Consider the following 72,089-nt stretch of genomic DNA (forward strand, 5'->3'; position numbering starts at 1 on the left):
ATCCTGTGCATGCTCTGGAAAAGTAAGTAGCAGCTCACTCGAGGTGTGTCCTGGGCCCACTCTTCCCTGTGTTGGACGCTTGCTGCCATGATACTGTCCAAGCTCAGGACAAGGTCAAGAAGAGAAATAAAAAACAGAGAAGCAAAAGAAAGAAAGAGAAAAAGCGGTCGGAGCAAATGAGTTCTGGCACAAGAGCCGTTCTGCCATATGGTGCTGCCATCTTAGGACGAAGCAAACTTGTTGCAAACTTACTAACCATACCTCCTATATTTACATCCAAATCATTTATGTAAAATGATAAAAAGTAGTGAACCTAGCACCAAATTCTGTGGAGCACCGCTGGTCAGAGGCCTCTAGTCTGATAAACAACCCTCCACCACCATCCTCTGTCTCCTACTCCAAAGCCAATTTTGTAATGAATTGGCAAACTCACCCTGAATCCCGTGTGATCTAACTTTACTAACCAGTCAGCCATGCAGAACTTTGTCAAAGGCTGCACCAATATCCAAGTCAACAACTTCTGCTCTGCCCTCAATCTTATTGATTACTTCCTCAAAAAGCTCAAGCAAGTTTGTGAGGTACGATGTTCTTTGCAAAAAATCCATGCTGTCTCTACTCAATCCTTGCCTCTCTAAAAGCATATAAAGCCTATCTTTCAGAATCATCGTCAACAACGTACCAACCACGAAAGTCAGACCCATGAGTCTATAGTTCCCAAGCTTCTCCTCACATCCTTTCTTAAACAATAGCACAACATTAGCCAAACTCCAGTCCTTTCGTTCTTCACCCATGTTCATAGATATACAAATATTTCTACTAGGGGTCCCGCAATTTCCTACCCAACTTCCCACAACATCCTGGCACACATATAATCAGGCACTGGAGGGTTATCTATCTTTATGTCTTCTAAGACCTCCAGTTCTTCCTCTTCTGTAATGTGAACTGTTTTTAAAATATCAATATTTATTTCCCAGAGTTCTCAAGCCCCCATTTCATTTTCAACAGTAAAAATTGATGTGAAATATTCAGTTACCATCTCTCCCACCTCCTGAGGTTCAACACAAAGACAACATTGTTGATCTTTAAAGGGTCCTACTCTCGCGCTCTCTCTCTCTCTCTCATTGCTCTCCTGCTCTTGAAGTGTTTATAGAATTTTTTTGGGTTATCTTAAATCTTACTTGCTAAGGCTATCTAAATTTTCCATTTTTGCCTTTCTGATTTCCTTTTTAAGCATGTTCCTACCCTCTTTATACCCTTCCAGCAACAGGCCCATATGCTTCTGAATTCTCATTATCACACTTTTAAAGATTCCCACTTGTCAGTCATACTTTTACCTGTAAACGGTCTGCTCTAATCAACTTTTGAAAGTTATTGCATCATTCCCTTAAATTTTGCCTTATTCCAATTAAGAGCTTTAACTTTTTTGGAAGATTTATCCTTTTCCATAGCTATTTTAAAACTAACAGCATTACAATCACTAGTTCCAGTCACTTGCTCTGCCTTATTTTGCAAAAGATATTCAAGTTTTGCTCGTTCTCCACAGGGACATTTATATATTGATAAAGAAATTTTTCTTGAACACATTTAACAAATTCTTCACCAACCAAAACTTTAACACTATGACAGTCCCTCAGAAATATCTATTCTAATTGCAGTAGTAATGTATTCCTTAATTAAATATGCCATTCCCTCTCCTCTCTTACTAGCCCTCCTATAACACCTAAAGCCTGGAATGTTGAGCTGCCTCTCTTATCAATTCCTCAGCCAAGCTCCTGTAGTAGCTTTGACATCCCAAACCCACATTCCCATACATGCGCTGAGCTTATCAGCCTTACCTGAGAGTTAAATCATTCGCTGACCGCTCATGTCTGTCTTTTCGAATTAACTTGCTCTTTTCTGATTCAGAACCATCCTCATATTTCTGTCTATGCACTTTACTTAGAAGCTCACACCTCACCACTCGAAAAATGTTGGCAGGATCCGAAAGTAGAACTAGCAAATCTCCCCAGTCGGATATTGGTCCCTTTCCAGTTCAGGTGAAACCCATCCTTTTTGAACAGATCTTTTATGTCCCAGAAGAGATCCCAACGATCCAAGAAACTGAATCCCTGCACATTGCACCACCTTTTCAGCCATTAATTTATTAATCCTCTCCTTCCCTCAAGAGAAACCCCCAAAAATGCAGAAATGCTGTGCCGTCCACATTTCGGAAATAAGCCCTTCATCAGGAATGTGACTTGTTTTCAATAGATTCCAGTATCTGCAGTAATCTGCTCCTACATTTTCTCCTGTATCAGCTTTTATTTCTCCCTGCCTCACAATTATCCATCCCCTTTATCTGCGTCTCTTCTCTCTCTTTCTGGGCTCCATCTCCACCTATTGCAGGAGTGAGAGCCACTAACTGCACTTTTTCCCGAGCTACTTTCAGGACTGATGAAGGGTCACTGAATCTGAAACGTTACCTTTGTTTTAACTCCACAGAAGCTGCCAAACCTGCCGAGTTTCTCCAGCGATTTCTCTTTTCATCCACATTCACTTCCAGATGACGTTCCCAACGCGGGACCGCACTTCTATTGGCTATAAGCACGAGATTGACAGGTTTTCTGATCAATCAGAGCTGGAAGAGAGTAAAGGCCCGCCCCGAGGGCTCACGCGGGGTCTCGAGGCGCGGCCGTTTAACCGACTCTGCGCGAGCTCGACGACTGGGGCCTCGCGCTGGAGAGAAATAAGAGTTTATTTTTATGTTTTTCCGGTGAAGGTGAGAAAACAGGTGTGATACTACTCAGTAAACTGTTAATGTGCGGATACACTGAGGAGGAAAGTTTTTCTATCCAATTACCTGTCCAAATGATGTTGGCTCTCGGGGTTAACAGGACACCAGATCAGGATGAGATACATCCAAGGATTCTGATTGAAGTGAGAGGGGCACTGGCCACAACATTACAGTCTCCTCTGGACTGAGAGGAGGTGTCAGGAGACTGGAGGGTTATCAACATTATGACCTTGTTCTGTGAAGACTTGTAAGTTAATCCTGGAATTGACAGCCTTGTCAGTTTAACACTGGTGTTGGGAGAGCTTCTGGAAACAACTATTGTGATAAAACTGATAATCACATGTGTGGGATATTGGTAAAGTAGTGTTACTTCTGCAAGCTTAATTGCTTATGCAAGGTGAATGAACTGACCTACACCAGTGTATAATGGTTTCAGCAAAGAGCTGAGTAAGCTAAAATGTGCATACGAGAATGGAACATGCCTGCAAACACTGGAAGAGGTTACAGACAAATAGATAAGTTGAAAAAGAACATCAAGATATTCTGAGCTCAGCAAACTTCCCTCATGTCAGCACTGAGGCAAGCCAAGTCACTGATAGGGGGGAGGGTCACCCGGCTTGGAGTAGGGGAGTAAACAAGGGCAGAGCACAGCTGGGCAGGGGCAGAACACAATAAGGAATATTGATAGGTTTGAAGGCCATTGAGGTAAATGGGGAAGTACTGAGAATTAAACTGTATAAATTGTGGAGTAATTTTTGGATGGGGGTGGTAACTGCTAGTCACCCCTTCTTGCAAGAATGTTTCAATAAAATTTGCTGCTTCAGAATTTGACTCAGACTGAAATTTATTATATTGTGAGCTCTGTTTCTCACATCAAAAAAGGTGGGTTGGTTAAAAAATGTCAAGGGGAAATTGTGTAAAACTATCTTGCTGAAGTTTTCTGATGACTTAACAGAAAGGGTCAATGAGGGCAATGTTATTGATGTGATTAACATGGATTTCCAGAAGATAGCATACAACAAATTGTGCGGAAGATTATAAATCATGGTACAAGAGGCACGGGCAACATGGATACAACATTAACTGAGTGATAGGAAAGAGAGAGTCAATGGTCAGTGGATATTTTTCTGGCTGGAGGAAGATTTGGAGTGGAGTTCCCAACGGGTCAACATTGGGACCGGCATGTTCCAGTAAGGAGAAAGGATAAGGATAGCAAGGTAAGGGAACCTTGGATAAAGAAGGAGGTTGTGAATTAACTCAAAAAGAAAAAAAGCAAATGGAAGGTTTAGGAAGCTAAAATTGGACAAGGACTGTAAAGAATATAAAGAAAGCAGGAAAGAATTCAAGCAGGAAATTAGTAGAGCAAGAAGGGACCACGAAATTGACAAATAGGTTTAAAGAGAATTCCAAGGTATTCTAGGCATACATTAAAAATAAAAACAAGAGGATAATGAGGGAGAAGGTAGGACCATTTGAGAATAAAGGAGGAACTTGTACTTGGAGGCTTGCAAAATCCTAAATGAGTACTTTGTGTCAGTATTGACCCAGAAGAAGGATTGAGAGGATAATGAGATTAGTGTGGAGCATGCTAATATGCAAGGGCATTTTGAGATCAAGAAAGTAGTGGTATTGGGTTTTTTGAAGAGCATTAAGGTTGATAAGTCGCAAGGGCTTGATGCTACCTACGCCAGGTTTTTGAGTGAGGCAAGAGACGAGATTACTGGGACTTTGACCAAGACATTTGTATCTTCACTAGCCACTGGAGAGGTACCGGAGGACTGGCAAGCTGCTAATGTTGTTCCTCTGTTCAAGACTGCAATTAGGGATAATCCAAGAAATTATAAACTGGTGAGTCTTTCGTCAGTCATTGGGAAGCTATTGACAGAATTCTCCAGGATCTAAGCACATTTGGAAAAGCACTACCTAATTAGGGGCAGTGAGCATGGCTTTGTGTAGGGCAGGTTGAGTCGTACTAACTTGGTTGAATTTTTTGAGGAGGTGATCGATGAGGATAGAGCGGGTGGATATTGTCTCCATGGATTTTAGTAAGATTTTTGACTAGGTCCCTCATGGTAGGCTCATCCAGAAGAGTATAATGTATGGGATCCACAGTAACTTGGCCGCATGGATTCAGAATTGGTTTGCCCATAGAAGGCAGAGAGTAGTTGTGGAAGGGTGTTTTTCTGGCTGGAGAATGGTGACTAGTGGTGTTCCGCAGGGAATCATACTGGGACCTCTGCTTTTTAACAGATATAAATGACTTGGATGGAGTTGTAGATGGGTGGGTTAGTAAGTTTGTAGATGATGCTGTGGTGAAAGGGTTAAAATTGTGTCCCAATACATGTGTGAATCTAACCGAAAATGGAAGGTGTCGCTTAGTCCCGTGTGAATCTTATTATACACCTTCCCGTGTGAATCTTCTTATCTGTATGTAACCAGAATGGAATGTGTTTTTTAGCCTTGCTCTGCTGTTCACATGAATGTTTATATCTGGAAAAGAGTATATCAGCTGGAAAAGTCTCCAGTTCGGTAGAGTCTGCTCCGGGGTTGCGTTTAACCGCCGAGCGTGGGTTGTTGGCAACCGCTCTACGAGAACTGACGGCTCCCAGTTCCGGTAACACGTAGAGTGAGTATAAACCAGACCCGTTGTAAGTACGAGACCTGGTTGTGGCGACGCTGCGGGGAATAAAACACTTATATTCTAGCAGACTCGCCTCTTGGCTGTTTGTTCTGTGTCAGACTACTTTCCTGCGAGCCTGGTCCTTGACCTTGAGAATTTTTTAAAACATTTTGGCGTAGCCGGCAGGATCAATCGCAATTGAGGAAAGATTTTGATACAGAACAATGTTTTGGAAAAAGGCTAAGAAACCAGAGGAACAAACTGTGGAGGTCCCGACCGTCCCGGGATGGCATGGACCATGGCATGGCGTGGCAGTTTGTTTGAGAAATGGTGGGGGGCGACCGGAGAACTGGGAGGCCGAGGGCGTAGGAACCCCAGGGTCGCTGCTGTCCACCCTTGAGAGGATCCCAGTCCTGCCGAAGAACCCCTTGCCTGGGGTACAGCGGAGGATGTGGGCCTGTGCGGCGGCTTGTAGACAACAGTCAGACAAGCGCCAAAAAGCTGAAGCAGAATTAGCCCTCCTGAAACATGAGCAGGGACTCAGTTTGGGAGATGCCTCTATGTTGAGGCAGGAAATTATGAAGTTAAAAGCTGAATTGACAGCATTAACTGAACTAGCAGGACGAACTATTATGTATCTGTCTGCTAAGAAACGGAAAGAGAAAAGGAAGGTCCCTCGAACCCCGGACCCAGTACAAGTACGGGCGTTTGTAGCCCAGTTAAATAACGGGGATCGGTGGGATATCGATCATTGGGATGGGAACATTTGGGGAGATTCAGATGATCAGTACGAAGAGGACCCACCCGTACTCCAAGCTAAACCAGTGGTTAGGAGAAAGCAGGTTCAGAGACGTCTCCCAGTGCAACGGGAGGTAATGTTAGATGAGGAAGGAAACCTTATACGGAATGAACAAGGGGAGGCAATTATGCATGAATTACCGCGGGCTCAGCCTCCTGCAGAATTCTCTGAATTAACGGAAGACTTCACTACCGATGAGGTGCTGTTTATCACCCAGAAAACCCGACGTAATCCTGGGGAGCCGTTAGAGCTATGGCTAATTCGGCTCCTCGAGGAAGGGGGGCAACAAGTGCAGGTAGACTATCAGGATGCTCCCAAGTTTGGTGGATTAGCAAAGGATGCTGCCATAGACCTGGGGTACCGCAGACAAGCCAAGGATATGGTAATAGATCGCGGTATGGGGACCTTATTTGGGATGTATGCCAGGGCAGTGGCCGAACAGTATCCCTTCCCGTCCGATTGGCCCCCCTTGGAAGGAACTTGGACAACAATTAAGGAAGGGGTTCAGAGGCTAACCCGTTTGTGTGTGCGGGATGCCCTGTTGCTGGGAGTGCTGGACGAGGTAGATAACACAAATGTTAGTAGACAGACTAGAGACCACCTAGTGAAGACTGCCCCCCCCCCCATTATAAACCACTGTTATTAACCATAATGTTGAGTGGACGGGGAGAAACCCTAGGAGATGCCCGTAGTATGATGAGGGAGATGGGTGGTTTGGGGGATTGGGGACCCACAACCCGTGCTTCTCAGGGGGGCACGGAGGGGCGTCGCCCTGAGGCTCGGGCAGGGGGAAAAGTAAACCCTAATCAAGGAAGTAACCAAGGCCCCTCACGGCGTGCTTTGTGGCAAGCTTTGATACGGGCGCAGGTCCCAGCATCGGAGATTGATGGCCTACCTACACCGGAATTAAAAGACTTATGCAGACGAAAGGGACTGAAGGTGTCCCGGGTAGAGACGGAGTCCCGACCCACTATGGAAGACCTAGTGGAATTACTAACACAAAAATGTCAGACACGGGGTCCGGTTGTTAATGAGCCTCGAAGGGGTAGAACTTCCACTTCCCAGCGGTGGGAATCCTCGGAGGACGAGGAGGAGGAGGAGGTACGGCCTCCCCTCCGAGAGTGTTATAAAGTGGATAGGCGTGGCCGGAAACCTAGTAAGAAAGGCAAGAACAAAGAAGGGCGAGGCAAACGTCTTTACCCAGTGCTGTCTGGGGAAGATGAATGGGAGGAACAATAGGAATCGGGCCAAGCCCCAAGGGTTTGCCCACGAACGAGCCAATGGTCAGCAGACGACATTCGCAAATCCGTCCAAACCGTTATGGCTCTAGTGGACACAGGGGCGGAGGCCACCTTAATCTATGGGACGCCCCTTAAGTTTAAAGGAACCCCAGTCACGCTGGTTGGGCTGGGAGGTAATCTGATTGAAGGAAAAACAGTACAATTGCCCCTAAAGATAGGTACAATGCCCATTAAAACTTATTCAATTATCATTACACCAGTTAGAGAATGGATCCTGGGAATGGACATTCTGGCCGGTTTAACACTTCACCTCCAACAAGGGAAGTTTGAATTTGGAATCACGAAAATGGCTTTGCGCTGTAGGACGGTGTTAGTGGGAAAATGGACCCCTTCCCCATCCCGATCGCCGATCGCGTAATAAGTCTTAGACAGTATAGGATTCCCGGCGGACATAAAGAAATATCCGCCACAATTAAGGATTATTTGGAAGCGGGAGTGCTTAGGACATGCACCACGACGTGGAATAACCCCTTATGGCCCGTACATAAAGCCGATGGGTCATGGCGGATGACGGCAGATTATCGGCAACTAAACCGTCACACTCCGGCCTTGACGGCAGCGGTCCCGGATGCCGTCACTATTATAGGACGAATCCAACATCATCCAGGGGTGTGGTACGGAGTAATTGATTTGGCTAATGCCTTCTTCACAATTCCTATTCCCGAAGATAGGCAGGAACAATTCGCATTCACTTGGGAGGGTAGACAATTCACGTTCACGCGATTGCCCCAAGGATATCTGCATAGCCCTACTATCTGCCACCGGATAGTTGCAGAACACTTGGCTGCCTTTAAAGTGCCTGACGAAGTGATGATCTCGCACTATATTGACGATATGATGATACAGGGGACAAGTCAGAAGCAGGTTCAGGAATTGCTGGACCAACTGGTTCAACATATGCGAGGATATGGGTGGGAGATCAACCCAGCCAAAATCCAGGGTCCCTCACAAACGGTAAAATTCTTAGGAATCGTGTGGAACAAGGGGGAAAGGGAAATCACTGCGAAAGCTAAAAATAAGATTCAGGTCTTTGCCGTCCCTCACACCCAGAAGGACGTGCAGCAATTTATTGGGTTATTCGGATTCTGGAGACAGCATATTCCCCATTTAGGACAAATTTTAAAACCTTTGTATCGAGTTACGAGGAAAAAGGCAGCGTTCGGATGGACGGAGGTCCATCAAACTGCATTTGAAATGGCCAAGCAAGCGATACAGCAAGCTGTATCCTTGGGAAAGGTACAGTCAGGACCTGTAGAACTGCAAGTCTCAGCACAGGGGGATTATGCCAATTGGAGCTTATGGCAAAAACAGGGAAGAACCCGTAAGCCATTGGGATTTTGGTCCCGAAAATTACCCCCGGCAGGGGAACGGTATACCCCCTTTGAGAAACAGTTATTAGCATGCTACTGGGGCTTGGTGGAAACCGAAGCCCTGACCATTGGACATGAAGTGATCATGAGAACAGCTATCCCTATTCTTCCGTGGGTACTTAGTGACCCCACTACCCACCGAATAGGAACTGCCCAAGAGAGCAGCATCATTAAATGGAAATGGTATGTGTCGGAGAGAGTGCGGACTGGACAGAAAGGAGTGTCAGTCCTACATGAGCAAGTGGCGGAGGCCCCTGAGGAAGGGGAAAAACGGTTTGAGGTGATTGAATACAAGGAATCACCCGTTAAGATGGGAAAACGGTATGATGAACTGACCCCGGATGAACAAGCCACGGCTTGGTTCGTAGATGGGTCAGCCCAATGGAAAGCGGGACAGTGTAGATGGAAAGCTGCCGCCTTTAACCCAAAACAAGGCACTACCCTAGAAGAATTAGGGGAGGGAAAAAGTAGTCAGTGGGCAGAATTAAAAGCAGTGCATATGGTAGTCATGTCGGCTGGACTGGACTTACGAGCGTTAACTACACAGACTTTGGTCCAACAAAAACCTACGGTGATTAAGACCGGATTAGGATTGATCTGTCCCCCTGGGACCTATGGGCATATCCTCCCGCGATCGGGATTGTCACTAAAGGGGATTGATGTAATGGCAGGAGTAATTGACGCGGACTACCAAGGAGAATTGGGAGTAGTCCTGGTCAACATTACATCTGAACCTTATATGATACAGAAGGGAGACAGAATAGCACAATTAGTTATTAAACCATGTAACCTTACAACGGTGGAAGAGACGGGAGCTCCCGTTAAGGTTACTGAGCGTGGGACGGGGGGATTTGGGTCTACTGACACTCAGGGTGCCAAGGTATGGGTACGCCAGACAACTGGTCCCCCCAAACCGGCAGAGATCATAGCCCAAGGAAAAGACAGTCTGGTCACCATTATGTATCCTGGGGAATCAGTCTGGAGGAGTGTGCCAGCTCAGTCGTTGGTACCCTTATCGAAACAAAATGTAGGTTGGAAAATTAGTAGTGAGGAACGACAGCAAGATGATTTTAAGTGCGCGGCAAATCAATGGTGTACAATTTTAGATCTCACGAGTGATTGTCAAATGTATACTTGTGTACGATGTTATAAGGGGAGAAATGTAACTTTGATAACCCCTAACTGTACATTGATGTTGAATGCAACGGTGAATATGTGTCATTGGAATATAACCGCTCGTGAATGTGAAAGCTCAAACGGGACACGATGGAACATCACGACTGGAGATGAGGACATCTGGATCAGCAATGGAACAGTTATTCAAAACCGGACTCGAATGTTATGGCTGATCTTGGTGCGCCCTAACGTCTCTGACGCGCACCGCACACAGTTGGCTCCCATTATGTCAACTTGTCAGCAGATGGCCCAGGCAGTACTGCACACTGATGTTCACTGGCAGGTGCGGCTGCCGGCTATCCCAGAATGCCAACATAAGAGGAGGCGGCGTGCATGGTATGACACTCTACTGGGAGGTGCAGGAACTGTCATGGGTATCTCAAATGCTATTGACTCTGAGGTAACCCGTACTAAATTATCTAACACGGGACAGGCCACCTCACAAGGACTACATACTATTGGAAGGTGGATGCCATCCGTAATGATGACTCAAGGAGAGACAGCTGAAATAATGATACGATCTCTGCAATGGGAACTGGATGTCTGGGGTGCCACTCAGGAACTGTTTGAGAACATTACGGCTCAGTTAAATTGGACTGCCTGTCATATTCAAATGTTGCATGCTCAAATACAGAAAGAACGCTTTTTGCGTGTGGTAACATCCCCCAATGTACAAGCGTGGAGGGGAATATGGAATGTATCTGAGAAATTGTGGATGATAACCCATCCATGGTGTAACGCAACTATGTGTAACGGACACTTTGTTACCATGAATGTAACCCACACTGTTACGGTCTGTCGATATTATGTATTACCAGTGATTACATCTTCTGGATATTATTTTCTGAAGACAAGGGGACAGTGGTTTAGCCCAGATACCAATATTACCTATGATCTGTCCGCTTGTGAACAGACTGATCAGGGGAAAACTTGCCTACTGATGGACAGGTATCGGGACCCTTGCTTGACTAAGGGAACGGCCCTGTGCGAATGGACTGTTGAAACTCCAAGGGACATGATGTGGCAGATTGGGCCACACACGCTCTGTGTGGCTACCAATAATCCACATCCTATCGGGATGCCTCTCAAATGTCTATCAGTGGCACTGGCAGAATCAGACCTATCTGTTGACCACTTATAGCAGTGCTCGCCACTTTACCAAGGTGCAGTGGAAAGTGCTGATGAATCCTTGGAACATTTCCCTGGATCGGTTTAAGCGAGCATTGAACCGATCCGAGGAGCTTAAGCAGATATTACGAAAGCATCAAACCAATGTCACCAAGGTTACGGTGTCTACCTTTATACATGGACAGGAGGTAGTACATGCTGCCCGTGTAGTGGACGTGGAGTCAGCTCATCATTGGTGGGACATATTGAGTGGTATGTCCTCCACTGCGGCGACATTCCTGTTCCCACCCTTGTCGATCCTGGTAGCGGTCCTGGTGATTTTAACATGCTGTAATGTCCTGACTTGCTTGTATATTTGGCGTGTACGTAGGCGCTTGTTAGAAAGAATACATATGGGCATAATGTAACACATGTATTGGGCCAAGCAGTGGAATGTGGTGAAAGGGTTAAAATTGTGTCCCAATACATGTGTGAATCTAACCGAAAATGGAAGGTGTCGCTTAGTCCCGTGTGAATCTTATTATACACCTTCCCGTGTGAATCTTCTTATCTGTATGTAACCAGAATGGAATGTGTTTTTTAGCCTTGCTCTGCTGTTCACATGAATGTTTATATCTGGAAAAGAGTATATCAGCTGGAAAAGTCTCCAGTTCGGTAGAGTCTGCTCCGGGGTTGCGTTTAACCGCCGAGCGTGGGTTGTTGGCAACCGCTCTACGAGAACTGACGGCTCCCAGTTCCGGTAACACGTAGAGTGAGTATAAACCAGACCCGTTGTAAGTACGAGACCTGGTTGTGGCGACGCTGCGGGGAATAAAACACTTATATTCTAGCAGACTCGCCTCTTGGCTGTTTGTTCTGTGTCAGACTACTTTCCTGCGAGCCTGGTCCTTGACCTTGAGAATTTTTTAAAACAGATGCAAAGATCAGTAGAGTTGTGGATATTGTAGAAGGTTGTGAGAGGATGCAGCGGCATATAGATCAGTTGCAGATATGGGCGGAGAAATGGCAGATGGCATTTAATCTGTCTAAGTGTGAGGTGCTACTCTTTAGGAGATCAAATGTTAAGGAAAAGTATATAGTTAAGGGCAGAACCCTGAACATATCGATGTACAGCGGGATATTAGGGTTCAAGTTTGTAGCTCCCTGAAAGTGGCCACGCATGTAGATAGGGTGTTAAGAAGGTGTGTGTCGTACTTCCAGTATTGGTCAGGACATTGAGTCCAAGAGTCAGGATGTCATGTTGCAGCTTTATATTATGTTGGTTAAGCATACTTAGACTATTGCATTCGGTTCAAAGTTAAAAATCACACAACACCAGGTTATTGTCCAACAGGTTTATTTAGAAGCACTCGCCTTCGCAGCGCTTTCGATGGTCATGGAATATAAGATCGTAAGACACAGAATTTATAGCAAAAGTTTACAGTGCGATGTAACTGAAATGATATATTGAAAAAGACCCGTGTCTTATAATCTTATACTCCACAACCACCTGATGAAGGAGCAGCACTCCAAAAGCTAGTGCTTCCAAATAAACCTGTTCGACTATAACCTGGTGTTGTCTGATTTTTAACTTTCTCTTCCATCATTGTATAATTTGCTCTAGAAATAGACTTGCCTTACCTATGAGATAGTATGCTTACTCGCATGACTCATTAACTGCCTTATCTGGAGACTGTATTCAAATGCTGATTAGCGACAGAGTATTGACCCATGTCCTGAGAACAATGCACCATTAATACCCATTCTTGGCAAGGTCTCAACTCTGCTGCATGCAAGTGTAAGTCGGCCATCTAGTGGCTAATTGTGGTACTGAGTCTAGTTAAGCAAATTGTCGTTGGGCCATTTATAAATCCCCACTGGACTGGAGCTTTTCGATGCAGTCGCGATCCATTTGTTTTATGGACTGGCTGCTACCCATGACATATTATGAGATGTAATAAGCTTGGTCAATTCCCAAGGTCTGCATCTGAGATTTTCTTCAACACCGTCCATGCGCCTTCTTGATCACTCGATCGACCTGCATTGCCATTTACCGTGTAGTTCGCTCTCCAATTGGATCTTCCAAAATGCATCATCTCACATTTGCCCGGATTGAACTACATCTGCCATTTCTCTGCCCAACTCTCCAATCTATTTATATTCTGCTGCATTCTCTGACAGTCCCCTTCATCATCTGCTAACCCACCAATCTCCGTGTCATCTGCAAATCAGACCACCTGTACATCACTCCAGATCATTGATGTATATGATAAACAACAGTGGTCTCAACACGGATCCCTGTGGAACACCACTGGTCACAGTTCTCCATTTTGAGGAACTCCCTTCATTGCTACTCTCTGTGTCCTGTTGCCCAGCCAGATCTCCATCCATCCAGCTAATACACCCTGGAGCCCCCAGCAACTTCACTTTCTCCATCAGCCTACCATGGGGAACCTTATCAAATGGGAAAAAGTGAGGACTGCAGATGCTGGAGATCAGAGTTGAAAATGTGTTGCTGGAAAAGCGCAGCCAGTCAGGCAGCTTCCAAAGAGTGGGAGAATCGACGTTTCGGGCATGAGCCCGAAGAATATCCGAAGAATGAGCCCGAAGATTCCTGAAGAAAGGCTCATGCCCGAAACGTCGATTCTCCTGCTCCTTGGATGCTGCCTGACCTGCTGCGCTTTTCCAGCAACATATTTTCAGCTCGAACCTTATCAAATGCCTTACTGAAGTCCATGAGTATGACATCTATAGCCCTTCCCTCATCAATCAGCTTTGTCACTTTATTTTGAGATAAGATTAGATTTCTCAAAGAATTGTCTTCAGTTTAAAAAAAAAGCCAAGCTTTAAAATCCCTGTTTTGAATTAGATTACCTATAGTGTGGAAAAAGGCCCTTCGGCCCAACAAGTCCACACCGACCCACCGAAACGTAACCCACCCAGACCCATTCTCTTACATTTACCCCTTACCTAACACTACAGGCAATTTAGCGTGGCCAATTCACCTAACCTGCACATTTTTGGATTGTGGGAGGAAACCGGAGCACCCGGAGGAAACCCACGCAGTCACGGGGAGAATGTGCAAACTCCACACAGTCAGTCGCCTGAGGCGGGAATTGAACCCGGGTCTCTGGCGCTGTGAGGCTGCAGTGCTAACCACTGTGCCACCGTGCCGCCCACTGTTACTCTTTCTTTCGTCAAAGCTTCCAATGGAAGTATTTCAAAATACGAACTATATTGCACTACTGTTACTTTAACTTGAAGTAGTTAAAACTCTCTTTGCTCAAAGTTTTTTGAAAAGAAACAAGCATTTGGAAAGGCCTTGGACATAAAGATGCAGGTTAGGTGGAGATCTAAATGAAGACAGAATATACTCAAAATGAATTTCACTTCTGGTGAGAATCCAGAAGTCATTCAGGAAGGGCACTGCAAAACATCATTTTTTTTCCCAATCACTGCATAGTCAATTGCTCAAAACAGAAGAGACCTTTGAGATGATATTGTAAAATCAGGCAGTCAGTGGAATGAAAAAGGGCTCATGCCCGAAACGTCAATTCTCCTGCTCCTTGAATGCTGCGCTTTTCCAGCAACACATTTTCAGCATTTTTACATCATCCTCAGCTGCAAAATGCAGTCCAATTACTGAGCATGGGGAGAAGGCAGAAAGGTTTCATATTTAGTATGATTTTTATTGCTTTTGTAGGATGTTTCAGACAAGCTGACCAACCAATTTCGTTTTAAAACCTGTTGCGTCTTATGAAAAGTTGTCGGAGTTGTAAGATGTTTACCTGTTTTAAGGACATTCCCAGAACAGCTCCAATTATCATGCTCTGCTCCCAAGGCAAAACGTTTATTTCCCTCTACAGGAACTAAATAGTGCATCTACAGACCGAGTTATAACATAGATTAGGCAAACAATCCAAAATTGCACCTCATAAATCCATAATTTGAAGGTCTCTTATGGTAAAATCTGTGTGTCTTGTCAAGGAGGCCTGGGATCAAATCCCACCTGCTCCAGAGCTGTGCAATAACTTTGAACATAGAACATATCTACAAACAATGCACCTGAAATGGAGCTCCATTTGTGTTGAGAGGTTATGGATACATTATTTTCCAGCAATCTTGTTTTTAACTTACAGTTTAGCAACAGGGCCAACACTAGCAAGGCTTGTCATTCACTTCCATTGAGACAGTGCTGGTGAGTTGCCGACTTGAACAACTGGTCTATCCGGTGAAGGTGCATCTATACTGATGTTAGGCAGGGACTTCCATGACTTTGATTCAGTGACAATGCAGGAATACCAATCTAGTTCCAAATTAAGGTAGGACACGAATGTGAAGGCACCTGTCAACTTTGTCTTTTTCAATGATGGAGATTCCAGAATTGGAAACAACAACTTGACAAGTGGCTCCAGGATACAGTAAGGACAGGAGCTGCACATGGTGCTTAACATTGTACGGTCATCAGTAAATATTCTCGCCTCTGACATTATGAAGGAGCAAATAGATGCAAAGATTACAATAAAGCAAAAGATTTTCTCCCGATTTTGAAAAATCATTAGTTAAGTCCCAGTCAGAGAACTCTGCTCAACACTTGGTAACATAATATAGGACGAATGGCAACACACAAAAAGGGGATTCACTGAAATGGCATTGAGGATAAAGGATGATAGCAAGAATAGTTGGAACCAAGAGAAGCTAGGAATATTCTTCTTACAGCAGAGTAGGTGAAGGGAAGATTTGATAGAAACTATTTATAGAAAAGGAAACAGGCTCCACTGACAGCAGGATGAATGGCCAGTGGATGTATTTGATGGAGGAATGATAGTTGATCAAAGGTGGTTTGGTTCCACATGGGACTTCCCTCCAAGTGTCCCTCTTCTCCATCTCCATTTACCTTTTCCCCATGCAGAATTCAGCCCTGTTCCCTATTCTCCCCCCATTCACCAATCCTTCCATTTCCCCTGCTCCCTATAGTTCCTTGACCTCCACATCTCCCCCCAGTCTCCCTCAAGCCCTCCAACTTCCCTTTTGCTCCACCCTCAGTGAATGGAAGTTGGTTTATCTTGCTCTGTGACTGCATGGATAGAGCGTGCAAAAGCAGATAAGTTAGGAATACCTTATGCTTACCTATGCAGGGGCTATCACCAATCCGGCCAACCAAGGTGTTGGTTAGGCCTCCAGTGGAGGTGGCACAGGCCACATTCCCAAAACTGTCTAATGCAATAGCACATGGTCACTATGTTAGCTAAAAACGAAGCTTAAGAAATTGGAAATCAAAATTAAAGTATCAGTGCACAGCCCTTCAGTATTAAACTACTTTAACCAGTTAAACACAGCAACTAGGTTAAAATGACCTCTACTTGTCCACTTGAACTGAAGCAAGTGTTAATGCTCCAATAATGACATAATATTGTTCGCAGATAGTCAAACTTCAGGACATGAAGTTAGTGCATGGTGTACTGAAGTTATGCTCACGTTTCTGCACAGCCTTAGTCACAAAGATAAAATCTTTTATGAGTGACGGCAGAAATTGAATTCCCCCTCCCACTCTGACAAGGTCATGCAGGTCCTGGGCCTCCTCCACCGCCACTCCCTCACCCCCCAACGCCTGGAGGAAGAATGCCTCATCTTCCGTCTCGGAACACTTCAATCCCAGGGCATCAATGTGGGCTTCACCATTTCCTCATTTCCCCTCCCCCCCCAACTTACCCCAGTTCCAACCTTCCAGCTCAGCACCTTCCTCATAATCTGTCCCACCTGCCAATCTTCCTTTCCGCCTATCCACTCCACCCTCCTCTCTGACCTATTGCACACTTAGCTACCTTCTCCCTATCCCCACACCTTTCCCATTTATCTCTCCACCTCGGAGGCTCCCAGCCTCATTCCTGATGAAGGGCTCCTACCCGAAACATCGATTTTCCTGCTCTTCGGATGCTGCCTGACCTGCTGTGCTTTTCCAGCACCACTCTAATCATGACTCTGATCTCCAGCATCTGCAGTCCTCACTTTCACCTAAAACTTTAACATAGCAGAAGGAAACTGCTGGTTACTGCAAGTATAAGTGATTAACTCTGATATCACATGCCCGGTGACCGTGTTCTGAGGATCTGTGTCCAATGTGATAAACACTATTGCGAATGTCACTATTTTAGGCAAATGGAGGGTGAATGAATAACATCCAAGTGTAAAAGTAGCTCTGGCCATAACCCAGGCTCGTGCTTCTTTCTACATTTTGGCTCAGATTCTGCAGATATGGGAATTCAGAAAATCATGCTCAACTCCAGCTCCACATCTAACACTATCGTGAAACAGGGAAGGTAACAGGCAACTTGATTCACACAAGTACCATATTGTAAGAAATGCTAATTATATTAAATGAGCCCACACTAAAACCCCATAACCATAATGATACTGAGGTCAATAAAAATCATTGTACAGGATTCTGTACAAGGTATAGTTTAATGAACAAGATAAGATAGAATTAAATACACTTCCATTTGCGAATCCACTGGGGTGGAAGCTGCTTGGAGGTTTCACTGCCATCAATCCCCTAAACGTTCTGTAATCAAAGCCTCCATTGGGACTTCGGGAAACCCCAATGTTTCAGCAAATCGCGATGCCCCTCGGTCACTCAGCATCACATGATTGATCTGGAACAGCAGCAGCTTCCATTCAGCATTTAATTAAACAAATCACAACATTTCACCAACAAAAACAGAATTTGCTGGAAGACTTTAGCAAGTCTGGTAGTGGCTGTGGAGAGAAATCAAGATTTAACATTTTGGGTCCAATGACTCTTCCACAGAGCTGCTAGTCACTAGGAAAGCGTTGTTTTTTATGCAAAAGATAGAGTGGGTTGGGGGTGGGGGAGGGAAGGAGTAAAGTGGAGATGGAGCCCAGAGAGAGAGATAAACGGAGAAGTGGAGCAGCCTGGGAAATCAAATAGCTATTAGGGGGATAAATTAATGGCTAATAATGGGTTGTATGTAATAGCAGGCCATGCAAGTGCAAGGCTTGGGGTTGGGGCAAGGAATGGGAGAAGTTGTTTCAAGTTCTAAAATTGTTGAACTCAGAGTCTAGAAGGCTCTAGAGCTCTCAAATAGAAAATGAGGCACTGTTCTGGAACAATGCAGCAAGCCTGACACAGTGATGTAGGCCAGAGAGCAAGATGGGATGCTGAAGTTTCAAGCAACTGGAAGCTCAGGGACATTTTTTTGCACACAGAACATGGATGTCCTGCAAAGCAGTCACCCAGTCAATGCTGTTTCCCCAGTGTAGTAGAGACCACATTTTGAGCAGGGATTGCAGTAAACTAAATCGAGTGAAGTACAGATTAAGCATGACTTCATCTAGAAGGTGTGTTTAGCCGCTGAGATATTGATGGTGGAGGAAGTAAATGGGCAGATATTCCACCTTCTGGGGTTGCAGAATGAAGGAGGAGTGCACCAGAGTCTCCCAGAGAGAATGGTCCTTGCAGAAGGCTGACACGGGAGGAGAGGAGAGGAGATGGGAGGACATATTTGTTGATGACATTTGGAGGTGGCAGAAATGGGGCTTATGGACTGTAGAGAGACCTAACTCAGTTCTGCTTTTCTTCCCTTGTCCACATACCCCACAAAGAGACAACATAACTGGGCTCTATGTGGGTATCCATGGCCACCTCTCTGACCTGAAGAAGGTGAGTGCCATTAAGAGAAGCTGTTCAGGTGAGGATAAGCTCAGCCAGGTGGAGGAGGGTGGTGGTGGGTAGGGCCAGGAAGAAGCAGAAAGCCCTGAGACCACCCTGATGGGGATGGATGGGGAAAGGATTGCTTGTCCATAGTAAAGGGGAGGTGGCTAGAGCCTGCAAACTGAAAATTCTGAAACTGACGTAAAGTATTAGAGAAATTATAGATATAAGTGGGAAGGGACTGGTCAATGGAAGAAAACCAGAATTGAGTTAGGTGTCTCTACACTGCATAAGCCCCATTTCTGCCACCTCCAAACACCATCAACAAACTGTTCTAGTAACTGTTTGTGTGGAGTTTGCACGTTCTCCTTGTATCTGTGTGGGTTTCTTCAGGATGCTCCAGTTTCCTCCCACATTCCAAAGATGTGCAGGTTCGGTGAACTGGCCAAGCCTCCCATGAGAGGAAACATCCTCCCTGCATTTTCCCTGTCAAAGCCTATGTTTCAATGAGATCACGGCTCATTCTTCTGAATCCCAGTGAGTACAGTCCAAACTGTTTAATGTTTGTTCATAAGACAATCCATCCATTCTTGGGACCATCCGAGCGAATCTTCACTGAACTGCCTGCAATGGAATGATGCCTTTCCTTAAATAAAGGGACTGAAACTGTTCACAGTACTCCAGATGTAGTCTCACCAGCACCTTGTACAGTTACAGAAAGACTTCCCTACTCTTATACTCCAACCTCCTTGAAATAAGGGCCAACAATCACAATTGCCTTTTTTTTTCAGAATCCCTACAATGTGAAAACAGACCTTTCGGCCCAACAAGTCCACGCTGAGCCTCTGAAGAGTAACCCATTCAGACCCATTCCCCTACCCTACTACTCTACATTTACCCCAGTCTAATGCACCTAACTTGCACAGCCATGAACACTATGAGCCATTGGTTTAGCTCAGTTGGCAGGGCAGCTGGCATGTAATACTAATAGCAGAAGTTCAAATGGCACCCTGGCTGAGGTTACCAAGAAGGACTCTCCTTCTCAACCTTTCCCTTTGTCTGAGATCTCGTGATCTTCAGGTTAAACCACCATCAGTGACCTCTGTCTAATGAGAGATCAGGACTATGGTCACTTTGCCTTTTCTGTTCTGTATGATTTGAAATGGACTTTAATGGAGTGTATTGTACATATTATTTCATAAAATGCTGCATACTTTTGCAACAAAAAAATCATTGATTCACATAAATTATCCAATTGTATTACTTAACAATTCAGTATCATCATATTCTACCTCATCAGTGTTCTGACGTGGATAGCTGCCAGAATTTGTTGACCCAAACTGTCCACAAAATCTTTGAAAATGCTGCAATCTGAATGTCCCTGTGGAGATTTCCAGAGAATATAGATAATTGGCTTCATTGACTCCAAGTTTAATTCAGTCGGGTTGGTCGAGGCAGAGTAATGCAGTCAGAAAATGCACGGAATTATTCGCAATGTCAACAAAATATATGACATGATCTTGGCCATCATTGGTATTCCGGGTAAGTGGGTTTGTACAGAAACTGTGTAAATATGCTGGTTTTACTGTGGGACTGATACTGCTGACCGTCTTTCTGCAGATACCAGGTCACTTTTTATCATATATTATCAAACTGGTCGGTTCGTCTCAATTAACTCTGGAGTTTTGATTTACTGCCTCGGATACGTGAGATTCTGATTGTAGTTGGCATGACTGTTTAGTACAGTGATATCTAAACCAGCGATGCCTGCAAAAGAAAAATTGATATTATCAAATCAGAAACAGAAATTGCTGGAGAAACTCTGCAGGTCTGGCAGCATCTGTGGAGAGAAAGCAAAGTCAACGTTTTGAGCCTGGTGATCCTTCTACAGAATTGAATCTGTTCCAAAAGCTTTGGTTTTGTTTCTATTTGCTTCATTGTCCCAGCTCATCTTGCTCTTCTGCTCCCACCCCTCCCCAAATGGGGAATCCAGAGCAAACTGAGGTCCAGCTGCATTTGGTCCACTTTGGTAACTGAGGTCACTGCTCATGATATGGTTCTTTGGCAACGTGTTTAAACTTTGGTCAGAAGACAACTCTTCCATACAGGGCTTCATCCTCGTATTTGGACCTTCTGTTACTCATCTGCAAGAGGCCACTCAACTCATCATCCAGAGGTGTGATGGGAAATGGGGTAACATGATGGAATCTGGAGTGGAATTCTGGTCCAGGTAATGTCTAAAATTAGGAATGTCTAAAATTCCAGTATGATATGAAGATACAACCAGAATGGGATCCGATCTTCAACATTGTGCAGCTTTAGCTTCTCGTGACTCTAAAATAGGTGAGCGAAGTCAAAGAAAACCATTCCCATATTTCCAGCCTAATAAGAAGTGTGCTTACATTTTCACTGATTCGGGGTTTCCCTCCTTTCAGCTTCCTGAATTCCCACACCAGGCTGGGAAATGCTCAAACTGCAAAGTCAGTTAAATCAAGGTTCAAAAATCTCATTGAAACTTACAAAGATGTCAATCAGCTTTCGGGAAGTGGACTAAAGTTTATCCCATAAACTCTGTGTATTAAACCTTGGAATAGGCATGTCTGAGATTAAATGAGATCACAGTTGTGATGTTTAACCATTTGCTTAATTGAAAGTCCATGTCTTTTTGTATCAAAATACAGATATGATAAAGTGGACTCGGACAGTATGTTTGCTTCAAACTATTTTAGTCTATTTTCTTTTCTCTTCCTAGCAACAGTTAATTTAGTGGCACTTAATATTTTGTCTCTGGAAAGTGTGGCCTGTCTTCCTGCACCTCTTGCTACCTGGTGGCCATGGCAGTATCTGATCTGATGGTTGTTATCACTGAGGTCATACTGAGGCAGATCAATGTTTATTATTTCCCTATATCTTTCTTGGATAAAACTCCTGTGTGAAGCATAAACTATGTCCTGTCAATAACAGCCACTTCTTGCTCTGTTTGGTTCATTGTCACTTTCAACTTTGATCGTTTTGTCACTATTTGCTTCCAGAAAATGAAAAACTAAATATTTCACAAAGAGAAATGCTGTTGTAGTTCTAACAACAACCTACCGTGGTTTTGTATTTCAAAGCCGATCTATTATAGTGAATCCCAGCTGGGTGGGATTTAAATGGTTCCTTACAGTTCTTAATCCATTGTTGCCATTTGATCTAATTCTGCTGCTCAACGCTCTGACAGTCAGACACATTATAGTAGCCAGTCGAGTCCGTAAGGGACTGAGGGGTCAGAACAAAGAAGAGAATCACAGTGATCCAGAGATGGAGAGCAGAAGGAGGTCTATAATTTTACTCTCTACCATTTCTAGCAGCTTTGTTATTTTGTGATCCACATATGTAATAAATTTCATTTGCAATACTATTCCTCGAACTGATCCCATCGATGGAAATCATTCTTTACACGTATTTGAACAAGTCAGAGTTATTTTGGTGAATTGAAGTGGTTGCACAAATGCATTTATTTGTGGGGCAACATAGTCCAAATTCAGGCACCAGATCAAGAAAGCAGTGAAATGTTCTTTTACATAAATCAGCATTGTAATGAACAAATAGAACAGCATAGAGTGTCCAAATACAGATCCTAGTGTTTCCAAAGCATGGAAAGTTTATTAATATCTTAACTTGACATTTGCATATCTCTAGTGGCTGATTTTGTGGGTGGATGAATGAGATGCTGCTGGGAACGGTGTGTAGGGGGATGCAGGTAGTGTTGTAGATGGTACAATAATTGTGATTCTGAAAAAACTGCATAGAGCTGGTATCCCATTATCAGGTCACCTTTTATCTACATGTGCACAGTACACTGGCTGTGGGTAGCCAGCTCAGAATCAGTCCCTGAAGTGAGGAGACTGAATTTCCTATTTTTTTTTTCTTTTCTCTTAAACTATTTCAGATGGTGGTAATTCTGTGTGAAATTGTGCTCTGTTATTATCCTTATGCAGCCTGTTTCAGAAGTCAATTGCTCATTCATTCTCTTTGCCCAATCTGTCTAAATCATAGAATCCCTACAATGCAGAAGGTGGGCCATTGGGTCCCGTAGCTTGTTGTCAAGGAAGAGCTGAATCTCATGGTCATTTGTACAATTAACAGACTTGTATAACAGATCTGTGTAATCACTGGATGGCCGTCTGTGAAAAGGATTGATGTTTACCCTCAGAACCTCAATCAAAAAGTAAAACTTGCTGACTTTACAGGTTCATGTCAGTCTCATTCATACCTTGTGTTGATCCCGTGGGAATTGTGTGAAATAATTGCTGAAATAGGGAAGGGTCCAGCAATTCCTTTCCCTCCAGCTCAGTCTGAACAGCATCAAGAAGCTGTGACTCTGGGACTGGATCAGATCTGCAGCAATCTCGGCTGGTTCTAACAAGTCAGTCTGATAGAGAGAGAGAGGTTTGTATGTGGATGTGGGGATGGCACGGGCTGGGTCCTGGTCACTGGATATCCCACACTTAGTCTTGGTTCAACCCTCCCTGTTCCACTAAGCTGCCATCATCTGACTGGTCGCACTGTATACTGCAAAGGTTGTGCATCCTGACAACATCAGCCTCTAAAAATTGTCACATACCTAATAAAGGTGTGCCAGTACAGCTACAGTGCTGGCGTGGAATACAATGTCTACAGTATGAGATAACTGATGTATGGACAGTCCACAGTGTGCAACGTATTTACTATCTACAGTAATACACTATCTACAGTAACATCTATAATATTTGATAACTAATATACGGACACTCTGTAGTGTGCAAAGTGTGAACTTTCAACAGTGATTGCTGTCTACAGTGTGTGACAATGACATGTGGACAGTTAGCAGAGTGCACGTTTGTATTGTCAACAGTGTGGGAGACTGATATTTGAATATTTAGCTGAGTGCAGCCTGAATTGAACACACGGGTGCACAATGAGGTGCTGGGTCCTTTCCAGTCTTTACCATTGGACGATGCACCATTTGTTGAACTCTAAGACTGAATGGAGCCTTGTGGAGATCTGTGTTAGAGGCGAATATTTAACAGACAAATCGACAAAATTGCCGTTGGACACTGACAAGTTGACCCGACCCTACAACCCGACATGAGATAGGGACCAGAGATGGTCAAAGTGAAATTACAGTGAATGCAGTGGGAGCATCAAAAAATGGCCTTTTAGGGACTGGGAGGGAGATTACTTAATTAATCTTCCATTACAAATGTGATTTCTTTCAGAGTTTTGTTAGCGGGATCTCTGCAAGTGTCGGGGTCTCCAGTGTATTTGATGAGAGTGGGACAGGCACACGTTGTGCAGATGGTCACTGGTTCCAAACTACGACCTGATCCTGACTGATTTTACACACACTGTTGATGCAGACCCTGTCATTCCCACAGGGGAACAGCTACAGCGCTGACCAATCTCTGACCCAGTATCAAACACAGACTGTCAGTAAAGTCTAACGCTGGGAATAATTACACACTTGAACATATGTTTATTATACAAACAACCATATGTTTATGACAAATTGAGTATAGCTTTATGTACAACTGAAGACAGATAATAATAAGAAATAATTAATAACTAACAGGTTTATTGTACAATCGAACAAATTGCAGAGTATGGAGTACAAGAGTTGGAATGCCTTGTTGCAGGTGTACAGGAGTTCTTTGAAGAAGTAACAAAGAGGATTGATGAGGACAGAGCAGTAGATGTGATCTATATGCACTTCAGTAAGGCTTTGACAAGGTTCCCCATGGGAGACTGATTCGCAAGGTTAGATCTCATGGAATACAGGAAGAACTAGCCATTTGGATACAGAACTGGCTCAAAGGTAGAAGACAGAGAGTGGTGGTGGAGGGTTGTTTTTCAGACTGGAGGCCTGTGACCAGTGGAGTGCCACAAGGATCCTCTACTTTTTGTCATTTACATAAATGATTTGGATGTGAGCATAAGAGGTACAGTTAGTAAGCTTGCAAATGACACCAAAATTGAAGGTGCAGTGGACAGCGAAGAGGGTTACCTCAGATTACAACAGGATCTGGACCAGATGGGCTAATGGGCTGAGAAGTGGCAGATGGAATTTAATTCAGACAAATGCGAGGTGCTACATTTTGGGAAAGCAAATCTTAGCAGGACTTATATACTTAATGGTAAGGTCCCAGGGAGTGTTGCTGAACAAGGAGACCTTGGAGTGCAGGTTCATAGCTCCTTGAAAGTGGAGTCGCAGGTAGATAGGATAGTGAAGGCAGCGTTTGGTATGCTTTCCTTTATTGGTGAGAGTATTGAGTACAGGAGTTGGGAAGTCATGTTGCAGCTGTGCAGGACATTGATTAGGCCACTGTTGGAATATTGCATGCAATTCTCGTCTCCTTCCTATTGGAAAGATGTTGTGAAACTTGAAAGGGTAAAGAAAAGATTTACAAGGATGTTGCCTGGGTTGGAGGATTTGAGCTATAGGGAGAGACTGAACAGGCTCCGGCTGTTTTCCTTGGATCGTCGGAGGCTGAGGGGTGACCTTATAGAGGTTTACAAAATTATGAGGGGCATGGATAGGGTAAATAGGCAAAGTCTTTTCCCTGGGGTCGGGAAGTCCAGAACTAGAGGGCATAGATTTAGGATGAGAGGGGAAAGATATAAAAGAGACCTAAGGGGCAACTATTTCACGCAGAGGGTGGTACGTGTATGGAATGAGCTGCCAGAGGAAGTGATGGAGGATAGTACAATTGCAACGTTTAAGAGGCATTTGGATAGGTATATGAATAGGAAGGGTTTGGAGGGATATGGGCCGGGTGCTGGCAGGTGGGACTAGATTGGGTTGGGATATCTGCTCGGCATGAACGGGTTGGACTGAAGGGTCTGTTTCCATGCTGTACATCTCTATGACTCTATGACATGAGTGAGGTCACATTTGGAATACTGTACACAGTTCGAGTCACTCTACTATAGAAAGTAACTATTAAACTAGAAAGAGGGCAGAAAGGATTTACTAGGATGTTACCTGGACTGGAAGGTTTGAGCTACAAGAAGAGATGAGATAGGATGGGACATTTTTCCCTGGAGTTTAGGAGATTCAGGGGTGACCTTATACAGAACTATAAAATCATGAGAGGCGTAGATAAGGTAGGTAGCCAGCAGCTTTTCCCCAAGGGAGTCTAAAACTCTGGGGCATATGTTTAAGGTGAGAGGAGAGAGATACAAAAGGGCATAGAAAGGCAGTTTTCTTCACACTGAGGATGGTGAGTGTCTGGAATGGGATGCCAGAGGTGGTGGAAGTGAGTACAATTTTATCATTTAAGAAACATTTAGACAGGTGTATGGATGGGTTAGATACGGGGGTACATGGACCAAACACAGGCAAAAGGGACTAGTTTAACGGTGAAAACTGGACAGCATGGGCACGCTGGCCGAAAGGCCTGTTTCTATGATGGCGATCTCTCGGACTCTTTTATAAAAGCTTCACAATCACAGCTCCATCTCCCTGTGCTTGACGGTGAATATCACCCACACACCAACACACACCAGCTGCTACTGAAAGTTTCTATTGAATACTCCACATCGTTCCCATTCTATTTCGGAATTCCAGGAATTGCTTTTCTTGAGCCAATGTAATATCTCATGTGTTTCACTTGATGGAGGTGAGAGAAATACACCTCTCAGTAATATCAAGTCCAAATAGTTGGCAATTTCTTGATCCTTTGATCACACAAATACTCGGACACCAGCCCTGCATTCTCTCAATGATCGGAGCTGCTTCTTTCCATCTGAACTGAACTGATTCCTCCATAATCTAAGAAAGAAATTAATGATTAATAACCAACCAATTAATAAAGTTAAAATGACAGAATCATTCATAATTTTCCAATTGAAACACACATTTTGAAATCAAACTGTGAGCAGCTAAACAGTAACAAATGGGTGTAAGTGGTGGGGGAAAGAGAATCTAATGAGCTGCTGCACACACAGACAGTGCTGTAAGAAACTAAGGTGTTGATATTTGGGGAATGATGTAAATTGAGGATGTAGTTGGAGGGGGAAATCGCATTGGACTTGTAATGCAGTGACCTAGAGTACAAATGCCAGCAACTGGCTGAATTTTATCTCAAATAATTAATCCATCTGGAATTGAAAGTTAGTTTCATAGTCACCATTGCATAACCTAATCAGTGATTGCTGTAAATACACATCTGCTTCACTCATGTCCATCACCAAAGGGAATCTGGGAATCTTACCTGGTCTGGCCCAGAGGTATTTTCAGAAGACATTAAATAGTTCTGACTGATATACAATGTGTGGTTAAAGATGTATGTTTCAGATATTAATATGGAATGAAAATGGGTTGGATATCTGGTTTCAACTTTGGCACTAAAGTTTACAATACACGTAATTAACACGGTAATGACTCCTTCCTAACGACTGGTATCAAGACAGATATGGGCAAGGATTTTTATTTTGCTGATTTTACATCACTTCACACTGAAATGTTGATTGCACTTTGAACACCATCTCAAAGAAGTGCTTCAAATGGCAAGGACGGAGAATAGATTCCGACTGGGGAGCATCAGATTCTCAGTAGCAACACAAGGGACCAAATTCGTTAATTCGTGAGGACATTGTCAACCAGACTAGACCTGAAACTCGCGCAAAGGGAACCAATAAGAGATAACAACTTGTTTCAACTTAATGAGATGGGAATCGCGGAGGCCATGGGGCTCAGCAGGAGAAAGAGCATCCACCAGAGGGTGGTAGTGAGAAGTGACTGAGGAAAATTCTGGGAGTTGAATCACTAGAACAGGGAAGGAGATTGCTGAGTATTCAGTGTCAAAGAACAGCTGGATTAACTCCTGGAAAGGGAGGGTGAACAGCAGTGTGTGTGATTCAGGTGGGAGCTAACCATCAACAACTTTAAGGCAGAGCAAAGAGAGTCTTTCAGCAAGGTGATGGTCCTCTAGGAGCAGTTGATGTTTGTCTCGTTGTGCGTCCCGGGGAACAGACTGTAGAGCACAGAGTCTTGCGTCATGGAGCTGCTCAGGATGAACCTTGACAAAGGCCACTGCATCTTTCTCCAGACTTCCTTTGCAAAGACAAATTCCAGAAGAAGATGTGTGACAGTCTCTCTCACCCCCACAACCCCTTAGAGAGTAGCATGCTGAGGCGAAGAGAGTCTGGGTTCGAGAGAGGCAGAGAGAGAGAGAGAGAGACAGACAGACAGAGAGAGAGAGAGACAGAAAAAGAGAGAAAAAAAAGAGAAGAGGATTCAACGACAGGAGCAGGGCTGTCTAGTTGCCTACATGCAGTGCCTTGGTGAGACCACACCTGAAGTCATGTGTATAGTTTTTGTCCCTTATCTAAGGAAGGACATTCATGCATAGAAGGAATACAACAAAGGTTTCCCAGACTGACTCGTGGGATAGCAGGACTGATGAATGAAGGGAGACTGGATCAGTTAGGACTATTTTCACTGTAGGTTAGAATAATATGGGGCACCTTTTAGAAACCTACAAAATTCTAACAGGAAAGGTCAGGGTAAACACAGGAAGGATGTTCCCAAGGTCCAGAACTAAGGGTCAATGTCTAAGGATCTGGGGTAGGCTATTTCGAGCTGAGCTGAGGATAAATTTCTTCACTCAGGTTGAGGTGAGTCTGAGAAATTCCCTGTCAGAGAGAGTGTTTGTTGGCTAAAACACTGAATGGTTGGAAAGAAAAAGTTACATATTGTTCTCAAAAAGAACAGAAATTTCTGGTGAAACTCAGCAGGTTTACACATAGAGAAACAGAGTCAGCTGTGAAGAAGGATCACTGGACTCGAAACATTAACTTTATTTTCTCTCCACAGATGCTGTCAGGCTTGTTGAGTTTCTTCAGCAATTTTGGCTTTTGTTTCAGGTTTCTACTATCTGTATTTCTTTGCTTTAGTATGTCATGTTGTGGCTGTGCAGGCCATTGCTTTGGCCACTTTTGAAATGCTGCATGCAGCTCTGGGCTTCTTGCTATAGGAAGGATGTTGTGAAAGTTGAAATGGTTCAGAAAGGATTTACAAGGATGTTGCTGGGGTTGGAGGGTTTGATCTAGAGGGAGAGGCTGAATAGGCTGGGGCTGTTACCCTTGAAGCGTGGGAGGCTGAGGGGTGACCTTATTGAGGTTTATAAAACAATGAGGGGCATGGGTGGGCAAATAGACAAGATGTTTTCCCCAGGGTTAGGGGAGACCAAAACTAGGGGGCATAGGGTTAAGTTGAGGGGGCAAGATTTAAAAGGGTCCTAAGGGGCAACTTTTTCACACAGAGGGATGGTATGAGATTAGAGTGAGCTGCCAGAGGAAGTGGTGGAGGCTGGTACAATTACAGCATATAAAAGGCATCTGGATGGGTTTATGAATACGAAGGGTTGATGGGGATTAGGGCCAAATGTTGTCAAATAGAGTCTGTGATGATGCTGCTCCTTTAACAAGGTTCTGTTGTACTTGGTTTTCTTCCCCCCAGAGAGATCGTAAAAGACACAGGTTCCAAAAGGTTTGGGTTTCGAAGGGTTTTACGGCCAGTTTGATTATAGCTACAGATACTGCCTCCAGCAAAAAGTTTTATTTTTAAAAGAATTTGTGCAATGAAAGGTGAATGGTCACTTCCGCCAGCTCAGCTTTTCTCTGGTTTGATTTGGTTTTTGGACGTCTGGCTATTCACTGAAAGCAGGCAGGTAGTGTTTTGAGGCTGCTGATCCAAGAAACAGTTACGTGAAAGAAGCAGGTTCGTGCTGATCCTCTCTGTCTGACATCTCTCTCCTGTAAGACCCTGTGTTGATGCTACCTTTTGCGCCACGAGGTGTTTATGGGGATTGTTGCAAGTATAGGGAACAACAGGTAAAGTCTGTTTGGTTTTTGGATAAGTGAGGTTATTTAGTGGGCAGCACGGTGGCACAGTGGTTAGCACTGCTGCCTCACAGCGCCTGAGACCCGGGTTCAATTCTGGCCTCAGGCGACTGACTGTGTGGAGTTTGCACATTCTCCCCTTGTCTGCGTGGGTTTCCTCTGGGTGCTCCGGTTTCCTCCCACAATCCAAAAGATGTGCAGGTCAGGTGAATTGGCCATGCTAAATTGCCCGTAGTGTTAGGTAAGGGGTAAATGTAGGGGTATGGGTGGGTTGCGCTTTGGCGGGTCGGTGTGGACTTGTTGGGCCGAAGGGCCTGTTTCCACACTGTAATGTAATCTAATCTGTAATCTAATCTAATTCTGCATTCGGTTCTCTTTTGCTTCTATTTCATTGACTAATCTTGTAAATAAATTTGGTTTTGTTTAAAACCAAGTGGTTTGACCAATGGCACCTCTCCTGGAATATCCACTCTACACCTTCTTAAAACAACGAGCAATGTTAGGGTCTGGGCTACTTTCTTGAAATGTTTTGAGGGGGTCTGGCCTGGTCCATAACAAGTCAGAGACATGTACAGCACAGAAACAGATCCTTCAGTCCAACTCGTCCATGCTGACCAGATATCCGAACCTAATCCAAAAATCATTCAACACCAGGTTATAGTCCAACAGGTTTAATTGGAAGCACTAGCTTTCGGAGCACTGCTCCTTCATCAGGTGGTTGTCCGGAACAGTGCTCCGAAAACTAGTGCTCCCAATTAAACCTGTTGGACTACAACGTAGCGTTGAGTGATTTTTAACTCTGTATACCCCAGTCCAACACTGGCAGCTCCACATCCTAACCTAATCTAGTTCCATTTGCCAGCGCTTGTCCCATTTCCTTCCTATTCTTGTACCCACCCAGATGCCTTTTAAACATCATAATTGTACCAGCCTCCACCATTTCTCTGGCAGCTCATTCCATACACGCACCACCCTCTGCATGAAGAGGTTGCCCCTTAGGTCCCTTTTCGATGTTTCCCCTCACCCTAAACCTACGCCCTCTAGTTCTGGACTCCCCCATCCCAGAGAAAGACCTTGTCTATTTACCCTAACCATGGGACTCATTATTTTATAAACCTCTATAAGGTCACCCCTCAACCTCCGACGCTCCAGAGAAAACAGAGTTTATTCAGCCTCTCCGTACAGCTCAAAGCCTCCAACACTGACAACAAATTTGTAAATCTTTTCTGAACCCTTCCAAGTTTCACAACATCCCTCCTCTAGGAGAGAGACGAGAATTGCACAGAATATTCCAAAAGTGGCCTAACCAATGTCATGTACAGCTTCAACATGACCTCCCAACTCCTAGACTCAGTCCTCTGACCAATAAAGGAAAGCATACCAAATGTCTTCTTCACTCTCCTATCTGTGACTCCACTTGCAAGGAACTAAGAACCTGCACTTCAAGGTCTCTTTGTTCAGCACAGTCCCCAGGACCTTCCCATTAAGTGTATAAGTCATGCCCTGATTTGCCTTTCCAAAATGTAGCACCTCACATTTATCTAAATTAAACTCCATCTGAACTAGATTAATTTGGGGTATCTGTTCGACATGGACAGTTAGACAAAAGAGCCTGTTTCCGTGCTGAACATCTCTATAACGCCAGGCAGATAAAGTTCTTAAGGGTTAAAGGGGTCAAAGATATCAGGGAGAAAACAGGAACAGGGTTCAAAGTTGGATAATCATCCATGGTATATATAATGATAGATCAGGGTCTATGGGCTGAATGGCCTGCTGCTGCTCTGATTTTCTATGTTCCGGTGAATTAATATGTTAAGCACCCCTGAAGAACTTGCTGTGGACATGACTTAAGGAAATTATTGTTTACAATACAATGGAAATGTTTAATGTTTTAACATATGCACTCACTGAATCAGCTCCAAATTCTTGCAGTTGATGATGAAGTTTCTCATTTTCGGAATGCAATCATCAGTGAATTTATTTCCATCCAGGTATAGCATTGACAATGATTCGCTCTGACTAAATGCCAACCTCAGGTCTTCAATGCAAGCAAATGTCAGATTGTTATCCTGCAAACTAAAGATTGAGAATTACAAATCAGTTTTCAATACAGCTCGAAAAGATAAAAGAAATTCCACTGAGAAGGAAAAGCAATAATTGGATCAGCATAACAAAGTGAGAAAGCTTTTGAACCATCAGCCTCCTTTTCATTTTATTTGACTCAGTAATGACGAACTAATAATCAATTAACTTTAATGCTTTTAGTCTTTAACACTATTATTCCTTAATTGAAAGACATTACTCTTAATTTTGAAAAGAATATGTGTACCTACAGCCTCACAGAATCAAACAGGGTACAGTGCAGGAGGAGGTGATTCGAGGCTCCGAATGAGCAAGTCACTTCCTGCCACTCTGTATCCCGTATCCCTGTGCACTGGGCCTTTCCAGACCAAAGTTTAATTCCTTTTTGAACACTTCAGTTGAACCGGCCTCTGCCATGATGTCAGTCAGGCACAACATTCCAACCTTAACCAGTCACTGTGCAGAAAAGATTATCTCACATTGTTCTTGCTTCTTTTGGCAATTTCTTGAATTTTTGTGCTGATATACTTGATCATTTCATGGCAGTGAACAGTTTATTGTTACCGACTCTTTCCACTGTCATTATCATTTTTAATACTTCATTCAAATTACATCACAGCTTCCTTTCCTTAATGGAGACAGATCCAATGTTTTCAATCTATCTTCAGACCTTATGTTCATGATCCATGAAATCCTTTTCATGAGACATTTCTTCCTTTCTCCGATGCCCTGCATCTCTCCTCAAGCATTGTAACAACGTGGGATGTAAACACATCAGCTTAGGCCAAATTTTATTAATTGAACAAAAAAATTAACTTTTTTACTTTCGTCTCTGAATCTTAACAACTCTTTTTGTTGAGAATCTGAAAATTGTCCTTCTCTAGTTGGAAGAAGTGTGGTTTGAACTGGCTCCTGAATGAATGGCTTAACTGTAACTTTAAAATAATGCTCTTTCCTTGATCTTTTAGCTAACGATCCTGTCCCATCATTCAGCATTTTAAACATCTCCATTGGTTACCATGTGACCATAATTTCCACAAAAAGATTCTGATTCAATTTCTCTCTAATATCTTCCTGTTGAAATTTGATTGCAGTCTAATATATACTTGTTGTGCAGAACAGAACAGAATACTCCAGGTGCAGTCTAGCAAGATCGAAGAATGTGGTGCTGGCAAAGCATAGCCGGTCAGGCAGCATCCGAGGAGCAGGAAAATCGACATTTCGAACATAAACCCTTCATCAGGAGTCCTAATGAAGGGTTTATGTTCAAAGCATCGATTCTCCTGCTCTTCGGATGCTGCCTGACTGGCTGTGCTTTTCCAGCACCACACTCTTGACTCTGATCTCCAGCATCTGCAGTCCTCACCTTCCCCTATATTTTCAACAGTGGTCATGCCAAAGATACAGCAAATTCCCGACTTGCCGCAAATCATTGCACATAAAATTTGGGGTTAATGTTGGGAAGATTACCTACTCCAATTGCTTTGTTTTGCATTCCGAATGCCCCAATGATGCAGACAAAATGTTGACTCCTGTATCTCCAATGTTATTGTCATTCAGCCTAACAGCCAAGGAAAAAAAAACAATCAAGGAGTGGGAAATCTCTCCGATTAACATAACATAAACTTCACCTTACAGAAACTCCATCCAATTGTTTCTCATTGACACACTGAGGCATGGGCAGATCGAACAGTGTTGTGCAGTATTAGAAAACAGATTGAAATCTTGCATAACTATTCTCACTGAATTAGTTGGTGACCAGTGAACACATATTTCAAACAATAGATTAATTGTTTGGTGAAAAATGAGAGGTGTACAGTTCTTATCATATATTTTACTCAGTAAATTGCTGTTACTCATTCACTGACTGAAAGGCTATTGACAGTACAACCCAGCACAACTCTGAAAAGAGGAATTTGATATATATCTGAAGGAGAAAACATGTGATAGCTTTGAGGGAAGAGGAGGGGAATAGGATGAAGTGTGTAGGCCATTTAAGGAGCCAGTGCAGACATAATTGGCCAGATGGCCTTATTATGTACTACCCATTTTATGACCTGGAAATAGAATATATATTTTAACCCAAAACTGGACACATGGGATTCAGGGAAAGCTTGCCAATTGGATACAAAATTGGCTTATCAGCAGGAGACAATGTGGAGGGTTGTTTTTCAGACTTGGAGGCCTGTCACCACCGATGTTCCACTGGGATCGGTTCTGGCTTGTGTTTTGTTTGTCACTTATAGAAACGATTTGGATGAAAATACAGGAGGCATGGTTAGTAAGTTTGCAAATGATATCAAAATTGGTGGCATAGTAAAGAAGAGGATTTTCTAAGGGATTTTGACAAAATGGGTCAATGGGTTGAGAAATGGCAGATGGAGTTCAATCTAGATAAATGCATTTTGATACAACAAACTTGGGGAGAGGTTAATCAGTTAATGGGAGGGCTTTGGACAGTGTTGTACAACAGAGGGAGCTAAGGATTCAGGTACATAATTCTTTGAAGTTTGCATTGGTGAGGCCTCTTCTGGAATACTGTGTCCAGTTATAGTCACTTAGGTAAAAGAAGAATATTGTTAAGGTGGAGGAGGTTCAGAAAAGGTTTACCAGGAAGCTTTGATATGGAAGATTTGAGTTATAAGGAGAGGCTGGATAGACTGGGATTTTTTTCCCACTGGAGCAAAAGAGGGTTATAAAATCATCAGCGGTATAAAAAGGCTTAATGGTAGGTGTCTTTTCCCGAGGATGGGGGATTTCAAGACTAGGGGCACATTTTTAAGGTGAGAGGACACAGAGTTAAAAAAGTCACAAGAAGAAATTTTTTTAAACGCAGAGGGTAGTTCCTGAGGAAGTGGTGGATATGGGTGCAATTAGTGGCAGATGGAGTTTAATTCAGATAAATGCAAGTTGCTGCATTTTGGGAAAGCAAATCTTAGCAGGACTTAGACACTTAATGGTAAGGTCCTAGGGAGTGTTGCTGAACAAAGAGACCTTGGAGTGCAGGCTCATAGCTCCTTGAAAATGGAGTCGCAGGTCGATAGGATAGTAAAGAAGGTGTTTGGTATGCTTTCCTTTATTGGTCAGAGTATTGAGTACAGGAGTTGGGAGGTCATGTTGCGGCTGTACCAGACATTGGTTAGGCCACTGTTGGAATATTGTGTGCAATTCTGGTCTCCTTTCTATTGGAAAGATGTTGTGAAACTTGAAAGGGTTCAGAAAAGATTTACAAAGATGTTGCCAGGGCTGGAGGATTTGAGCTATATGGAGAAGCTGAACAGGCTGGGGCTGTTTTCCATGGAGCATCGGAGGCTGTGGGGTGACCTTATAGAGGTTTACAAAATTATGAGGGGCATGGATAGGCTAAATAGACAAAGTCTTTTCCCTGGGGTTGAGTAGTCCAGAACTAGAGGGCATAGGTTTAGGGTGAGAGGGGAAAGATATAAAAGAGACCTAAGGGGCAACTTTTTCACACAGAAGGTGGTACGTGTATGGAATGAGCTGCCAGAGGATGTGGTGGAGGCTGGTACAATTGCAACATTTAAGAGGCATTTGGATGGGTATATCAATAGGAAGGGTTTGGAGGGATATGGGCTGGGTGCTGTCAGGTGGGACTAGGTTGGGTTAGGATATCTGGTTGGCGTGGACAGGTTGGATCGAAGGGTCTGTTTCCATGCTGTACATCTCTATGACTCTCAAAGATATTTCGATAAATACATGAGAAGGAAAGGTTCGGAGGGATATGGGCCTGGAGCAGGCAGGTGGGACTAGTTTAGTTGGGATTACGTTCAGCATGGACTGGTTGGACCAAAGGATCTGTTTCCATGTTATTTGACTCTATGATAAGTTGAACGCAAGACAAAAAATTGATTGTCTTATATCCAATTTTTTAAAACATTTGTGCAATTATATTGCATTGAACTCATCCATATGTAATCCAGCAAAGAGTAAAAGCAATGGTTAATTGTGAGGCATTATTGCCCTGCTTGGATAACACAACAAAGAAAAAGACTTATAGACATCAATCAATCAATAAATTCCTGCTTCTCTGATGTATTTAACAATACACAAGCTATGTTTTCAGTTCCAAGCAGAATGGATAATTGTTCATCCCAACAGTCATGTAAAATATGTGGTGATGAGCTGCCCAATCTCCCTGCTACTGAGGTGAATGGTGAATTTTGTGCTACCACAAAGGGCAGATCATGCCTCCTGTAAATCACAGACTGTTGAACCTCTATTTCAAACCCACCCTGACCCTCACCCGTAACAGTTTCAGATACATGAATGGCAGCCTTGCTGTGTTAGCAACGTATTCTGCATTGAACTAGGTACAGCATTCACTTACTATTTATCTAGTGAATGGTTGGGTCAAATACAATATCAGATTAGCTTTGGTTTGTAAAAGTAAACTACAAAGGATGATATTCATCTCTGCAATGGCACACAATTGGTGACGGAGGTTGGGTTCAACAGTTTGATTTGCCACCTGATCTCCATTGCTATTCTCTGTCAGTGAACTGTGTTCAGTCACACACCAGGTCTGTTCATTTAATTGAGGGCCTCTTAGGATTAGTGTTCAAACCTTCGCCAACTTTTCGTTTAATTTATTATTTTATCAATTTTGATTTGTAGCTGTGAACTGCAATGAGCTGGAAATGATCTTTGGATTGTGAACAGCAACTTGTGTTTCAACAAAACAAACAAACAAGCTGCTGTTTGTTCGCGAGGTGGGGCCTCACAGTTAATGGCAGGTTAGCTCTTGATCAATAGGATCCTGTAGATGTTTCAGCACAGTGGGAGAGCAGCACATTGAACCAGATAAGAAATGTTTGGGAATTGATCAGGCCAGTACCTGGGAATTGTTGTGTACAAGCCTGGGATAGAACATAAAATCGAAAGAACTGTGGATACTGGACATAAGAAACAAGAACAAAAATTGAGGGAAAAGCGCAGCAGGTCTGGCAGCATCTGTGGATAGATATATTTCGGTCCAATGAGCTTTCCTCAGAACAGCAATTTCCATTTGTTTTTGGGAGAGAACGAGATGGTCAAACATAGGCATAGATCACAGTTTAAATTGGTTTTTGGGACTGTGCTTTTGAGAGAATGAACTTAGCTATTGACGTTACAGCATGAAGATTTAAATGCTCCCTGCCTAACCTTCCACTTTATTTCAGAATTTCAGTTGTCAGAGTGAATTCAAAGGTGGCACAGATCGATATCTTCAGAAAATTAACAAAGAAACCATTAAATATACATTGAGAGTAAGATATGAAAACCACTTAATCTGGCCAGTTTTGTTACTTTATTTTAATTATCCCTTCACTGTGTTTATTTGTCTGTCTGTCTGTCTTTTGTGTGAATTGCCCTGAAAACAAGGTTATTGGTTTCAAACTTTGTTGTTTAAGTTTGCTGTGCTAAAGTTCCTATATTGGTAATAAATTGTTTTTTTTTGTTGTTTCAGTTATTAACCTACCGTCTAGGTTTCATTATCAACAGAGTCTGCGATTGGTTATAAAGTCTGGTTAGGAATTGCTGAGGTTAAAATCTTTGAAGATTTTAATTTTACTCTGTTGTGAACACAGAGGTACGATGATTTGGCTCGGTTCTTTGTTTCCTTGTCATAGCACTAATTAAAGACTCTGCCAGACTCCTTGTGGCTTTGAATGTCTCACAGTGTAAGACCAACCAAGTTAGCCTGGTGCTTTTTTTTGTTATAGTTAGAGCACTCAGTATCAAGGTCAATGCGTTAGTAGTATTAAAAATAAATAAAAAGCATGGAAAACTCCTTGACTCTCAGAAAAAAAACGAATAGTAATTGTGATTCAGCTACTATAGTGACAAGTGGCTCAACAGTTAGCATTGTGTCCTCACAGCACCAGGGATCTGGGTTTGATTCCACCCCTGGGTGACTGTCTGTGTGGAGTTTGCACATTCGCCCAGTGTCTGGGTACTCCGATTTCCTCCCACAGTCAACTATGTGCAGGTTAGATGGACTGATCATGCTAAATTGCCCATAGTTTCCAGGGATGTGCAGACTAGATGGGTTATAGAGTCATAGAGATGTACAACAAGGAAACAGACCCTTTGGTCCAACTCGTCGATGCCGACCAGATATCCTTAATTAATCTAATCACATTTGCCAGCATTTGGCCCATATCCCTCTAAATGATTCCTATTCGTAAACCCTCCAGATGCCTTTTAAATGTTGTAATTGCACCAGCCTCCACCACTTCCTCTGGCAGCTTATTCCATACCCACACCATCCTTTGTGTGAAGAAGTTGCCCCTTAAGTACCTTTTAAATCTTTCCCCTCTCACTCCCAGATCCCAAGGAAAAGACCTTGCCTATTTGCCCGAAACATGTTCCTCATGACTTTATAAACTCTATATATAAGGTCACCCTCAGCCTTCAATGCTCCAGGGAAAACAGTCCCAGTCCATTCAGCCTCTCCCTATAGGTCAAATGCTCCAACCCTGGCAACATCCTTCTAAATCTTTTCTGTAGCCTTTCATGTCCCTTGGGAAATGCAGGGATAGGGGAGGGGTCTAGATGGGATGCACTTCAGAGGGTTGATGCAGACTAGATGGTCTAAATGACCGTTTTCTGCTCTGTAGAGATTCTATGATCCTATGAAATTCATATCAGGTGGAATTTACAAGAGAAAATCAATGGGTCATTGCAGACATGTTATCGAATTTCACCCGGATCAAACATACCTTAGAACTTTGCACTTGTGGATTGCAGGGGCCAATCGTTTGATCCCCTCCTCCTGAATATAACATTTCTCCAAATTCAACTCCATCACTGACTCACAAAGTTGTACAACATGAGACATTACAAAACAGTCCATTGGGTTCAATCTCAGTGCATTCTTTGGATTGGAGTCCCCAAAGTTCAAATGCTCCACAGATCCAATGGTCTTCTGAATTAAAGCTCTATTCTGAGACTCCGACAAATAATGGAATGTGTTCAGCAGTTTCCTCTTTCCAGTGACTCTGTCCATGTGTTTGATTTCTGCCTGAACATTGGCCTGCAGCCAGTCTATCACCTGACTGGTCGTGTGATGAGACAGCGGACCCAGGAATGGTTCCAGATTTCGAGATGAAGTGGGTGTTGAAAGACCAACTAAAAATCTAATAAAAATCTCAAACCGACCATCATCCTTCTTAAAAGCACAGTGAAGCATTTCCACCACGTTCTGATGCTTTGGACTCAAATACTGAGCCAGGGTGGCCAAGAATTCCTGGATGGTAAGGTGGAGAAATGTGGACACAATGTTTTTAGCTGTGTCATCCCTTTCCAAGATCTCCATCATGAATCCTGAAATGAATTTGCTGGACTCCAGCTGATGCTGAATGAAGTGATTCTCATTAAAAACAATTCTCCTTTTCGAACCTCCCTGGTAAGCCAACTCCCCGAGACGCTGTAAAACCATCTGCTGGTCCTCAACATCTCGCTTGTGGTTGTCCAAGAGATTGGAAAGGTAGATGGAGAAAAGTTGAGTGATGGTTTTGGAAAGAGGTTGCTTGCACTTCAGCTGTGTAAAGAGCGGGCCTAAAGTTGAGCAAATGATCCAGCAATATGAAGGGTTGTAGCACATGGTGTACAGGATCTCATTCTCCTCGATGTGTTTGAAGACATTGGTAGCGAGTTGCTCACTGCCAAAAAACTTTCTGAAAAATTCTTTTCTTTCATCAGCAAGAAAGCCCAGGATCTCAGCCCAAAGGTTGACATTGGCCTTTTCCAATGAGTCAAGAGCAGTTGGCCGGCTGGTAACCAGCACAGAACAACCTCTGAGCAGCTGTTGCTGTACCAGGGAGTGCACCATTTCAAAAACTTCACATATGCAGTCAGGCGCAACACAGTGATTCGCAGAGACATCACCAGCCACGCGGCCAGTGAAATCAATCTGGTGTTTGTACTCATCTACTCCATCAAAAACCAAGAGAAGATATTCAGGTTTCTTCCAGATATCTTCAATTATCTTTTCTAAATAAGGCTACTGATCCAATACCATTTCAGTCAGACAAATGGCTCTGTTGATGGCATTAAGATTTCGAAATGTGAAATGTAGAACAAATTGGAACTGAGGATAGATGTTTCCTGCTGCCGATTCATGGACCATCCTCTGCACCATTGTTGTCTTACCAATGCCAGCCACTTCGCTAACCACCGTGGTGCCAGACAGGCTGGAGTGGCCAAAACTGCTCCTGAATAATTGATCAATCCGGATTTTTTCAAGTTCGCTGGTGACGTACTTCCGCTGCCATTCTTCATGTTCCCTGCCTCTGGAAAGGAGCTCATGTTCCACGAGTCTCCGTTCACGCAGAGTGGAAATAATGATAAGCTCTTTGTATATCGATCAGTGAGGGAAATGGTCGTTATTTTGCTGTCTCCTTTGATGGTGTGTTTGACCACATGTTCGGTTTGGTGGAGGAGGTTTTGCTTGTGTTGATCTTGTATACCTTTCATGACAATGATCAAAATTATGTTGGCATTGTTCTTATTTGTTAATTAACTACATTAAAACAATTAACGAGAAGCAAGGAGGAGTTTGAGTTGGGTAGCAATACAAAATATGTGAGTCGAATCCAAATTTTACTACGCCGTGCTAGAAATTAATCTTACCGAATTAAATTAAATATAAATCAGGGAGAATCAGATGGATTATAGTAGATTTTACATTATAACAGACAAGCCCCTCCACTCTATCGTCATCTCCATCTCCATTTGAGGAGAATTTAACATTGGAACATCTGAGAAGCCAAATATGATCACATTGTTCACTTATTATTATTTACTGTATTCATTTTTGTTTTGTCTGTTGTCCCCAGTGGAGATAGTACCAGAGTGTTTATAAGATTGATGTCTGCTTCAATCTCAGACAATTTATACCTAATGTAAACATATGGCCCACTGGCTGAATAGGGACTGTGCATAATACTCACTTTTTCAATGCTTAATGTTGGGAACAGGATGACAAACCAGTGACACAATTAAATGTGCTATGTGAACCATAATTATAAAATAACACTGTCGATGTATAAGGATCACATTGGGATCTTCCACCAATTTTATCAACTCATTGTCCATTTCAGTGCGAAAGCCGAAGCCTCTCATTGTACAGTCTAGGACTGTATGTGAATGGACTCCCTGTCTATTCTGAATCTTCGTGTGAATCTACCTATACCCAGCTTGACCCCATATTTGATTGGAGGAGAAAGTGAGGTCTGCAGATGCTGGAGATCAAAGTTGAAACTTTATTGCTGGAACAGCACAGCAGGTCAGGCAGCATCCAGGGAACAGGAGATTCGACGTTTCGGGCACATTCCTGAAGAAGGGCCTGTGCCCGAAACGTCGAATCTCCTGTTCCCTGGATGCTGCCTGGCCTGCTGTGCTGTTCCAGCAATAAAGTTTCAACCCATATTTGATTTCATGTTTTAACAAGTCCGAGACATAGACGAAGCAAATCTTAGCTCGATATGAGCCTAAATATGTTCCCAAGTCAACTAATTGCCTGGCCAGACAATTGAGTACAGTCTTTGACACAGTCACTCTACGTCAGTAAGATTTCAGCAAATATGGGCTCTTCACAAATCCAATGTTTCAGCACTGTGTGTAGAAATGTGTTTCTGGGATATGTGACTTATTGAAAAACAATTCCTTATCTAGTCCTGGTTGATCAATTAGGTCAAGCTAATATCATTGTAGCCCTATTTGTGCCTTCATTCAATGCACAAACAACATGTGTGCAATCTGATACATGTTGAACTCTAGTACATATGCAGTCGGTAGAAATATGACACTTGGATGTTTAAAGATTCTGTTTCTGTACGTGACCCATATCCTCACCTTCATTAGGTCAATGTGCGTTTCAAGTCATTGCCCAGGGTGGAGCCGACATATGAATCAAGACCTTCTTCAACCAATACATACATATCAGTTCAGTCTATCCAAACTATGGGACCACACTCTAACTTCTGTATTCATCAGATCTGACTTCATCAGTATCTAGTCTAGAACCAATTGTGATCCTATAAATAACATCATCTTTACTCAGTCTGTCATGTATTTGATTTAAGCTTTAACTGGGTCTGGAGCTCTTTGTGACTCCAGCCCAATACAGACTTTGTAGACTCCGAGACTCTGGCGATATTGAGGTTTACATTTGCATAAAGCCACCCGAAGGCCTTGTATTGACAGTAAAAGCAAGACTTCTTTTCAGACCCTGATGTGACTGAAGGGAAAAGAAATAATGGCCTGACAAAGTACCAGGGAAGATTTTGAAACCAACTGACTTGCAAAACTGAATGTGACTTTGTGATTCAGCATCTAAAACTGGAAGGTTGGGCTCAGTCTGCTCCAGAGCAGCTGGGAAAATCAAAATGAGCATTCAGCAATTTCCACCAAAGCTCAATATCACACATGTGGCATATAATCTGTGGCAGATGGAACACTGTCCATGCCCAAGTTCCAGTTCATTTGCTTCGTGTTGTAACTTGAATTGCATTTTATAGAAACAGTTCATGGTAATAATTTGGAGGGGTTTGTTTCCTTTCAGTGATAAAATGTGAGACACAAATAAAATGTTAGAACTTAATTAATGCGGTACGTTTTTATGATTAACGATTACTTTTATTTTGACTTACCTTTGAGGTGATCTGATAGCTCTCCTTCCATCTCTCCGATGCATGCATTATAAAGCAAGTCAAAACCTGGGAAAGATGTTTCATTTCATTAGTAGTGTGTGGCAGCCTCACCCATTAAAGAGGCAACCATGTTTGATTGCTAGAAATACTTGGACTGTACAATACCTCTGCTCTGAATTTCTTTCAGAATGAGTTTCAGTTTTGGCTTTGATTCTTGCATTTTCACCAATGTTTCCCAAAATATTCGTTCTCTGCAGCCATTGGTTTTGGTCACTTTGTTCAGAAGATGTTTTGTTGCTTCCTTTCTCTGTTGATGCTCTGACAGATTACAGATATACTGGAATAAAAGAGAAGAACAGGTAAAATAGAAAGGGAAACGGGAAAAGGGAAACAATATATGAAGGAACGGAATGGAAGAATGAATTGATGGAGGGAATGAGGGAAAAAGAAAGATGGGAAAGAAAGAAACAAAGGAAGAACAATGAAATAAACCAGAAAGAAACAAGAAAAAGAAGAAATAGAAAGGAAAACAATGAAAGAGAGAAAATGATAAACAGCAGTGTCGTAATTGTGAAAAGCTGTTACATTAATGATGTTTGATTAGTGAAGAATATTCATCTCAGCACACTGATGAGACCTTGCCTCCACTTGTGAAGAAGAACTATGAGGGAGACATTAGTAGTAGGCAAAAACAAGGGCTGCAGTTGCTGGAAACCAGATTCTAGATTAGAGTGGTGCTGGAAAAGCACAGCAGTTCAGGCAGCATCCGAGAAGCAGGAAAATCGATGTTTTGGGCAAAAGCCCTTCATCAGGAATAGAGGAATCTATTCGATATGACATGAAACTTGCAGTTAACAAGTCATGTGATAAACAAAACTGGATTCTACAATATTGGAAGTGGAAGTTTTGGGGTTCGGGTTTGAATCCATAACACTTGAACTATGATGCGAACATGAGATCCATGTTGTCACTTTAACAGTTTGTTGTGCATTGCCTTTGATGCGAGAACCACAACACCTTCAATGAATTCCGACATTAAAAGTGGACTAGTTTCACTGCTATATCCAAAGAAACAAAAAGGAAATCCAAAACAATAAATTAGAAATTTTGTAGGAAACATTGAAAAGTTTGTAATTTCCAGGATTTTATTGCAGCAAGAATTGAAAGGATATCAATGGTCATTTATGGTATTTGGGACAATTTGGGTAACTAGTTCTGATAACATCATGAAACTCCAATAATTGAAGTCATAAATATCCTTCAGCTCACCAACAGACACAACATTAACATCACTGCAACTGCATGAAGTGTTGCCTTTTCAACGTGTGTGCTTACAAAGAACAAAGAGAATTTACAGTCCAGGAACAGGCCCTTCGGCCCTCCAAGCCTAAGCCGATCCAAATGTACTGTCTAAACCTGTCGCCCAATTCCTAAGCATCTGTTTCCCTCTGCTCCCCACCTACTCAAGACCTGCCCTCACAAAGCCATGCTGACTATCTCTAACCAAGATGTGGGCGGCACAGTGGCACAGTGGTTAGCACTGCTGCCTCACAGCGCCAGAGACCCGGGTTCAATTTCCGCCTCAGGCGACTGACTGTGTGGAGTAAAGTTCTCCCCGTGTCTGCGTGGGTTTCCTCCGGGTGCTCCGGTTTCCTCCCACAGTCAAAGGATGTGCAGGTCAGGTGAATTGGCCATGCTAAATTGCCCATAGTGTTAGGTAAGGGGTAAATGTAGGGGTATGGGTGGGTTGCGCTTCGGCGGGGCGGTGTGGACTTGTTGGGCCGAAGGGCCTGTTTCCACACTGTAAGTAAATAATCTAATCTAATCTACTCATGCATCTGTCCAGATGCATCTTAAATAAATCTGCTGTGCCTGCCTCTACCACCTCTGCTGGCAACACACTCCAGACACCCACCAACCTCTGTGTGAAGTACTTGCCGCTTTTTTTTTTACTGTGGAATAGCTGGCATGATATACTTTTATAAATGTATGTCATCTATCCAAGCATGAAAGGCTCTTTCCTTCAATATGAATTGATAAATTTTCAAGCTGTGGTCATTCTTGGTGACAGGGATATTCACTATGGCAAACTGTTTACTGTATTCATTACATGTAACTTGTTTTCCTTTTGTTTAAAAATATTTTGTAGTTACAAGAAATCATTTTGAATGAACTCTGCGTGTTAATTTCAAGTCACATTTACCAGTTTGCTTTGTACGTTTTACAATGTGACACATGAGCACGTGGAAAATCTACATTATGATTTGACAAGAGACCAATTACCTTCATCTAAAAAGTAGACACAGTGAGTTCAAGGAACTTAGTCAGCGAAAAAAGCTGAATAATTCTCCAGCAACATACAGCAACAGATTTTACTTAATACATTTATGACAGTGGGCCAGAATTTATGCACCGTTTATATTCAACATCCAGAATTAACAAGAGGCAAATATGGGAACAGACTTTGATAGAGCACACTATGGAGCACATTGATTAGTAAAAGTAATTAGAACAGTGTCCAGAGATTTCTCAGCTAAACTCACCGGACATGAATAACATGGAACACTAACAAGTCAAGAAAACTTCACAAGGGGTGAAGTTCCTCACTTTCAATGATCTGGACAGGACACTTCTTCAAGAGTCCCTCAACATTACCTGCCTCAGTGACATGAGTGGCACCTAACTGGTACTTGAACTTGAACTTCATAAGGTGACCTGTTTAAAACTTGACAACATATTTCTTATTTTTTTTTAGATTCCCTACAGTGTGGAAACAGGCCCTTCGAAGAGTAACCTACCCAGACCCATTTCCCTCTGACTAACACACCTAACCTATGGGCAATTTAACATGGCCAACTCACCTGACCTGCACATCTTTGGACTGTGGGAGGAAACCAGAGCATCTGGAGGAAACCAACGCAGACACAGGGAGAAATGTGCAAACTCCACACAGACAGTTGCCTGAGGCTGGAATCGAACCTGGGACCTTGGTGCTGTGAGGCAGCAATGCTAACCACTGAACCACCGTGACAATGTTTCACTTATTTCTAGGTCGAGCCAAACTTAGCTCTTTCAGTAATGAATGACACAATGACCAAAGTGTTAGGGCTTAAACCAAAAGCTGCATACAACATAAACTGAAGAATTCCATCATAACCGATTTGGAAACTGAACTCACTGGGTATTCCAGCGTCTCCCTTAAAACCGCTGACACCAATCCCTCCCCACCATGGTATTTTTATTTGTGCTCTCTGCTAGGATCTTGTTGCTTGCAGAGCACACACAAGCTATTCTTCCCAGTGAAATATTCATCATGGCATTTCATCCATTTCGCTAAAACTGATCTGGTATCCTGACATTCTCTGACATGTGGTTTTCATCATCACATGATTTCATCCACTAACCACTAAGCCATGGGGTCCCACTCACTAATTTCTGTTTTGCTCTCAGTTCGTTATCGGTCCTTCAAGTAAACAACTTTTCATTACTTTTTTTTCTTTGAAAAAAATATTTTCTATTTTCTGGTGCATTTTTATTTTTGTACTCCTGACCCTTACTTTTATTGTTTTTCATATCATTAATTAGATGCACAACCTTGTTACTTTTCCTTAAATTTCCCAAGGTTCCTTCAATTACATGCCCACTTCAATCATTTTACTGATTAATAATAGAATTTTTCCATTATTCTATCATATAACTTACAGCGTAATTTCCATTGCTCAATGAACCAGTTGCTGTTAATGTCAGGGCAATGCTCTCCACCAACTCTAATATTGCATCCTCCAATCTCTCACAGTAGAATTGGGTAATCAGGTTGAACTCCCTGTCGCTGTAACTATTCAGCAATTGACTAATTCCTTTTCCATCATCATCTGTCGGAAGAAAGTGAACAAAACATGCAATTAAAAAATCTGATGTAAAAAGTTAAAGAAATATCACACCGAAAACCTTCTACTTTCAACCATTGATACAAAATATTAATTTGCAATAAATAATTGTGCGATTTTACTCGCAGACTCTTCCTGTCTCTATGTAGCAATTTCAAAAGGATTAATGGTCTCTTTCTCCTCCTACATGACAGAGTCAAAAACCTAAATTGTTTCAGTTCTCATTAGTTATTTCCAATCACTCTGCCCATAGATATTACACATTTAGGATAGCAGGCTGAACTTGAACACACTTAAGAATTCTAATCCTGCACCATAGGAGCCCTTCATTGCTGTGTTTTATTAGTATATGTTTCTACCCAGAAGTGTTATCACACAAAAATGAGTTCTTTCCCACTGCAACTTCTTTTGTTGTTTTTTTGGTATAACGAGCAGCCACCACCAGTAAAAACTCATGTGTATCCAATTGATGATTTACAAGCGCAGCCTTTTTTGGGCAATGCAATACCAAATATAAACATGGCAGGGGACGTAGTAGGAAGAGAGGGAAGGGATAAAATCGAATGGAGTTGGACGGGAAATAAAACACTGTATGCCTCTGTGGTGTTCCATCCCTCTAAAGGCATTGAGATGGACATTCTGCGCCCCATCTCCAAGGACACCCGGACTTGAATGGAACCACAGAAGGACAGATAGTTACCTCCCTCCACAGCCACACTGCCAAGACCTGTTTACAACCAGCCTGACCATCCAATTGATGTCACGAGCTGGTTCAGTAAACTGAATTTTGTGTTTCCATGTAGCAGGATTGTGAGCCTAGATGATCTCTCCTGCTGCCACAGATCATGTATAAGGGGATAAAACAACTGTTTTTGTTCATAGGTGGTCTGCCCAGTGGCCAAGCACCAAATACCATTCATCTGCAAGTTGTGCTCAGACTATGCAGTCTCCTGAGATGCCTGCCATGCTGTTTACCATTCTGATAGCCACAGTTAGTTCTCAGCCTTTCCTGAAATTGTAACATTCTATCCTGGAGTGTCTGATACTCATCAGGGAATATTGCCAGTAACACAGCTGATCTTTGAACTTTACCTTTTCCATTTCTTCCTTCCATTGAAGTACATTGTATTTGTCCCACATTTACTCCGTCCGTCATAATTTTGCATTTGTTCACAAGCTAAACAAAAGAATATGTACCATTGTTAGACTGATCAAAATGCTGGTGGAATTTTGTTGCTGCTGCTATTCAACAAATGTAAGCAAACTACATTCAAATAACAGCAAAATGATCATGTTGATATCAAAATGCAATGACACTAAAAATATTTAACTGTATTGATTAAGATGAAGAGTCATCTAGACTCGGAACGTTAGCTTGTTCTCCCTCTGTGAATGCTATCTGACCGGCTGTGATCTCCAGCATTTGTTGTTTTCAGTTCCGATTCCAGCATCTGCAGTCATTTGTTCCCGCACCTTGATTAAGATCTCAGTGTGTTACCTTCTGGTTATATGATTGTCGTAGAGATCGACAGCACAGAAGAAGGTGATTCCGATTTATCCCCTTTTTCACACCTCTCTCAGTGACAGGTTGAGCAGATTAATATTTAACCGACACTATCAACACCCAGCACAGTCAAGGCTTCCTGTGACCCGGCATGAAACGGTATCACTCAGTGGGAGCTTCCACATCAATCCCGAAGGAGCGGACTCGGTTTGAGTACACACCTTGAGGGGCTGAGGCAGCGGAAGGAGCTTCCGGGGCCAGACCTGGAGGGGAGTGACGTCACAATGCCAGAGTAACGTTTTGGACAGAAGGGCTGCTGATTGGTCAGTAAGGGTCAGATGACTCACTCTGTTCTGACCTGAAACCTCCATTCACCTTTCCCTCTCCATCAGGTTTAAGGGCAATGGGAGTCAGGCTGGTGGGGGAGCAGTACAGTCCTGGGATTTAGAGTGGGATCTAGACTGCTATTTCTAGAATTAATTGCACATTTAATGTTCTTTAATGAGATTCTAACTCTCGGGCCATCTAGTTTACTGTAAGTTAATTTTAATCGACATTAATTTTCAATGGAATAGTTGTGAGAAGATTAAAATGGTAGTACACTGGGTAGTTTGCTTATCATGTAGGAAGGATTCGTGAAACTTGGAACATTTCAGAAAAGATTTGCAGGAATGTTGCCAGGGTTGGAAGATTTGAGCTATCGGGAGAGGCTGAACAGGCTGGGGCTGTTTTCACTGGAGTGTCGGAGACTGAGGGGTGATCTTATAGAAGTTTATAAAATCATGAAGGGGCATGGATGGGATCAATCGACAAAGTATTTTCCCTGGGGTGGGGGAGTCTGGACTTAGAGGACATAGGTTTAGGGTGAGAGGGGAAAGATAAAAAAAGGGACCTAAGGGGCAGCATTTTCACACAGAGGGTGGTGCTTGTATGGAATGAGCTACCAGAGGAAGTGGTGGAGTCTGGTACAACTACAGCATTTAAAATGCATCTGGAATGGGTACATGACTAAGAAGGGTTCAGAGGGATATGGACCAAGGTGCTGGCAAGTGGGACTAGATTAGGTTAGGATATCTGGTTGGCATAGATGAGTTGGACCAAAGGATCTGTTTCCATGTTGTACATCTCTATGACTCTGAGTAGCCAAAGAGTGTGGTACAGGTTGGTATGAATAACATAGGCAACCCCTCTGGGGTTCACATCTCGGGATTACTCCATGTGCCAGTGAGACGCGGAATAGGAAGACAGTGCAGTGAAAAACATTGCTAAAAGGCTGTCGGATGGAGGGCTTCCAATATATGGATCGTTGGAATGTCCTCCAGGGCGATTGGGACCTCAACAAGAAGGAAGGATTTAACGCAAATTGGAGAAGCACCAATATCCTGGCAGGGAGGTTTGCTGGTGTCACTCGGTAGGTGTTTAAAGCAGGTGGGAGAAAGGGAGGACTGCAGATGCTGGAGATCAGAGTCGACTGTGGTGCTGGAAAAGCACAGCAGGTCAGGTGGCATCTGAGGAGTAAGAGAGTCAACGTTTCAGTCATAAGCTCTTTATCAGGAATGGGGCTTGTGGGTCAGGGGTCTGAGAGATAAATGGGAGAAGGCTGGGCTGGGGGAAAATGTAACTGGAAATTTGTTAGGTCGGTGAAAGTGGCAGGGAAAGGTGATAGGGTGGAGTGGATAAGTGGGAAGGAAAATGGACAGGTCAAGAGGGTGGTGCTGATTTCGAGGCATGGGACTGGGATAAGATGGAGGATGAGGAAACTGGTGAAATCCATATTGCTCCTGTGTGGTTGCAGGGTCCCAAAGTGGAAGATGAGGTGTTCTTCCTCCAGGTGTCAGGTGGTTTGGGTTTGGTGATGGAGGAGGCCCAGGACCTGCTTGTCCTTGGTGGAGTGAGAGGGGGAGTTAAAGTGTTCGGGGGGATGGGGTTGGTTGGCGCTGGTGTCCCAGAGATATTCTCTGAAATAATCCGCAAGTTGGCGTCCTGTCTCCCCAATGTCAAGGAGACTACATCAGGTGCAACGGATACAGTCAATGACTGTGGAAGTACAGGTAAGTCTCTGTCAGATGTGGAAGAATCCTTTGGGGCCTGGGATAGAGGTGGGGGGGAGGTGTACGTGGGATCAATGTGGACTTCACCAGTTTCCTCATTTCCCCTCCCCTGCACATTATCACAGTCTCAACCCTCCAACTCGGCACCGCCCTCCTGATCTGTCCATCTTCCTTTTCACCTATCTGCTCCATCCTCCTCTCAGACTATCACCTTCCCCCACCCCCCCCACCTTCACTTACCTATCATATTCTCCCACTCTCCCCAGCCCCACACCCCTCCCATTTATCTCTCAGCCCCCCTGAACTACAAGCCTGATTCTTGATGGAGGGCTTTTGCCTGAAACATCAAGTCTCCTGCTCTTCGGATGCTGCCTGACCTGCTGTTCTTTTCCAGCAGCACACTCTCAGTGAAGTAGAAGAACAAACAGGAAGAGGTTACTGAACACTGCAGGACTGGCGATCTGAAGTGAATTTGTTCTAATGCAAGGATTATGACACATTAAACAGATGAACTTAGGGCTTGGATTCATGCATATAACTATGACATTGTAGCTATTACTTGGTTCAAAGAAGGAAAAGAATGGTAGCTTAAAGTTCTATATTTTATCATGCAAAATAGAGAGGGATGTAAAAGATGTTGAGGATTATTGATTAGGGAGAATATCACAGGTTTACTGAGGGAGGACATCTTGGAGGACTTATCCAGTGAGGTCATATGGGTAGAGCTCAGGAATAAGAGGGCTGCAAACCTTTCAATGGGTTTGTATTACAGGCTTCCCAACAGCCAGTGGGAGACAGAGGAACATATCCATGGAGAGTCAATGGAAAAATGTGAAAACACCAGGTTTGTGGTGATGTGTGATTTTAACATTCTAGAAATTGACAAGGACTGTCTTAAGGAAAGGGGCTTTTGTGTGGGTGGGGGTAGAATGTGTTAGTTGAGTCCAAGAGGATTTCTTGAAGCAATATGTCTCTAGTCCAATTGAGGAAGGGAAATACTTGACCCGGTATTAAGGAATGAGCCCAGTCACGTGATCAAAGTTTCAGTGGAAGAACATTTTGGGAACACTGACCATAATTCTGCAAGTTATACATTACTTATGATGAGGATAAAAGTGGTTCCTGGCAAAATTGGGAGAAGCTAACGATGGCGATATTAGTCACAAACTGGAGCATATAGATGGGAGTAGCTGTTTGCAGATAAAATGAGACTCTTTTAAAGGCTAGTGAATTCCAGACCAGCGTTTCGTGTGAAAGTGAAGGAAAATGATGGCTAGATTCAAGTGCTTTGGATGACAATTGGTTAAGCTAAGCTACTTTTGGAATACTGTGTGCAATTCTGGTCTCTCTCAATATGTTGTGAAACTTCAAAGGGTGCAGTAAAGATTTACAAGGATGTTGTTAGGGTTGGAGGCTTTGAGCTACAGGGAGAAGCTGAATAAACGGAAGCTATTTTCCCTCTAGCATTGGAGGCTGAGGGGTGACTTTTTAGAGTTTTATGAAATCATAAGGTACATGTATAGGGTGAATAGTCAATGTCTTTTTCCCAGGGTATGAGAGTCCAATGTCAGAAGGCATAGGTTTAAGATGAGAGAGGAAAGGTATAAAAGGGACCTAAGGGGAAACCCTTTCACACAGAGGGTGGTGCATGTCTGGAATGAACTGCCATTGGAAGGGATGGAGCTGGGACAATTACAACATTTAAAAGGCATCTGGATAGGTACGTGTATTGGAAGGGTTTAGAGAGATATTGGCCAAAGCTGAAAAATGTGTTGCTGGAAAAGCGCAGCAAGTCAGGCAGCATCCAAGGAGCAGGAGAATCGACGTTTCGGGCATAAGCCCTTCTTCAGGAATGAGGAGGGTGTGTCAAGCAGGCTAAGATAAAAGGTAGGGAGGAGGGATTTGGGGGAGGGAGGAGGGAGGAGGGAAAGCGATAGATGGAAGGAGGTTAAGGTGAGGGTGATAGGCCGGAGAGGGAGTGGGGGCGGAGAGGTCGGGAAGAAGATTGCAGGTCAAGAAGGTGGTGCTGAGTCCGAGGGTTGGGACTGAGATAAGATGGGGGGAGGGGAAATGAGAACGCTGGAGAAATCTGCATTCATCTCTTGTGGTTGGAGGGTTCCTAGGCGAAAGATGAGGCGCTCTTCCTCCAGGCATCGTGTTGCCATGGTCTGGCGATGGAGGAGGCCAAGGACCTGCATGTCCTTGGCGGAATGGGAGTGGGAGAGGGAGTTAAGGTGTTCAGCCACGGGGCGGTTGGGTTGGTTGGTTGGTGCGGGTGAGGGAAAAGCCAGGTCCAGTTGAGGACAAAGAAGGAAATTTCTGCATGAAGCCAGAGGATGTGGGTGAGGACCTGAGTGAATAATTTGCATGGGTATTCAAAAGAAATGGACATGGTGAATCTAGACAAGGGTATGTTGATAATTCTAGGGCATGTCTATATAAAAAAAGAAGGAAGTGTTGGGCTTTTCAAAAATCCATGTGGTTACAAGTTCCCAGGAGCTGATGGTAGCTATACTAGGGAGGACATTTCTGGGTCCTTGTGCAAAATCTTTAAATCCTCTTTAGTTACAGGGAGATCCAAGAGGACTGGACAATAGCCAGTGTTGTTCCCTTGTTTCAGAATGGCAACACGGATAATATGGGAAATGCAGTGAACCTTATGTCAGTGGTAATTTAACATACCTGGTCAGTATGGATGGGTTGGACCGAAGGGCCTGTTTCCTTGCAGTTCAACTCCATGACTCTATACCGCCAAGCCAAGGGATCTTGGAGAAGATTCTTAGGGCCAGGATTTACTCACATTTGGAAAAAAAAGGACTAATTAGTGACAGGCAGCAAGGCTTTGTGTGGAGAAGGTCATGCCTCACAAACTTCATTGAGATTTTTCAGGAAGTGGCAAAGATGCCTGAAGAGAGCAGAGTGGCAGATATTGTCTCACTGGATTTTAGCAAGGCCTTTGTCAAGGTCTGTCATGGTAAGCAGATACTGGGGGTGAAGTCATATGGCCATATGACCAGTATTGTTGCACAGGGATCAGTATTGAGACCCCTCATTTGTTTATAAATAATTTGGAGGAGAATGTCCATCGTCTGATCAGTAAGTTTGCCGATAACACAAACATTGAGGGAGCTATGGATAATGTGGAGGATTGCCAGAGGATACAGCAGGATTATAGATAATCTGGAGATTTGGGTGAAGAAATGGCAGATGGACTTTAATCTGGAAAAATATGAGCTGATACATTTGGAAGGTCCAATGAATAAGGGAAGTTACACAGTAATTGGCAGAACCCTTAGAAGCATTAAAGAACAGGGGCTTGAAGCAGACAGGTCCACAGTTCCCAGAAAGAGACAATGTCAGTGGATGAGGTAGTCTCGAAGGCATATGGCATGCTTGCCTTCATTGTTTAGGACACAGAGTATAAAAATTGGCAAGCCATGTTGCAGAGCGTTAGCAAGGTCGCATTTGGAATATTGTGTACAGTTCTGGTCATTGCATCATGACCAGAAACATGTGAGAGCATTGGAGAGGGTACAGAAAATGTTCTCCAGGATTTTGTCTGGTTTGGGAGGCATTATCTGTGAAGGAGATTGGACAAGATTGGTTTTTACTTGAACACCAGAGGCTGAAAGGCGGCCTGATAGAGATTTACAAAATTATGAAAGGCATGGATAGAATGCAATTTTTTTTTTCCCCCAGGATAGAAATCTCAATTACTAGCAGACATCAATTTAAGGGTAAAGGGGGAATGATTAAAGGAGGTGGGAGGGGCAATTTCTTTTTCCACAGAGGGAACTTCCTGAGGAAGTGGTGGATGTGGGTGTAATTACAATGTTTAGAAAGAGATGAGAGAAGTACATGAATAGGAAAGGTTTGGAGAGTTGTAGGCCAGGAGCAGGCAGGTGGGACTAGTTTAGTTTGGGATTATGCTCGGCATGGACGGGTTGGACTGAAGGGTCTGTTTCCGTGCTGTATGACAATATGACTGACTCAATGTGCCTGGAATGCGCTTTCAGAGGATGTGGTCGAAGCAGACATTATAGCAATGTCTATTGGCATTTTGACAGACATGATTGGCAGGAAATAAAAGGATACAGACAATACAATATACAATACAGTTCCCCTCCATCAACATCGACCTGGCAAAGGAAACACTTACCACACTTTTAGAAGAGACCATCTCACACACCCCAACCACCATCCAATCACATTACCAACGAAAACATCATGAAGCTAGTGGACGTGTGCCTCACCACCCACTTCACCTTCAACAACATAATCTGCAAACAAACCAACGGCACACCCATGGGATCTCCGCTACCAGGATTCATAGCGGAAGCGGTAATGCAAAGACTACAACAAACAGCCCTACCGACCATCAAACCAAAAATCTGGGTCCGCTACACAGATGACACCTTTGTCATCACAAAACGAAACAAGATAGAAGAGACATTTAACATCATCAACAACACCCTCACAGGAATAAAGTTCACCAAGGAGGAAGAAACCAACAACAAACTCGCATTCCTGGACGTCATAGTCGAAAGAAAGGACAACAGAGAACTACAAACCTGCGTATACAGAAAACCGACAAACACTGACCAAATACTTAACTACACCAGCAACCATCCCAACACACACAAACGAAACTGTATCAGAACACTATTCCAACGAGCCGCCACACACTGCAGCACAGACGAACTTTGGAAAACAGAGAACTACCTATACAACATATTCAAGAAGAACAGATATTCAAAAAATACAGTCTGCAGATTCCTCAAGAACAAACCACGACAAGCAGACCAAACACAACCAGAAACCCTAACCACCTTACTATACATCAAAGAAGTTTCAGAAATGACAGCCAGACTACTAAGACCCTTCGGAATCCTAGTAGCACACAAACCCACCAACACTCTCAAACAAAAACTAACAAACTTAAAAGACCCAGTACAACCCATGGACAAAACCAACATCATCTACAAAATTCCATGCAAGGACTGCCACAAACACTACGTAGGACAAACAGGAAGAAAGTTAGCCACCAGGATACACAAACACCAGCTAGTCACAAAAAGACACGACCCTCTCTCCCTCGTAGCCCTACTCACGGATGAAAAGAACCACCAATTCGACTGGGGCAACACATCTATCCTGGGACAGGCTAAGCAAAGACATGCCAGAGAATTCCTAGAAGCCTGGCACTCCAACCACAACGCCATAAACAACCGCATAGATCTAGATACCATCTATCAACCCCTCAGAAAAAGAACAGGAAATGACATCACCACAAATGCCAGGAACCCCATCCAGGACAAACATATAAATAGAAAGCAGGAGACAACAGCTTCGCTTCACTTGGAGGTCACCACTGATGATGTTACCTAGCCAGGTAATGCAACGTTTGGATATCAAACCTACAGCTCAGCGAGCAAACCTACACCTTAAACCTCAACCTGAGCTACAAACCTTCACAAACCTTGCACATACAATACCAGTCCGATTAAAACACCCCTGATTAAGATTTACAAAAAAAACCCCAAAACTTCTTATCTCAAAATCAGACAGCTTTTGTTCTTCTCTGTATTTCAGTCTTCTTTCGGTCTCCTTGGGGATATTGCGTCACAGGTTACTGATCGATAAAGGGACCTTTGAAGAGAGCTATTTTGCTGGGCAGTGTGCAGATGCTGTTGCAGTTGAGAAGATGCTCCTCCCAACTGTTCAAATTTCCCTGGTCTTATACCCCTAAAGCACTGGATTGTATCATTTTAAGATTGTCAATATACCAAATTCAAACTGGATTGGAGTTTGGTATTTTTTGGGGTATAATTTAAACTGATTGGCCTAATTCGATTCTGTTTTGTCGTTTCCTGGCAACCAGCTACCCTAGCTACACCAGTAGCTGGGGCACGTTACATTATTTATTTTTCTGTCAGGTAGTTCTGTAGCTTTTAAATCTCTTAAAGGTACAGTACACCCCACATCTTCACAACACTCACCCAAAATTAACTTGTTGGATAAATTAATTTTGTACTTATGGATGCTTCTTAAACTCGTATTCAGATGCGTTGTGGCACAGCTCTGAAGTAGATGGGTTTTAAACAGAGGCCTCTGGGCTAGGGGAAGCAACGGCCTAGTGGTATTGTCACTAAACTGTTAATCCAGGGATGCTGGTAATGAGCCTGGTCCCCAAGTTCAAATTCCACCGTGGCAGCTGGTGGAGTTTGCATTCTATACAAAATCAGGAATGAAGAGTCTCACAATGACCGTGAATCTATTGTTGACTTTTGGGAAAAGCCCTCCTGGTTCACTGATGTTCTTTAGGGAAGGAAACTGCCATCCTTACCTACATGTGACTCCAGACCACCTAGCTAATGTGACTCAATCACAACTGGCCTCTGGTCAATTAGGGATGTGAATTAAATGCTTCCTGAGCCAGCAAAGCCTTTCTCCTGTGAATGAATACAAAAACCCAGCCAAAAGAGTCTCTAAATATTTCAATCAATCTGTTCAGACCCATCTTTAGAGAAGCTGGGTCTTGAACCCAGGGCTCCTGGGCCAGAGGTAGAAGTACCGCAAGAGCCCAATTTTGCTCCCGTGTTGAATATTGGGAGTAGCAATCTAAATTTTTCACAAGTACTTAAAGGGTGAGGTGCAATGTTACTAAGCGTAATGTGCCTTCAGAGGCATATTGTGCAGTGGTAATGTCCCCATCTCTGAGTCAGGTGGCCAGAGTCCGAGTCTTGCCTGCTCCAGAGGTACGCAATAATATTTCTGAACAAGTTGCTTTGCGGAAAATAAAATGAACAAAATGGTTAGTTTTCAACCATAATTTATTGGTGCCCTGTTGCTCAGAATTTGAAATGCCCATTTTTAGGATGGTGCTTTTGCCTCCAAGGCAGAAACATATGGGATCCTGCTCCCAAGACCTGCTCCAGGTGGATGCTTGTTGCATTATAATAATGGAAAGTCACTCATCATCTGCGATATTCTCTGGTGGAAATTTAAAACTCCATTACAGGAGCCAGAAAACATCACACCACTGCTAGTTCAGTTTGGGAAAGCTGGGCGGCATGGACAAGTTGAACCCAAAGGTCTGTTTCTGTGCTGTATAATTCTATGACTGCAAGATTAGAAGAATTTTGAGCTGAGTTCTGTTCCTCAACTAACAACCCAGAGGTCACAGACATTTCATGTGATGTCTCTTTATAAATTTAGAAGTTTAAGCGATAATCTGATCAAACTCTTTGGGATATTAACAGGAAAAGGCAGGGTAGGTAGGGATCAACTCTTTTCACTGATTCGAGAACTAGGTGATATAGTCTGTGTATAGGACAAAAGGTGTTAAGAAGCACATCTATGCATAAGACAGGTAGATATTTAACATCCTTTTCCACAAATAGCTGTGGATGCTGTATCAGTTCTAATTTCAAATCTGAGGTTGATAACTTTTTGTTAAGCAGAGATATTAAGGGATCTGCGTCAAAAGCAAGTAAATGGGGTTAGGCCACAGATCAGCCAGGATCGCATTGAATGTCAGAAGAGTCTTGAGGAGTTGATTTGCCTATTCCTGTTCCTATGTTTCCTTTCATTTTAGTGTTTATTGGGTTGTCAGTGAAACTGTTGTCAATTTGCCCACCTCTTGACCTCAGCAGGCTTGCGAGGCATGGCAGAGAGTATTTACCAGTCAATCACACCGTGGGTCTGTGAAAAAAAAAATGGGATGTCAGATTTTCTTCCCAAATGTAAGTTGCTGAAAAAATAATCAGCTTTGATGAAAATAGCTGTTACATTCACTGCCACTGTATTCCACGTGATTTCATAGATCTCAAATTCAATCAGCCAACACAGCAGAATTGGTCCACTGTCTGGAGCTTTCATCCTATTAGTTCAAGAACCACAATACAACAATACTGCCTCTGTGCAAAATAAATGTTCTTTACTTCTATTCGTTACAATAATGTGAAAGGATTTCAAAGTCTGTGAGAAGATTTGTAGCTCGGGTGCTCGTTGTTGTGGTTGTGTTTGTCGAGCTGGGAATTTGTGTTGCAGATGTTTCGTCCCCTGTCTAGGTGACATCCTCAGTGCTTGGGAGCCTCCTGTGAAGCGCTTCTGTGATCTTTCCTCCGGCATTTGGAGTGGTTTGAATCTGCCGCTTCCGGTTGTCAGTTCCAGCTGTCCCCTGCAGTGGTCGGTATATTGAGTCCAGGTCGATGTGCTTATTGATTGAATGTGTGGATGAGTGCCATGCCTCTAGGAATTCCCTGGCTGTTCTCTGTTTGGCTTGTCCTATAATAGTAGTGTTGTCCTAGTCGAACTCATATTGCTTGTCATCTGCGTGTGGGGCTACTAAGGATAGCTGGTCGTGTCGTTTTGTGGCTAGTTGGTGTTCATGGATGCGGATCGTGAGCTGTCTTCCTGTTTGTCCTATGTAGTATTTTGTGCAGTCCTTGCATGGGATTTTGTACACTACATAGACAGCTAATGATCCGCATCCATGAACACCAACTAGCCACGAAACGACACAACCAGCTATCCTTAGTAGCCAAACGCAGATGACAAGCAACATGAGTTCGACTGGGACAACACTACTATTATAGGACAAGCCAACCAGAGAACAGCCAGGGAATTCCTAGAGGCATGGCACTCATCCACAGATTCAATCAATATGCACATTGACCTGGACCCAATATACCGACCACTGCAGCGGACAGCTGGAACTGACAACCGGAAGCGGCAGATTCAAACTACTACAAATGCCAGAGGAAAGATCACAGAAGCGCTTCACAGGAGGCTCCCAAGCACTGAGGATGTCACCTAGACAGGGGACGAAATGTCTGCAACACAAATTCCCAGCTCGGCGAACAGAACCACAAGAATGTGAAAGGATACTCATACAGGGTCGTGTTTAGGGATGATAAAAGATTAGGTATAGCTGCTTAGGAATTGGGTTTTGTTTGGCTTAATGGCAAACAGAAGTGCCGTGGCAATGTATGCTCCAAGTGCAGTCATGTTTATAGTTGTTTGAAGTAGTCACTATCAAATAAAAATTGAAAGAACTAGGGATGCTGGAAATCAGAAACAAAAACAGAAATTGCTGGAAAAGCTCAGCAGGACTGGTCACATCTGTGGAGCGAAATCAGACAATGTTTGGGATTCAGTGACCTGTCCTCAGAACTATTCTCTACTCTTCTTTGTTACAATAATTTCAAAAGGATCCCTTATACAGTGTAAAACATTCTGAGGGAGGATCACTAGACCCGAACCGTTAACTCTGATTTCTCTGCACAGTTGTGTCCAGACCTGCTGAGCTTTTCTAGCAATTTCTGTTTGTTTCAGTCACTATCAAATGTCCTTCCATTAAACACTGAGACTCTGGTAATAGCTGCAGATTCAACCACGTCAATATCTGGCTTGGGAAATTAATGTGATCAATTTTCCATCTTCTCTGCTGAGCTTTTCCTGACAACTTGCTTAGGAAGGAGGCTGCAAAGAGCAGAGGACAAGTCTGACCGTCTGTGAAAATACCCGAAATAGATAACACTCACATTTATTCTTATTTTGAAACAAAGTGACGCAGTAATCAGACTGATACCTCAGGCTGTTGTTTTTTACTCCAATTAGTGGGACAAGTAGAGTTTTACTGGAATGGTGGTGTTTCGAGCCATGCTTCATTGATTGGTTTTGTTCCTACCTCATAACGAGCACTGTGCAAAGTGACACAATTGGATGTATACAGTATCATGTTAACCACACAGCCTAACCAAAGGCCACTGATTGAGAGTCTTCTTCCCGTCCTTACAGTCAATTTGTCCCACTCTCTGGTCAAAGTTGAGACTCCGATTACAATTACCAAGGGTGACTCAATCTGATTAGCACTAGTTTTTATTGATTTGTAATTATACTTGTTGATAGGAAACCATCAGTTTACGATCTATCATTGCAAGTCCCGAACAAAGGTTACACAAACGGGCTTCAATCTTTCAACTTTGAGGCAGGTTACATGCAAAGCGAAAAGTTTAATGATTAATCAGGTCACGTGAGAAGGCTGTGGTGACAACTATTTTTCCTCAGTCAAGAATATTTCTAGATGCCTGTAACGGTTACGGACAGTTAAAAACAAATGTTTCTACGGCAGCAATCGAGACACCAAAGTGGTGTGTTGCCTTCCTGGTGCCAGGGTCAGGGACATCCCTGAGTGGTTGCATGAAATTCTTAAGGGAAGTGTGAGCAGTCATTGTACATATTGGTAACAACTGCATGGGTAGGAAAAGGGATTAGGTCCTGAACAGTGATAGTAGAGATTTAGGCAGAAGGTTAAAATGTGGGGCCTCGAGGGCAGTAATTTCTGGACTACTTCCGGTGCCATGTGGAAGAGCGAGTAGGAATAGGAGGATGTGGCTGATGAGTGCGTGGCTTGAGAGATGGGGCAGGTATTCAGGCACTTGGATCATTGGGATCTCTCCTGGCATAGAGATGATCGGAACTGGAGGTTGGGAGACCTGCTAGAGCCACAAGAGATGGATGAGATCCTAAATGTATATGTCTTGTCAGTATTTACTGTTGAGAAAGGCATGGATGCGAGAGAATTTGGTGAAATAAATTGTGATGTCTTTAAGACAGTCCAAAGTACAGAAGAGTAGGTGCTTGAAGTCTTAACGTGAATTAAGGTTCAATCCCCAGGACCTGATGAAATGTCTTCCTGGACTGTGAGAGGCTAGGGAGGATACTGAGAGGTCCCTGGTGGAGATATTTGTATCATCGACTGCCAGGGATGGAATGCCCGAAGATTGAAGAGTTACTAATGTTGTACTATTATTTAAGAAAGGTTGCAGGGAAATGCGTGGGAACTTTCCACTATTGAGCTTATCATCTGTGTAAGTTGCTACAGGGGATTCTGAGAGACAGGATTGAAGGTATTTGGAAAGGCAACGATAGTCTGGGATAGTCAGCATAGCTTTTTGCATAGGAAATCGTGTCTCATGAATTTGACTGAGTTTTCGAAGAGGTGATCAAGAAAGTAGATGAGGGCAATGTAGGAGATGTTGTCTATGTGGACTTTAGTGAGGCTTTTGACAAGGTACCACCTGGTAGATTGTTGAGTAAGGTTAAAGCTCCTGCGATTCAGGGAGAGCTAGCCAACTGGATCCAAAATTGGTTTGACAGAGGGTGGTGGAGGTTGTGTGTCCACTGTTATTCATCATTTATTTAAATGATTTGGATGTGAATTTAGTAGGAATGGTTAACCAATTTGTGAATAAGACCAAAATCGATGGTATAGTGAATGGTAAAGAATGTTATCTGGGAATACAGCGAGATCTTGATGAACTGGTCCACTGGACCAAGGAATGGCAGATGGAGTTTAATTTAGACAGGTGCAAGATATTGCATCTTGGTAGGGCAAACTGGGGCAGGAGTTACAGTCATGGGCCTCTGGGGAGCGTTATACAACAACGAGATCTGGGGATACAGGTTCATAGTTCCTTGAAAGTGGAGTCACAGGTAGATAGGGTGGTAAAGAAGGCTTTCGACATGCCAGCTTTCATTGGTCAGAACACTGAATACAGGGATTGGGGCATTTTGTTGCAGCTGTACAAGACATTGGTGAGGCCACATTTGGAGTACTCCATGCCGTTCTGGGCACCCTGCTATAGAAAGGATATCATTAAACTAGAAAGCGTGCAGAAAAGATTTACGAGGATGCGACCTGGACTGGAAAGTTTGAGTTATACAGAAAGACTGGATGAGCTCGAACTTTTCCTTGGGGCGTCGGAGAAGGAGGGGTCCCCTTATAGAGGTCTATAAAATGAGAGGCACAGAGAAGGTAGACAGCCAACTGCTTTTCCTCACAGTTGGGGAGTCTAAAACTAGACAGCATAAGTATAAGGTGAGAGGGGGAGAGATACTAAAGGATCCAGCGGGGCAATTTTTTTTCACACCGAGGATGGTGTCAGGAAGGAGCTGTCAGAGGTCGTGGTGGAAGTGAGGGCAATTTCATTATTTGAGAAACATTTGGGCAGGTACGTGAATGGGATGGGTATGGAGGGATATGGACTAAACGGCCTGTTTCTATGCTGTAAAACTCAGTAACTAGGAATGGCAGATGTGCACAATTTCCTCATGACTTTTCCTAACTATCCCATATTTTTTCCATATGACTTTGTCCCAAATAATTGTTCCCCATAGTTAAACTGACAAGGTTGTAATCGCCAGGATTAGCCTTAGGTTTTCAACCCTTTTTAAAACAAAGCTGTAATGCTGGCAACCGTCCAGTCTCCTGACACTTCCTCCCAGTCCAGGGGAGACTGTAATGTTATAATGTTTATGGGCAGCACGGTGGCACAGTGGTTAGCACTGCTGCCTCACAGCGCCAGAGACCCGGGTTCAATTCCCGCCTCAGGTAACTGAATGTGTGAAGTTTTCACATTATCCCCGTGTCTGCATGAGTTTCCTCCGGGTGCTCCGGTTTCCTCCCACAGTCCAAAAATGTGCAGGTTAGGTGAATTGGCCATGCTAAATTGCCTGTAGTGTTAGGGGCAGGGGTAAATGTAGGGGAATGGGTCTGGGTGGATTGCGCTTCGGCGGGTCAGTGTAGACTTGTTGGGCCGAAGGGCCTGTTCCCACACTGTAAGTAATCTAATCTAACCATAAGAAGTAGGAGTGGAAGTAAGGCCATTCGGCTCATCGAGGCCACTCCACCATTCAATCATGGCTGATGGGCATTTCAACGCCACTTACCCGCACACTCCCTGTATCCCTAATTCCCTGCAAAATTAACAATTTATCAGTCTCTGTCTTGAAGACATTTAACGTCCCCGCCTCCCCTGTGCTCTGTGGCAATGAATTCCACTGGCCCATCACTCTCTGGCTGAAGAAATGTCTCCTCATTTCCGTTCTAAATTGACCCTCTCTAATTTTAAGGCGGTGTCCATGAGTCCTAGTATCCCCGCCTGACAGAAACAATTTCCCAGCATCCACCCTTTCTAAGCCATGCATTATTTTGTAAGTTTCCATTAGATCTCCCTTCAACCTTCTAAATGCTAATGAATACAATTCCAGAATCCTCACCCATTCATCGTACACTAGGCCTACCATTCCAGGGATTATCTGTGTGAATCTCCCTGGACACGCAGTGTCAGTATGTCCTTCCTGAGGTGTGGGGCCCAAACCTGGACACACTATTCTAAATCGGGCCGAACCAGAGCTTTATAAAGTCTCAGTAGCACATCACTGCTTTTACATTCCAACCCTCTTGAGATAAATGACAACATTACATGCTTTCTTAATCACGGACTCAACCTGCAAGTCAACTTTTAGAGAATCCTAAACTAGCACTCTCAGATCCCTTTGTACTTTGGCTTTATGAATTTTTCACTGTTTAGAAAATAGTCCATGCCTGTGTTCTTTTTCCCAAAGTGCAAGACCTCACATTTAATCAGATTGAATTTCATCAGCCATTTCTTGGACCATTCACCTAAACTGTCTAAATCTTTCTGTAGCCTCCCCACCTACTCAGAACTACCTGCCTGTCCACCTAACTTCATATCATCGGCAAACTTCACCCGAATGCCCCCAATCTCTTTGTCCGGATCATTTGTGTAGAAAGTGAACAGCTACAGCCCCAACACTGAACCCTGGGGACACCACTTGTCACCAATTGTCATTCTGAAAAAGAACCTTTTATCACAACTCTCTGCCTTCTATCAGACAGTCAATCCTCAATCCATGCCAGGAGCTCACCTTGAACACCATGGGCCCTCACCTTACTCAGCAACCTCCTGTGAGGTACCTTATTTAAGGTCTTTTGGAAGTCTAGGCAGATAACATCCACTGGGTTTCCCTGGTCTAACCTGCTTGTTACCTCTTCAAAGAATTCTAACAGGTTTGTCAGGCATGACCTCCCCTTACTAAATCCATGCTGACTTGTTCTAATCGATACTACACTTTCAAGAATTTAGAAATCTCATCCTTAACGATGGATTCTAGAATTTTACCTACAACCATGGTTAGGCTAATCATTTATAATTTTCCATCTTTTGTCTTGATCCTTTCTTGAACAAGGGGGTTACAACAGCGATTTTCCATTCACCTGGGACTTTCTCTGACTCCAGTTATTTTTGAAAGATTATAACCAATGCCTCCACTATTTCTTCAGCCACCTCCCTCAGAACTCTAGGATGTAGCCCATCCTAGCCAGGAGATTTATCAGTTTTTAGACCTTTTAGCTTTTCAAGTATTTTCTCTTTTGTAATGGCTACCATACTCAACTCTGCCCCTTGACTATTGTTGGGATATTACTCATGTCTTCCACTGTGAAGACTGACACAAAGTATTTATTAGGTTGTTCAGCTATTTCCTTATCTCGCAGCACTCGCCTTCCTGCATCAATTTGGAGCAGCCCGATCTCTAATTTTGCCTCTTATTTGTTTCTTATGTATTGAAAGAAACTTTCATTCACATTTCTAATATTACTGGCTAGCTTACCTTCATATTTGATCCTCTCCTTCCTTATTTTTCTCTTTGTTATCCTGTTTGTTTTTGTAGTCTTCCCAATCTTCTGATTTCCCCGTGCTCTCGGCCACTTTATAGGCTCTCTCTTTTTCTGAGTTCCTTCATCAGCCATGGATGTCTAATGTTGAGGGCAGAGGTGCAGGACGTGGCTGAAATACATTGGAGGGCATTTTCAACCACGCGGGAGGGGACATTACGGTCTTTAAAGAAGGAGGCCATCTGGTGTCTTCTCTGGTGGAACTGGTTTCTATTTCCCCTCCCCCCACTTTACCCCAGTTCCAACCTTCCAGTCAGCACTGTCCCCATGACCTGTCCCACCTGTCAATCTTCCTTCCCACCTACCTGCTCCACCCTTCTCTCTGACCTATCACCTTTATCCTCACCTCCATCCACCGATTACACTCTCAGCTACCTACCCCTCTTCCATTTATCTCTCCACCCCCGAGGCTCCCAGCCTCATTCCTGACGAAGGGCTCCTGCTCGAAACGTCGATTTTCCTGCTCCTCGGAAGCTGCTTGACCTGCTGTGCTTTTCCAACACACTCTAATCTTGACACCGTGAGAGTCCTCAGGGTGGGCCTTCGTTCTCCATCCCGCTCTGATTGGTTAGAAAGTATGTCCATCTCGAGCTTATAGTCAATAGGAAGTGTGGTTCCACCTTGGGAACGTCATCTGGATGTGAATGTGAATGAAAAGAGAAATCGCTTGAGAAACTCAGCAGGTTTGGCAGATTCTGTTGAGTTAAAGCAGAGTTAACGTTTCAGATCCAGTAATCCTTCATGGTAACTGATGGGAGCTAGGAAAAGGTGCAAATGGGGGAGTTGGGGGGTGAGGCATCTCACTGCTGCAATAGGTGGAGATGGAGCCCAGAAAGAGACAGAAGAGCAGTCAGACAGATAAAGGGGACCAATAATTGTGAGGCAGGGAGAAAGGAAAAGCTGACCATGGGGCGACAGATGAAAATGGGGTTGGCTGTGCCTCCATTTTGACAGAGCGGCGAGGAGAGAAGGTGGAGTGAAGCGAGGGCTGCCGGGAAGGTAAGGGCTTAATTTATATTTGGGCAGTGACTAAACCCAAGATACTACACGTGTAGTATCTCCCTCCTGCACACCCCCCCACCCCCCACCTCGAACCGGAAGAAAAAGATTCTGTAAGATAAAGCTTTTATTTTTCCTTTATCTTTCTTTTTCATATATTTAAGGGCATTGTTTGGATTTAGTTAGTTGATATAAAGCTAAGCCTACAATGGCAGGGGACCTCAGACCCATGCCCTGTGCCTCTTGCTTGATGAGGGAGCTCAGGGATGTCCAGCTGCAGCTCTTGTTTGACCGTATAACGGCTCTGGAGCTGCAGATAGACTCACTGTGGAGCATCCGCGGTGCTGGGGAGGTCGTGGATAGCACGTTTAGTGAACTGGTCACAAGCAGGTTAGGATTGCTGAGGGAGACAGTGAATGGGTGACCAAAAGGCAGAGAAAGAGTAGGAAGACAGTGCAGGTGTCCCCTGAGCTCATCTCCCTCCAAAACAGGTATACCGTTTTGGATACTGTTGGGGGAGATGGCCGACCAGGGTAAGGCAGCAGTTGCCAGGATCACGGCACCGTGGTGGGCACTGCTGTTCAGAATGGTGGGAAAAAGACTCATAGGGCCATAGTCATAGGGGATTCTATTGTGAGGGCAGTAGATTGGCGGTTCTGTGGCCGAAAACGGGACTCCCAGATGGTATGTTGCCTCCCAGGTGCTCGGGTCAGGGAAGTTACCGATCGGCTGCAGAGCATTCTAAAAGGGGAGGGTGAACAGCCAGTTGTCTTGGTGCATACAAGCACCAATGGTATAAGTAAAAAACAAGATGACGTCCTGAAAGCAGAATTCAGGGAGCTAGGAGAGAAGTTAAAGAGGAGGATCTCAAAGGTAGTGATCTCGGGATTACTACAAGTGCCACGTGCTCGCCAGCGTAGAAATGAAAAAATAGGCAGGATGAACACGTGGCTTGAGAGATGGTGTAGGAGGGAGGGGTTCAGATTTGTTGGACATTGGGACCGGTTCTGGGGAAGGTGGGACTATTACAAAATGGACGGTCTACGTCTGAACCAGACTGGAACTAATGTCCTTGGGGGAGTTTTGCTACGGTATTGGGGAGGTTTTAAACTAATGTGGCAGGGGACTGGGAACCAGAAGAGAAAACAAGTCGGCAGTGAGGTGGAGACTGGAGATGGGAAGAATAATGAAGATAACATTAGGTGCATTAGTCAGAGGGAAATGAGACTGGGTGGGTTACTCTCCAGAGGGTTGGTGTGGACTTATTGGGCCGAAGGGCCTGTTTCCACACTGTAGGGAATCTAATCTTATATCTAAAAAAAAAACCTTTCAAACTTCCCCATCTTCTGCCTGATCAGATTGCTGATGGTGTTTCAAAGCTTTGTTTTCTCTTTGTAAAGTCCAGCTGTTTTGATGATCTCTCTGATCACATTCACTCCCAGACAGGTCAGCCCGAGACACGGTCAGTGCAGTGACCTAGCCTTCCCTGTGTTTCCTGACACAGCCTCGTGTCTCAGTTGAAGCCTGTTTACACACCAGTTGTGATGTCAGAACTCTCTCTGTGATGTATACGGTGAGGTCACACTTGTTCTGTGAGGTCACACTTTGACCTGTCCAGTTCAAGTGGCCTCACTGCGATCAAACAGGGAGTAAGCCGGGGAGAACCGAAACCCTCACCTTTCTCAGGTTACAATGTGTTCATATTCCAGAATATACAAAGCAGTTCTTAGACATAGACATTAGGGTGTACGGGTGATGCTCAATGACACGGAGTCAGAGACACACAGATACAGATTGAGACTGCCCAGGAGATGTCTCAGAGCTGACTCTGAGACACACACGATCTGCTCGACAGCAGCTGGGGATGAATCATTCTTTGTTCCCTGCAGTGTACTGGGCATGCTCAGTGTAGAAACCCAAACCAGCTTACTGATGATGGAGCAGTTTGAAGGGAGATGGAGGGGTGAGGCCAGGGAGGGTATGGGTCTGGGCCCACTATACAGAGGGATGTGGGTTTCACTCCTTGTCTGTCATATCCTCTTGCCTTCACTGTCTACATCAGTCTGCAGCCTTGTCCACTGTGGCATTTCAAAATATCATCCATATAATTCCGAATTGTCTTCAGGGTTCACACCTCTACCACTCATTTAGGCTGTGCTTTCCAGACGCCCACGTTACTTTCTTTCTGTTATCCTCCAGCCATTTAGTTGTTGACACTCTACTCCTCCTTCAACTAAAGGGTTCAATTTCCTTCACTTAAATCTATGCCCCGATCCTTAATCCCCCCCATCCATGGGAAATGTTCTCTTCCTGTATACCCTACGCCCATCATAGTTTTATACATCTCAGTCATGTCTCCTCTCCATCGTCTCTGCTTTAATGAAAGCAATCCCAGTCTGTCCAAACTCTCTTCAGAACTAAAACTCTCCAAGCCCAGGGAACGTCCTGGTCAATCTCCTCTGCTCCCTCTCCAATGCACTCACATCCCTTCTAGAATGTACAGAACTCTGTTGGCCAATATTTCAAGTGAGTTTGAGAATGGTCATGTCGAACCTTAGACATCACTGGTAGCATCATGGACAGTTCTAGAGTGTTCTGTTCTGGATGGAATTCGATTGGTCAGAATGTTGAGCTTTACACAAAGCACACTTAATTCTTACACCACAATTAAAATGCAAACAATGAAAAAAAAACACAACTTGAACCTGTCGGAATACAGAACAAAATAATATATTATTTAATTCTACCCATCAACTGTTCCAACACAGCCACATCCTATAAACAGACCCTGAGGAAGGCAAATTCAGCAAAACAGATTTCCCTCACTTACTATCTCCTCCAATCCAAAAGATGGGAACACCAAAACAAACAATCTCACAGCAGAGAGAGAGTTCAAGCTTTTTTCCTACAGCAGAGAGCAGTGACTGCTGTAACTAACAGCTTCAACACCAAATAATGCAACTTCAGTAACTGAAAGCAGCACTGAGCCCCTGGATCGGTGAGAGCCAGACTCCACTTCCTCATGCTGCTTTGGTCGTAATTTAAGAAAACCCAAAGCTATTTACTCTGCTTTCCATGGAACATACACCTTGGTACCAGGTTGATAACATCCCTCATCAAGGGAAACAGAACACATCCTCCTTAAAGGGACAAGGTATCAGTCTGCTCTCCCTGGGGTCAGTGATACCGACACAGTGGGGTCAGCCTTCCCTCCCTGGGGTCAGTGATACAGACACAGTGGGGGTCAGCCTTCCTTCCCTGGGGTCAGTGATACAGACACAGTGGGGTCAGCCTTCCCTCCCTGGGGTCAGTGATACAGACACACTGGGGTCAGCCTTCCCTCCCTGGGGTCAGTGACAGAGACACAATGGGGTCAGCCTTCCCTCCCTGGGGTCAGTGACACAGACACAGTGGGGTCAGCCTTCCTTCCCTGGGGTCAGTGATACAGACACAGTGGGGTCAGCCTTCCCTCCCTGGGGTCAGTGACACAGACACAGTGGGGTCAGCCTTCCCTCCCTGGGATCAGTGACATAGACACAGTGGTGTCAGCCTTCCCTCCCTGGGGTCAGTGACACAGACACAGTGGGGCCAGCCTTCCCTGCCTGGGGTCAGTGACACAGACACAGTGGGGTCAGCCTTCCCTCCCTGGGATCAGTGACATAGACACAGTGGTGTCAGCCTTCCCTCCCTGGGGTCAGTGACACAGACACAGTGGGGTCAGCCTTCCCACTCTGGGGTCAGTGACACAGACACAGTGGGGTCAGCCTTCCCTCCCTGGGGTCAGTGACACAGACACAGTGGGGTCAGCCTTCCCACTCTGGGGTCAGTGACAGAGACACAGTGGGGTCAGTCTGCTCTCCCCTGGGTCAGTGACAGAGACACAGTGAAGTCAGTCTGCTCTCCTCTGGGTCAGTGACACAGACACAGTGGGGTCAGTCTGCTCTCCCCGGGTCAGTGACACAGATATAATGGAGTCAGTCTCTTCTCCCCTGGGTCAGTGACACAGACACACTGGGGTCAGTCTGCTCTCCCCTGGGTCAGTGACACAGACACACTGGGGTCAGTCTGCACTCCCCTGGGTCAGTGACACAGACACACTGGGGTCAGTCTGTTCCCCCCTGGATCAGTGACAGGGACACAGTGTGGTCAGTCTGCTCTCCCCTGGGTCAGTGACAGAGACACACTGGGGTCAGTCTGCTCTCCCCTGGGTCAGTGACAGAGACACAGTGGGGTCAGTCTGCTCCCCCTGGGTTAGTGACACAGAATTGCGGAGCGATTCAGAGAGCACCTCTGGGCCACCCGGACGAACCAACCCAACCACCCTGTAGCACAGCATTTCAACTCCCCCTCCCACTCCACCGAGGATATGCAGGTCATTGGACTCATCCACCGCCAAACCACAACAACGCGACGGTCGGAGGAGGAGCGTCTTATCTTCCGACTGGGAACCCTCCAACCACAGGGAATGAACTTGGACTTCACCAGTTTCTTCATCCCCCCTCCCCCCACCTTGTCTCAGCCGAATCCCTCCAGCCCGGCACCCCCTTCCTGACCTGCAGTCTTCTTCTTGACCTCTCCGCCTCCATCCTACTCCGACCTATCACCCTCACCTTGACCTCTTTCCACCTCTCACATTTCCAACACTCTCTGCTCATTCCTGAAGAAGGGCCTGTGCCCGAAACGTCGAATCTCCTGTTTCCTGGATGCTGCCTGACCTGCTGTGCTGTTCCAGCAATAAAGTTTCAACTAGTGACACTGACACACTGGGGTCAGTCTGCTCTCCCCTGGGTCAGTGACAGAGACACAGTGGGGTCAGTCTGCTCCCCCTGGGTCAGTGACACAGACACACTGGGGTCAGTCTGCTCCCCCTGGGTCAGTGACAGAGACACAGTGGGGTCAGTCTGCTCTCCCCTAGGTCAGTGACACAGACACAGTGGGGTCAGTCTGCTCTCCACTGGATCACTTCCATCTAGAAGGACAAGGGCAGCAGATACATGGGAACACCACCCCCTGCAAGTTCCCCTCCAAACCACTCACAATCCTGACTTGGAAACATATCGCTGTTCCTTCAGTGTCATTGGGTCAAAGTCCTGGAATTCCCTCCCTAAGGGGCACATTGTGGGTCTACCTACATCACATGGAGTGCAGCGAGTTCAAGAAGACAGCTCACCATCACCTTCTCAAGGAGCAACAAGGGACAGACAAATAACACTGGCCCAGCCAGTGCTGCCCATATCCCACGGGTCAATGAAAAATATCATTCCACAGTCTGGGAACAATGGGACCACCCCTTTGGCTTCAATGAAGAGTTTTATTTATTCAGAAGGTAATGAATTTGTGTAGCCAGAGATTTTACTGTGTTACTGATCTTCCCTCTGAAGGTAGACAGCGTTGCTGCATAAATAAATCTGTTTGTACAACAACGTAACCTCTGCAGCATGTAACCAACAACACTGAACACTAACAGAAACGGTGGGTAATCATCAGGATTGATGCCTCGAATGACATAATATCAGAAATCTACAACATTGATGAACCACGGGAGGGTGAAGCTCCCAGAGATGGTGAAGAGCAGAATCACAGCCTTCCTTCTGCTCTCCATCTCTGGGTCTCTGCGGGTCTCTCCTTTGCTCTCACCCTTCAGCCTTTTAGTGATCAACTGGTCACTAAAATAGAACATCACACATTACAGCACAGTAGATGCCCTTCGGCCCTCGATGTTGCACCGACATGTGGAACAATCTGAAGCCCATCGATCCGACACGATTCCATTTTCATCCATATGTTTATCCAATCACCATTCAAATGCCCTTAAAGTTGACTAGTCTTTAACTGTTGTAGACAGGGCGTTCCATACTCCAACTACTCTGACATCTGTCATGTATCTATCACCCCTCAATTTAAAGTTATGTCCCCTCGTGCAAGCCATCACCATCCGAGGAAAAAGGCTCTCACTGTCCACCCTATCGAACCACCTGATTATCTTGTATGTCTCAATTAAGTCACCTCTCAGCCTTCTCTCTAGGATTGTGACAGAGGGATACCGAAGGAATTGCACAATTCAAAAGGCTGTTCTGTCTTGGAAAGAGGGAGAGAGACAACTGATGGTGAGTTTAACCAAAGTACCACCTCACCTCTCTATATCTCACACCAGCCATCCAGCCAACTGTGCTAACTGAGCCCCTGCAGCAGTGAGGGCTGGACGGCTGGTTTGTGATTTGGAGTGACACCAACATCCAATATTGGATTTGGTGCTTGGCAACGAACCTGGCCAGGTGTCAGATCTCTCAGTGGGAAAGCATTTTGGTGATAATGATCATAACTCCATGACCTTCACTGTACTCATGGAGAGGGATAGGAGCAGATGGTCTGGGAAAGTATTTAATTGGGGGAGGGGGAATTACAATGCTATCAGGCAGGAACTGGGGCATCTAAATTGGGAACAGATGTTCTCAGGGAAATGCTGAAAAGAAATGTGGAGGTTGTTTAGGAAGCACTTGCTGATAGTCCTGGACAGGTTTGTCCCACTGAGGTAAGGAAGGGATGGGAGGTTTAAAGAATCTTGGGTGACAAGGGATGTGGAACATCTAGTCAAGAGGAAGAAGGAAGCTTACTTAAGGTTGAGGAGGCAAGCATCAGACAGGGCTCTAGAGGGTTACAAGGTAGCCAGAAAGGAACT

The 72,089-nt window shown here is 44.0% G+C and overlaps 1 protein-coding gene across 1 annotated transcript; it reads right to left on the bottom strand.

The window, feature by feature from the left end:
• Window positions 1-24,295: 24,295 nt before the first annotated feature.
• Window positions 24,296-39,776, bottom strand: LOC148146074 (NACHT, LRR and PYD domains-containing protein 3-like). The gene is made up of 4 exons (XM_087999243.1): window positions 38,489-39,776; window positions 33,241-33,327; window positions 31,593-31,760; window positions 24,296-26,610 (listed from the first exon to the last, which is right to left on the bottom strand). The coding sequence occupies exons 1-4, from the start codon at window positions 39,598-39,600 to the stop codon at window positions 26,523-26,525; spliced, it is 1,455 nt and encodes a 484-aa protein (XP_087855369.1). The 5' UTR covers window positions 39,601-39,776; the 3' UTR covers window positions 24,296-26,522.
• Window positions 39,777-72,089: the final 32,313 nt, after the last annotated feature.

This window comes from Chiloscyllium plagiosum, unplaced genomic scaffold (assembly GCF_037043375.1).
Source record: "Chiloscyllium plagiosum isolate Xiang-an unplaced genomic scaffold, Cpla_swu_hap1 HiC_scaffold_22, whole genome shotgun sequence".
NCBI classification, from domain to species: Eukaryota; Metazoa; Chordata; class Chondrichthyes; order Orectolobiformes; family Hemiscylliidae; genus Chiloscyllium; species Chiloscyllium plagiosum.

Bases quoted from the DNA above. Each gene is read 5' to 3' on its own strand.
- LOC148146074 (XM_087999243.1), bottom strand. From the start codon at position 39,600: ATGGTGCACTCCCTGGTACAGCAACAGCTGCTCAGAGGTTGTTCTGTG. The intron at 33,328-38,488 runs GTATGTTTGATC...CTTGGCTGTTAG, and splicing joins CACAAGTGCAAAGTTCTAAG to GCTGAATGACAATAACATTG. The intron at 31,761-33,240 runs GTAGGTAATCTT...CTCAATCTTTAG, and splicing joins TGCAAAACAAAGCAATTGGA to TTTGCAGGATAACAATCTGA.